The sequence below is a fragment of the Lissotriton vulgaris genome, chromosome 1_1 (assembly GCF_964263255.1).
Source record: "Lissotriton vulgaris chromosome 1_1, aLisVul1.2, whole genome shotgun sequence".
Classification (NCBI taxonomy): Eukaryota; Metazoa; Chordata; class Amphibia; order Caudata; family Salamandridae; genus Lissotriton; species Lissotriton vulgaris.
In genome coordinates, this window is record NC_141685.1 from 161,334,522 (window position 1) to 161,406,610 (window position 72,089).

The 72,089-nt window shown below is 43.8% G+C and overlaps 1 pseudogene; it reads right to left on the bottom strand.

Moving 5' to 3' along the window:
- Positions 1-1,094: 1,094 nt before the first annotated feature.
- Positions 1,095-40,750, bottom strand: LOC147737972 (uncharacterized; annotated as a pseudogene).
- Positions 40,751-72,089: the final 31,339 nt, after the last annotated feature.

Here is a 72,089-nt window from a genome sequence, read left to right on the forward strand (position 1 = left end):
AACTGAGAACAAAACTTATTTTTACATTATTTTATGTTTCTTGTTTTTTGTTTTTAAAACAGGCCATCAACCTTTTACATGAAAATTATTATAAGGGCCTGACATCACTTCCTCTGACGTCACTACATGTGACGTCATTGTGATTTGCATATGATTCTTCAACCAGAGTCTGCTGCTTACAGTGGCTCAATTCTGGTAAAAAGTAGAGTTTGGCAAGTCACAAAATGAATAGGGAGAGCCAAGTCAGGAAGGAGCCACGGGTCACACTTTGGTATAAGGCCTGAGGCACAAGCTGATCCATCAACCGATAATAGTCTGTAAACGATGCAGCAAACGTTACTTAAAAACAAGGTATATGCTCTTTTATATCTAAAAATAGGTTATTTCTTTAACATCTGTGCTTCACTTTATTTCATTATATATGCTGCTGTGGCATTTGTTAATAGTAATACATACCTTTTACGAATGAAGCATCCCATCTCCAGAGCCCCGACAACATGCCCACTCTGTGTGTGTTGGGTTTGTAGGTTTTATCACTAATCCGACAAGTCAGCTGAAAGTACCGTTGTTAGTCCCAGTGTTGTTCAGTGTTGCTTTTACAGGTAGTGTGATGAGGTGCGATTGAATGTTATTTTTTGTTTCTCTTCTTCACCAAATAAAAATAAAAAATGTTTCCTTTCTTTTAGTCCACATTGTGCTTGTCTCCCACTGTGTATTCTGGTGCATCATATCGCTTTGCTATGTGTACTGAGGTGAACAGTCTCTGGAAATAAACAGTTTTATAATTCTGCAAATACTGTTATCTGTTTTTCTTCTTTACTGCTAGTCGGGTCTTCTATCATCTGGTATTCCAATGTCCCACATAATTTGAATTTTATCTTTTTCCGTAATTCATTCCTCTCACAATAACTGCACTGTTCAGCTCTTGTCCTTGTCCTCTAAGGGGTCAATATTATTTTTGATGTTCTTAACATCTCTCCAGAGTCTCTGCATCTCTAGGATTATTTCCATGCAAGTTAAATAAAGGAGTGTATTCACTGAGGGCTGTGTGGGATCGAAAATTGACAAAAGCTCCTCACACTTTCAGTGCCCTTCTATGTTTTCCCTGTGGGTGTTCGCTGATGACTTTGTAGCTCTGATAATCGACTAAAGCTCTTCCCACATTAATTGCACTTGAATGACTATGCCCCCTTGTGTGTTCGCTGATGTTTTTGTACGTCTGATAATTGAATAAAGCTCTTTACACATTCATTGCACTTAAATGGGTTTTCCCATGTGTGAGTTCGCTGACGATACCTTAATGCTGAAGAGTCACTAAAACTACTGTCATATTCACTACAATGAAAGGGTTTTTCCCCCGTGTGTGTTCGATTATGTCTTTGAAGGTTTCATAACTGACTAAAGTACTTCGCACATTCACTGCACTTGAATGGTTTTTCCCTTGTGTGTGTTCGCTGATGACTTTTAAGGCTTAATAAATGACTAAAGCACTTTGAAAATTCACTGCACTTGAATTGCTTTTCCCCTCTGTATGTTCGCTGATGACGATGAAGGCTCGATAACTCACTAAAGCACTTTGCACATTCAGTGCACTTGAATGGCTTTCCCCCGTGTGTTTTCGCTGATGAATTTGTAGTTCTGATAATTGACTAAAGCTCTTCCCACATTCACTGCGCTTGAATGGCTTTTCCCCCTGTGTGTTTTCGCTGATGAATATGTAGCTCTGATAGTTGACTAAAGCTCTTCACACATTCACTGCAATGGTATGGCTTTTCGCCTCTGTGTGTTCGCTGGTGTCTTCGTAGGTGTGATAACTGACTAAAGCCCTTTACACATTCACTGCACTTGAATGGTTTTTCTCCTGTGTGAGTTTGCTGATGATACCGTAATGCTGAAGAGTAACTAAAACTACTGTCACATTCACTACAATGATAGGGTTTTTCCCCCATGTGTGTTCGCTGATGACTTTGTAGCACTGATAATCGACTAAAGCTCTTCCCACATTCATTGCACCTGAATGGTTTTTCCCCTGTGTGTGTTCGCTGATGTGTTTGGAGGTTTGATAAGTGACTAAAGCTCTTCCCACATTCACTACAGTTGAATAGTTTTGCCCCTGTGTGTGTTCGCTGATGCATTTGTAGTTTTGATAATTGACTAAAGCTCTTGACACATTCATTACACTTAAATGTTTTTTCTCCTGTGTGAGATCGCTGATGATACCTTAATGCTGAAGAGCCACGAAAACTACTGTCACATTCACTACAATGATAGGGTTTTCCCCCGTGTGTGTTCGCTGATGAATTTATAGCACTGATAATCGACTAAAGCTCTTCCCACATTCATTGCACTTGAATGTTTTTTCTCCTGTGTGAGTTCGCTGATGATACATTAATGCTGAAGAGCCACAAAAACTACTGTCACATTCACTACAATGATAGGGTTTGTCCCCAGTGTGTGTTCGCTGATGACTTTGTAGCACTGATAATCGACTAAAGCTCCTCTCGCATTCATTGCACTTGAATGGTTTTTCTCCTGTGTGTGTTCGGTGATGTGTTTGGCGGTTTGATAAGCGACTAAAGCTCTTCCCACATTCACTGCACTTGAATGGTTTTTCTCCTGTGTGAGTTCGCTGATGATACCTTAATGCTGAAGAGTAACTAAAACTACTGTCACATTCACTACAATGATAGGGTTTTTTCCCCGTGTGTGTTCGCTGATGACTTTGTAGCACTGATAACCGACTAAAGCTCTTCCCACATTCATTGCACTTGAATGGTTTTTCCCCTGTGTGTGTTCGCTGATGTGTTTGGAGGTTTGATAAGTGACTAAAGCTCTTCCCACATTCACTACAGTTGAATAGTTTTGCCCTTGTGTGTGTTCGCTGATGCATTTGTAGTCTAGATAATTGACTAAAGCTCTTGACACATTCATTACACTTAAATGTTTTTTCTCCTGTGTGAGTTCGCTGATGATACCTTAATGCTGAAGAGCCACGAAAACTACTGTCACATTCACTACAATGATAGGGTTTTTCCCACGTGTGTGTTCGCTGATGAATTTGTAGCACTGATAATCGACTAAAGCTCTTCCCACATTCATTGCACTTGAATGTTTTTTCTCCTGTGTGAGTTCGCTGATGATACATTAATGCTGAAGAGCCACGAAAACTACTGTCACATTCACTACAATGATAGGGTTTGTCCCCCGTGTGTGTTCGCTGATGACTTTGTAGCACTGATAATCGACTAAAGCTCTTCCCGCATTCATTGCACTTGAATGGTTTTTCCCCTGTGTGTGTTCGTTGATGTGTTTGGAGGTTTGATAAGCGACTAAAGCTCTTCCCACATTCACTGCACTTGAATGGTTTTTCTCCTGTGTGAGTTCGCGGATGATACCTTAATGCTGAAGAGTAACTAAAACTACTGTCACATTCACTGCAATGATAGGGTTTTTCTCCCGTGTGTGTTCGCTGATGACTTTGTAGCACTGATAATCGACTAAAGCTCTTCCCGCATTCATTGCACTTGAATGGTTTTTCCCCTGTGTGTGTTCGCTGATGTGTTTGGAGGTTTGATAAGCGACTAAAGCTCTTGACACATTCATTACACTTAAATGGTTTTGCTCCTGTGTGAGTTCGCTGATGATACCTTAATGCTGAAGAGTAACTAAAACTACTGTCACATTCACTACAATGATAGGGTTTGTCCCCCGTGTGTGTTCGCGGATGAATTTATAGCTCTGATAGTTGACTAAAGCTCTTTACACATTCACTGCACTGGAATGGGTTGTCTCCTGTGTGTGTTTGATTATGCCCTTGAAGGTGTGATATCTGACTAAAACATTTTGCACATTCACTGCACTTGAATGGCATTTCCCCAGTGTGTGTTTGCTGATGTGTTTGGAGGATTGATAACTGACTAAAGCTCATTACACATTCACTGCACTTGAATGGTTTTTGTCCTGTGTATGTTTGCTGATGAAGCTTGAGTAAAGATGACAAACTAAAGCTCTTGCTGCATGTTTTTGATTCTTCTTTCTTGGTTAGTGTCTGTGGGTCGGGTGTATATTTGTCTACATCCCATGACTGTACTTCCTGATGGGCCAACATGGCTGATAAAGCACTTGTGTTTTTCTCACACACTTTATATGTGTGAAGTATTTTTCACGTTTGATTTCTGCTTTAATAATAAAATGCAATAGCCACCAAACATTTGCCACACTCCTAATAAGTAGAAGATGTCTTTGTAGGCAATTGTGCTTTACATTGGATTATGGCTATGCAGGCTTGAGGATAAAGATGTATTTTCCTTCTGGCTGGTGCAAATTGGGACAGTCTGTTGTATTGCAGATAGAAGAACTCCTCTTTCCTTTACCAGTCAGTTGTCCGGCTCCGCTCTGTTGTGCTTTTCTCTGGTTACTGTGGTTTGGCCAGAAAGTGTTTACTATTCACCTAGAGCACGGAATGATGGCTTGTCATCATATTAGAAAACAGAGCACTGTGGTAATCACATCATACCGATCCCATGATCAAAGCAGGTATTGAACACTTGTTTATATAGGAGGCGGTTTGTTATTGTTGTTGCCTTAATTTTCCTAAGGTCATTTCTTCATCTTGTGGCATGGAGGTGAACAGCTCAGCCTCTTGCAATCACTGTACTGCCCGTGATGCTTCATCCGGGATCAGTCAGTTTGTGTGCAGGTTCCTCTGTCGCCGACTGGGCTGATGTTGTCCTCTGTACTGGAGCTCAATATTTCTGCTATTATTGAAGATTTACAGCATTAGCTTCATTATTGATGGTCATTTCATACATTCAAGGCTTGTTTTCTGTTGAATGTAAAGATATTTAAAATTACTAAATTGAAACAAAATGGAATGAGAATTCACAATGTTTAAATGGTTGTAAAACACATTTCAGGGGAGATTTACAAAATCTTCACGCAATGCAGCGCAGTCCCTCGCACCCCAGAGGCTGCTCTGTGCGACAGGGAGGGAGCAGGAGAGTACCATATTTTCAAAGATATGACTCTCTCCTTCCCTTTCCCTTGCACCAGCACTAATTACAGCGGCCCTGCGCCATGCACACACCTTGGCACCAGAGCGCTAGGGTGTGTGTGAGTCCAGCATAGGTTTTACTAATACTATGCCTTGACATGAGGGAAAGATTTTCCCACATTGTATGATTGTTACACTGTGCAGCACGCATGCAAAGTCAGAAAAGGAAGGACAAATTATAGCATTTCTCCTTCCTTGGGCCTAGTTTAAAAGGGTGCAGTTTTCTCATGCTAAACCCAATCTACTGTGTTAGAAATGGGATCCCTGGCTGGCCAGGGCTTGCTCCAAAGTCAGTCAGAGACCACCACTCTAAGTCAGGGCAAGGGAGTTACACGCCAAGATAACCCCTGCTCACCCCCTTGGTAACGTGACACGAGCAGTAAGGCTAAACTCGGAGGCAATGTGAGTTAAGTGTTTGCACGCGCACCCAGCAACAACACCCAAGGCCCACCACAAAGGAAACTCCACACAAGACTCTATAAAAAATAGCCTTTGTATTGTACAAAACACATTAGATAATAAATACACACTTTACAATGTGCCATGGGCACGGGCAGAATTTACAGGGGATTAGGTGCATGGGACAGGGCCACGGGCGCCACTGTCAGGAAGAAAAACTTGAAGAACTAACACTTGGGAGTATTAGGACTCCGTGGGATAACCCTTAGCACATAGAAAAATTGTAGAACCAAATAGAAAATAAAGCACACAACCAGTAACCACTGGTAAGAGGTAAGTACCACCTACGCAACCCTAACCACCTTAGGAGAATATTACGCAGGGAACCAGGACCTTACTAGCAACACCTGTACTAGAAAGAACAACCACCTAAGTATCACTATACATTTAGGGGTATAGGCAAGAACACATTACACATGATCCATAAACATACATTCAGAGGTGTATGGACAAGGCACATGATGCATCAAAACACATTCAGAGGTGCAGGACCGAATAATTCGCAGAAATTATGTAAGCCACAACCTGTGACTGTCCCCAGGCCAACTGACCTCTCATGGGGCTGAAACGCCCCAGTGTCTCAAATGTCAGGGGAGGCTGCGCAGGCAGCCAAAGAAGATTTGCACCAGGCCTAAACGTAGCAGCTGCCCACTAAGTGCTGGGCAGCTGTAGAACTCCTCTGGGCTCCTAACATGAATAGTAGCGCCAAAAATGATGTGGGAGCCTCGCAGGCTCTAATACAACCAACTGTGCCCCCAGGAGCCCTCGTGGGCTTAGAAACACATGTGGTGCCCTGGAGCCTCTCAGGCTCGAGAACGGTGTGCCCAGGAGCCTCTCGTTGGGCTTGACAGAAGCAACTGTGGCCTCAGGGGGAGCCTCACAGGCTCTCACTACACAAATTCCCCCCCTGTGGATTGCCAACACAGAGCCTCACTCACCGGGGCTCTTGCTGCCTGTCTTCTTTACTGCCGGTCAGGCAGGGGGATCAAATGGAGCCCCACTCACACTGAGCAGCTGCAGGAGGGGTGGGCACCGGCAATGCGCCCGACGCCCCTTCAGCTGACAATGGTGCCCGGAGCCCTCGTGGGATCTCACTATCTCCGTGCTTCCTCCCGCCTCGTCACTCACCAGCTTCTCCGCTTCTGGAGGCGGTGACGGCGGGGGCGGCAGGTCCTCTTCAATGGTGCGACGGGGCAGGTACGGCACTGTACCTCGCGCCCCTCCTTCCTCCGTCGCAAGCTGCAGGCTCCTCTGCGGGACACCACGGGGCTCTCCCTCTCTCTCGGGAGCCCCGGGGGAGACGCCGGCTTCTTGCTTCCACCCACGCTGAGGTTGCGGGGTGACACTTACGGGTTTGTGGCTTCTGCTTCCGGGTCGCCGCAGGCAGTGCGGCGGCCCAGGATGGATACCTCGGCGCTTGTTTGGCGGCAATACGGGGTGGGCACCCGTTAAATAAATAAATAAAACAGGGTGGCCTCCTGTTCATGAAGCACCAAAAATCGGCAAATATGCGGCGTGGGCAGCCGCTTTCACCTAGGACAAAAAGGGGCAAATAAAGTGCTCCCAGGCGCTAGGGGAAGCAACAGAAGTCCAGGGATTCCTTCTTGAGGAAATGCAGCCCTTCTCCCTCTTGTAGAAAATACAGCACTCCTGGCACTGTAGAACAAAGCCACAAGTCCAGGCAAAAGTCTTTAGGAAGTGAGGGGCAAGGCTGGGCCTGCCAGGGGCCAGCTCACAGGGTCCTCCTAGGCAGGGAGGCAATCCCCAGTGGCAGTCCTCCTGGCGCCCAGCAGCAGCCCCCCTCAGGACAAGGATCCAGGAAGAGAACATTTTGTAAGGGGACACAGCCCCTTTTTATACCGTGAATTCCTTTGTCTCAGGGTGCAGGGTGGGGGAAAAACCAGTCGCAGCTGGTTTTGGAGCACTGTGATGTGCTCAACCATCCTTTCCTTTCACTGGCCAGGCTAGGGTCATTAGACGCACCACAGGGGGCGGTGCCAGCATTGTGTGGGGAAAGCCCAGCCCTATTCAGGTCCCAGGTGCACCCCTCCCTCACATCAGCATGCTAATCTCTCCACTCACCACCGAGGCAGATCCATCCAGACTGCTGGAGCCAGGCTCACCAGCCAGCTCCAGCCAATCACACGCCAGCACACTCACTGGACACGCACACCCATGTCTAGAAGTGGTACTTCCACATTAGACACATTCACGCCGCACACATCATTGCGCAGCATTCAATCTCACGAGTTTGCACATACCAAACTCGAGCCTACACACCTCACGCATCAGGAACTACCAGGGACACAGACATTCCCCATGCATTCCTATGGGAGGGCAGGCCTATCTCACCACATGCACTCAGAGTGCGCACGCACTTTCTACTGGGACACAGTGAAAGTGCCCAGAAACTTAAAATCACCATCCCCAGGTCACATATAAAAAGCAAAAAGTTCAGGGGTGAACCTGCCAGAAGGGCCAAGTCCAACATACTGTATTTGGTAAATTGAGTTTATCGTGAAAAAATGTGGGTGGTTGCACGGGAACGCCCATGCACCCCGCTTGGCAGGTCCCAATGGTGTGAAGTTATGCGAAGCAGTTCTATGCGCTGCTTCACATTACTTTTATGTTATTTCCAGTGCTAAATACGTTTAGCGGTGGAAAGTAAATTAGAAAAAAAACATTTTGTGCTGTTTTGTGCCACTTTTGTGATGCAAACACGGCGCAAAATCTTCGTAAATCTCCCCCTTCTTCTTTACCACCTTTGAAACATAGCAAGAAATATTTCATCATACACAGATATTTAACAAAAAGTTAATTTGATCATGTGACATCTCATTAAGGTTTGAAAAAGAGGTGATTTACCAGTGTTCACAGAGTGACTTATCAAAGTAAGGGTGCTCACGGAGCACCCAAGTGCTTGAGGTATAGCTTAAGATAGACGCATATGGTCAAGATTTCATTTAAACAACAATAGAGTTTCAAAAAAGAGATGGATCAGGCTGGGCTGCAAAATTTCCAGTAACTTTTCATGAAGTATACAACAAAAGTAACTCCATTCACACACTTCTTCTCGTTCTTTCCTATTCACTTAAGATCATCTCAAATGCCAACTCCTGTCTTTTCCTCGCTGTTCATAAGTCATCTTTGACACTTTCAACACATCCTTTGGTTCAAGCATTTCTGGTTTCTTTGTACCTGGAACATTGGAACATTATTGTGAGTTGAGGGAGGTTTCCTGTCGCCATAACATCTGTCCATCTCCCTGAAACTAGTGCAGCTTAGAGCACCCAGTTCTGGCCCTGAAAGTCTTTAAAATGCAAGTCTTTAGTTCTTCCTAAAGCATATTAAGTTCTGTAAGATGCAGCTCCTTCCGGGGCTTTTGGGTCAAACAGAGCGAGGGAGTCACTGTACGGCCCATCCTATACACTAAGCACAGATGAGGTAAACAAACATTGATTCATATAATTTAATATTCGACAATATCATTCATTTAGTACTTATAGAGAATCCATCAGAACCAATAATTTACCTGACATATCCCTGCAGCAGATGTGTGCATATTACTCTTTATCCCCACTTTTCCACCATTACATAGCATCTGGCAGCCCCCCTACTGCCCTCTTGCTGCGCACTCACTCTGTGGAGTACATCAGAAGTCAAATAACGGCATCATAGTCACAAGGCCATGGTTCTCACTTCTTCTACAACACAAATTGCAGATATAGGGCCTAGTTTAGAGTTTGCCCAACAGGTTATTTCCTCAAAAGTAGGGGTGGGTGAAGAATTCTGCTCTGCGGGCGAAGCTTGCACAGTTTTCCAAAAAAACTCCATGAAGTGATGCAGTACAGAGTTTTTTTCCTTAAGCGGTTCGCCAACGTTAAGGTGACCCGCGCTTGTGAGAAAAAATAACACGCTGGACCTCCTGGCGAAATTTCTCATTGCGGGAGGTCGCGGCAGGTCGCAACCACTCAAGCGTTGATGAAGCTGCCAATCAAGTAGAATGTCATGGCTTCTGATATGACGTTGTCCGTTTGGGGCCCAGGATGCCATTTGTAACCAAATGGACATTTGGCAGAGCAGGAGGGGGTGTCAATAATCCACAGGTGATACAGCATTTCTACCTTTCCATATTTCTCATATTCAAGGTACTCAATTTCCTGTCTTTCGGCCCCCCAACTGCCCTCTTGTTGCGCACTCACTCTGTGGGGTACATCAGAAGTCAGATAACGGCCTCATAGTCACAAGACCATGGATCCACTAAAATCTAAATCAGGCCTTTGATGTACATTGTGTCCAGTGTGGCTAGCTGGGCTTGAAGGATCTTGTGGTTTGTGGGTCTCTCACTGCTTTGAGGTCACCGCCAGGCAGAACTTCTGTTAGCTGCGCCTTGTGCAGATCTTCCTTCCAGGCAGGGGCTTCAGTCAGCTGCGTCGTGTGCAGATCTTCCTTCAATATTGGGGCTCCTGTCAGCTGTGCCTTGTGCAGATCTTCCTTCAAGGCAGGACTTCTGTCAGCTGTACCTTGTGCAGATCGTCCTTCCAGGCGGGGACTTCTGTCAGCAGGGCCTTGTGCTGATTTTTTATTTCACTATATTACACAAGGATGTCGTTTTGGGAGGTGTCTGGCTCCCCTGCCGCCACACTGGAATTGTGGATTGTTTCTTTTCTTTTTTTTTCTTATATACCGCTCGGCTACTCCAAGGAGTGTCCCGGCGCTTTCTGACCCATAGCTGAAAAGAGAGTAAAAGGAACGTGGAACAGATCACTTATTGACTATAGAGCCAAGTTTTCAGGCCCCTTCTAAAGGTCAACAAATCAGGAGTGCAACGGAGCTCCAAGGGGAGGGAGTTCCACAACCTGGGGGCAAGATGTTTAAAAGAACGGCCACCTATCCTAGCTTTTCTGATGGTTGGGACAATAGCCAGAGCAAGAGATTCAGATCTGAGGGATCTGGTAGGCTTATAAAAAATAAGCTGTTTCTGAATGTAGTTGGCCCCAACCGAATGGAGTGCCTTATGGGCCAATGTAAGTGCCTTAAAGACAATCCGCTTCCTGACAGGAAGCCAGTGAAGCGAAAGTCGCAGCTCCGATGCTCTAGCATGGCGGGGGAGGCCAAAAATGGCCCTCGCCGCAGAATTTTGGACTACTTGAAGTTTTTGTAGAAGGTAGTCCGGAAGACTCAGGTAGAGGACGTTAGAATAGTCGAGCCTGGAACAAATTAAGGCCTGTACCGTTAGTCTCCTATGGACCAGAGGAAGCAGAGGTAGGAATTTGCGCAGCATTTTCAGGAGACCAAAGCAGGTACCGGTGAGGCCTGTTATCTGAGACTTCAAAGAAAGATTGTTATCGATTTTAACCCCAGGATTTTTAGCCACCGAGGAGGAAGATGACGGAGACCTGCTCACCGGCCACCAATCCTGCAAAGGTGGGTCTACCTGACAGCCGAAGAAGAGCACCTCTGATTTATCAGGGTTGCACTTGAGGCTGCTTCGCTGAAACCAGTCGAAGACAGCCCCAAGGCAACCACGGATGCTCTCTCCGTCTAACTCCGCACCCTTTTTGCAGGTGAAGAGGAGCTGGGTGTCGTCAGCGTATGATATTATCTGGGCGCCAAGAGACTCCGCCAGTACCGCCAATGGAGTCATAAAGATGTTAAAAAGGGTCGGGCTAAGCACCGACCCTTGAGGGACTCCGACCTCCAGTGGCGGCACTTCGGCAGAGTGCGGGGGTCCCAGACAACCTGTCGACGACCCGCTAGATAGGATCTAAACCAGCTCAACACCGTCCCTCTGAGGCCAATCTCATAGAGTCTACTCAAGAGACCCTCGTGGGGGACGGTGTCGAAGGCCGCCGACAGGTCTAACATCACCAGCATAGCTCTTCCACCTGAGTCAAGAGCTTCCTTGGTGGCTTCATTTACTTCAAAGAGAGCGGTCTCAGTGCTCAAGTTGGAGCCGAAGCCTGACTGAGTGGGGTGGAGTAGACCATGATCTTCCAGGAAAGTGGAGAGCATAGAGTGGACGTGTTTTTCCACAATCTTTGCTAGACTGGGTAAAAGAGATATTGGCCTGTAGTTTACATGCTTCTCAGGGTCAAGGCCGGGCTTTTTCAGCAGTGGAACAACCATTGCCCTTTTCCAGGTGGGGGGACAGTGCCGCTTGTAAGGGATAGATTGAGAACAGGATTAATTAAAGGGTTCAGAATCTTAGCGGCACTGGCAAGAAAGGTCGCAGGGCAGGGGTCCTAAGGATCCTGAGAAGGAGATCCAGAGAAGTAGATGTAGACATAGCTGGAAACTCCGATAAGACAGGACTGGATTCAGTGGATGAGGTAGAAGGATTATTATCAATGAGATCTGAGCCACCTGGCCGCCAAGACCTGGAACTCCCTCCCTCCCTCCCTGCGCCTGACCCAAGACCACCTCTCCTTCAGGAAGAAGCTGAAGACCTGGCTGTTCGAGCAGTAGCGGCACCCCCCCCCAGCGCCTTGAGACCCTACGGGTATGTAGCGCGCTTTATAAGTGTCACTGATTGATTGATTGATTGAAAAGTTGGCCAACTCAGTGACCCATAATGCAGAGAATTTATGCTGAACTGCACTGGCTTTGGGAGAAACAAACTCCTTGATGATAGTAAAGATTTCTTTACAAGAGTTGGATGCTGACTCAATTCTGGTGGAAAAATAGTTCTTTTTTGCCTCCAGAATATCGGCGTGATAGGATTTAATAGATGATTTATAACCGGACTTAGCTTCCGCATCATATTGCTTACGCCATAATCTTTCGGCCAACTTACAGTTACGCCGTGACAGAGCCAAAGACTCGGAAAACCATGGCGGCGAGCATCGTTTATTAGAAGAATGGGGCGTGGAGAGTGGAACAAGATCATCTAACCGCTCAGTCAGCCATCTCTGTAACGAATCAAGGTCACTCTCCAGATTACCTGATTGTTATGACTTTTGTTTTATGTCTTGTTAGCGTTTGTCATTTCTTTTCTTTATCTCTGTTACTAGTAGCTGACACTTCACCAGGGAGCATGTGAAGGTTGCAGGGATCTCTGTACCCTAATTTGGTTTATACTTTGCCCTCACATTATCTTTTAAACTTTCTAGTATTGTGCTGAGTAGTACTATGGTTTCGTACATGCTTCTCCAGCACACCCCCGGATGTTGTGCTACAAAGAGAGATCTACAGCTCGCAGAAATTGCGCCTAAGGCAAGCACCGGTCCCCCTGTTGGTATCCCTCCATCCGGCTATTCATATCTGCTACTCATGGGATGAGCTGCTTGCTTTTAAACCTTTAGGTAAGACTTGTTTAGGCCCTACTTTGATTCCGTCTGATACTATAGCCGAGAATAGTTGCCCAGATTGTAAGCTCACTCTGAGCACCTCTAGGATTGTTGCACTTATCTCTCCTGCACCACATGTCTTCAGGTTACCCACTCCTCAGAGAGAAATCAGAGGCATGCTTATTAATGCATGGTCTCTAACAGAGAGTGCATCCTTTGTTGCGGACTTCTAGAAGCTTGTGCACTGGATTTTGTTTTCATCACTGAGACCTGAGCATGTGCTTAATCCGACCCAAATCTAATTGTTGCAACACCCCTGGTTTTTCCAATTTCAGTCTTGATTATTTGGGGAAAGGGGCAGTGGGTTAGCAATCATTTACAGGGACAACCTCAATGCCTCTTTTTAGACATTACTGGCTGCATCTGATTATGAAGCACATGCATATAAAATTGCTCTTTCAAATCCTTACTCCTTCAATGGGGTACTTATTTACCGACCCCCAGACCAGAGGACAGCCTTCTTAAATAGTACAATCAGCTCTAGGACATTAAACCCAATTCCCTCAATTTCACTCTACTCGGTGACTTCAATTTCCATCTTGAAAATTCTGCGGATAAAGATAGGATCGATCTCTCAGACCCTGGGGCAAGTCTCAGTCTCAAGCGTTAGTGACGGCTCTGACACACTCAGCCGGCCACTTATTAGATGGTTTTTTCTCAGACAATTCCTCAGTTCAAGTCACTACTGCATGTCCACTTCTCTGGTCAGACCATCGAGCAGTTATGCTTCAACTGAATTTAGAAGCTGATATTCTTACTGTTCATCATCAGCCGCTGTGGTCTTTATGCCACTCCTGGCATAAAATGACCCCTGAACTATTGATGGCACAGCTCCCTCAATCTATGCCTGAGATTACTGCAGATTTAGATGCAGCCACGGATGTATATCGTCAGTGGATTGACTCCAGTCTCCATTCACTTGCTCCATTTAAAAATCAGAAAAATATAAGATTTTTTCCCTCCGAACCTTGGTTTGACGAGAACCCTAGAGCTCACAAACAAGCTGCAGAAGGCTAGAAAGGAAATGGCGCATCCACTATGATCCCTGTGATAAGATCCCATACAAGCAGGCCATCTGGGCCGACCAGCGAGGACTTCTGTCAGCTGCGCCTCGTGTAGATCTTCCTTCCAGGCAGGACTTCTGTCAGAAGTCCCTTGTGCGGATCTTCCTTCCAGACAAGGGCTTCTTTCCTCAATGATCAGTTCAAAGGTCGGGAGAGGTAGAACTGGTCTAGGTCATCTTCTTTATTGCAGTTCTACTGTTCAAGCCACAGACCTCGTGCTCTGAGATGAAGGAGAGTCTGGATATTCAAAGCTCCATAGAACATTAAGACAGTTCTACCGCATCCAGCACATACTAGAAGACTCCAAAAGTCAACGCTACAAGTGCTGCTCCATGGTTTAATTCAACCACTGTATCTGAACATCCCCTGGCAAAGGCCAACTAGAGAATAAACATCCTGCCTGCACCAGCAGAGTGCAGCAAGCTTTTCAAAACCTTGAGGTACATGGACTCTCTCTATCTGTCGTAAATGAAGATGTTAAACCTTGTTAACATCAATCCCCTTTGGGCAAGGTCCTCCATTTTGCTATCAGAATGTAACTCATCCTGCGCAGACACAAACCCTCAATTCCGTATTGCATGAAGCTGGGTGGTTCTCACCCAAAAGAGGGTCCTCCACAAATTGCTGACATTTTCTTACACCCCCTGGCCAGCCGTGGCAAAAGACAGACAAACTACACCCCCTCAGGGATCACAAGTCCATCTGCTAGCATCAAGACTCAGATCTTTCAACCTTCTCTGTTACCGTCTTTGGAACGGCCCGTCTCTGAGATTCGAGAAAGCTCCACACTCAGAGAGCTCATAGTTGCCTTTGTAAAACCATCTCAAGAGAGTGGAAGAAAAGATCATTGCCAGGAGTGTTGTTGATGCGTTGCCAGGAGTTACATTCCTGGTGCAGTTGGGTGAGTGGTGAATAAATCTTACCCTTAGCCAACTGATGACACGAAAGTTTGAATACCACACAGACATTGCCCTTTGGGGGTGGGGGTACACAGCACCCACTCTCATGGACTATTCAACAGAATGTAATGTGGCCAAATAAAAACCTTTGGAAAAAGTAGTTCTGCGTTCATCAGACTTAATCTGTTTAGTACTAGGCGAATTCTACTCTTTCTGTGCCTCTGTCTACTGATCTGACAATGTGTGCACCTCAAAGGAGGCTGGATGGAAGAAATAAACATGAAAGGCACGTTCCCAGCTCAAACCACCAGCATGGATTTCATTAACTCGTTCAGAGCTGCTTAACTGCAGGTCTCCGCACTGCATATCAGCATCTCTAAAGGCAACCACTGTTGAAGCAAAGGGAGGGGGATAGCCTGTATTATCCTCTAGAGCCTAAGCCACTCACTAGAAAACGACAACAAAGGACAGGACTCTAGCAGGATAAACTGATCCAACTCAAATATGAGGTCAACATATTATTTATCGCCTTAATGATACAAAAGACACTCTGGAATGAAATCAATACTATTTGAATAATCAATGTTAGATTTAGAATAGAGGCATTGTTGTGCTGCAATAAAAAAGAAATCACCGGCAACAATAGCTATTCTCACAACAAATGTACTTATTTCAAGTTTGGCTTGAATATTTTACAAGAAGGGGACAAAGTGACAACTGATGGACAACATTATAAAGCTTACCAACCTTTTCTTATAAAGGTTACTGGTACTTTTAGAGCAACATAAAGGTTAAGGAAAAGCAGAAGTATCAAGGTAGACAGTGTAACCACAATGGAGAACAATAAACCCTTTATTTATAGTGACCACATAACCACCGTTTCTACGTAGGAGCGCCTAATTAGAAAAGACCTGCTAATACAGTGAACAACTACTGTGCATCAAACTGTGACTATGATATTGGCCTATCAAAACATTTGAATTCTGCGCTTGTTCTTCTCGTTAGGTGTTGATCCTGGAAGATATAGGTTGATGGGTTTCGGGCTTGTGCTTTAGGCACGCTTCAGGACTTCGCAGAACGAATGGTCACCCAAACATCACACCATGTTGAGGAGGCCATTGGAGTGGGTTGCTTAAAATGGAGTGCCACAATAAAAGAACTGTTCGAAGAAGCATAGGGGTTACCAGCTTCTTAAAAGTGTATGTCCTCTGTTTAGATAGCTGTCCAGAGGGCCAGAGACCTGGGTGGGGCCATCAATGTAAGCAATGGCCTGGAGCCGCCATGTCTAATTTGTAACTCCTGGGTCAGTTTGCTTGTGTGGTGGGGCAAAGATTCGTAGTATGCTGATATGGTTGGGTTTGGTTGTGAACATGATCCACAAACTGGCATGTGGACACTCACTTCGAGATCCTTGCTGCCCGGCAGCACCTGCCACCCAGCACCGAACAAGCAGGACTTTTGTAGCTGAGATGTGTGTGCCCTCCAGGCTGTTCCGGTTGTGCTGGCATCACTGAGCTGCACTAGATGAGTGCGGACAATGGAGCAGACCACCCGAGGGCGCGACAAACCCAGAGTTTTCCGGTGACAAAGAGTAATTCTATTAAACGTAGCACTCTATTAAACGTAGGCCATGGCACAAAATCACTCTTCCCAAACTCACTCAAATTTGGGAACAGCCTCTACTTACCAATTTCGACAACATCGATACTGCTCTCTCCATGTTCAATTCTACTCTGATGACAGCTATTGACTCACTAGCTCCACAGAAAAATTCCAAAAAACCCACTATAGCGAAAAGGGAAACATGGTATACGGAAGCTCTCAAAACAGAAAAGAAGAAATGCAGAAAAATGGAAAAATTGTGGAGACGTACAGGTAATAGGGAAGACAAGAGTCACTACCTGGAGGCTATGTCCTCCTACTACAAAAATATCAAAAAAGCTAGGAAAATGAGTCTGACCACTCAAATTGCAGAGGCAGGCAACTCTACAAGAGAGCTATTTAAAATCATTCAAACTTTCACTAGTCCTGAAGTATGTGAAAGTCCAGACACCTTTACCCAAGAACTATGCAATTAAATATCTCAGTTCTTTGAGGACAAAATTGAAGCAATATATAAAAAAATCACTATAGTCTCTGACACCCTGGGAACTGAGGTCCCTGAAACTGCCCCGCAACTGACTTCTGGAGAAACTCTTCTGGACATCCCAAAAATAACTATTAAGGACCTGACCACTCTCATTAACCAAACTAAATCTGGTTCTCCCACTGATCTGATACCAGCTAAATTCATCCCCCCGCTAATCGAGATACTGGGTCCTCATATTAGGAACCTACTTAACCTGTCTTTTGCCAAAGGCCAACTCCCATCTGCCTGGAAGGAAGCGGTAGTGAACCCTACTCGCAAAAATTCCACCTTGCCCTGGTCTACACTCTCCAACCTTCGCCCGATTTCTCTCCTTCCTTTCATCAGCAAACTGGCAGAGAAGCACGTCAACACCACCCTCTCCAATTTCATCGAAGCGACAGGGGGCCTGGACTAATCCCAATCTGGATTCAGGCCCAACCACAGCACTGAATCAGCCCTCCTCTCTGTGACAGACCAGATCAAAATGTCACAAGATAGAGGGGGCTCCATGATTCTAGTGCTGTTGGACCTGTCCGCAGCCTTCGATACCGTGTCTCATAACACCCTACTGAACCGGTTGCAGGGAGTAGGAATCGGAGGCGTAGCACTATCTTGGTTGGAGAGTTTCCTTGCCGGGAGATCACAATCTATCAGCCTGGGCCCCTTTCGTTCCATCTCAAGGGGGCTCACGAAGGGGGTGCCACAGGGCTCATGCCTTAGCCCTACATTGTTCAATGTCTATGTGGCCCCCCTTGCTGAGATTGTGCGGAACTACGGGTTCATACCGGTCTCCTACGCTGACGACACTCAGCTCCTCTACCCTTTCAGCTCCCTTGACCCTAAAATCAAGGGGAATTTTGCTGAGGGTATGAGAGCGGTGTCACACTTGATGGCGAGGAACTGCCTCCAGTGTAATGTAACAAAGGCTGAGGTCTTGCTCTTTGGCAAAGCAAGTATCCTTTGGACCCCTGACTGGTGGCCACTCGACCTTGGCCCAGTACCTGTACCCAAATCACATGTTAAAAATCTTGGAGTGAAGTTGGATCAAAAACTGACCATGAAAGAACACACCAACTACATCGCGGGTCTATGTTTCCACACCATTGGTCTACTCAGGCGTGTCTTCCCTTTTCTTCCTGCCACATGTAGAAAGACACTTGTACAGGCCTTGGTAACCGGCCGCCTGGACTACTGTAACGGCCTGCTGACATTAGCCAATACGGATGCAGTAGGCCGTTTACAGGTGGTCCAGAATACGGCAGCCAGACTGGTCATGGGTGCACCTGCCAGGACTCCTTCTAAGCCCTTGCTGAAAGAACTGCACTGGCTTCCCATACGACAGCGCATCCACTTCAAGATCCGTTGCACGGTACATAAATGTCTGTATGGAGCAAGCCCTAAATATCTAGCCCAGTCTCTTGAACTGTACCAGCCCAGCAGGTCCCTCCGCTCCTGCAACCAAGCCCTGTTAAAACCTCCCAACACAAAGAAGACTAGGCATGGAGACCGTGCTTTCTCCGCTGTTGGTCCTGCCCTCTGGAACAACCTTCCCATTAACCTAAGAACCACCATAAATCACTTGTCCTTCAGAAAGGCATTAAAAACCCTTCTTTTCCTAGAAGCATTTCCATCCACATAAACCTTAGGCTGCTCTACCTAATACCTTCTTAGCTGGCAAAGCGCGGAGATACCCTTACGGGATTGATTCCTGCGCTATAGAAGAAATTAAAATAAATAAATAAAATAAAATAAATTCTTTTTAAGATTACTGTTAGGGTGTTACCAGTACTTCTGAAATGCAGTATTTTCCTGGAAACCTACAAAAAAGGTTAACACTAGCTACAGTAGGATTGCGGTTACTAAAAATGTAAAATCTGATAGCATGGTAAGCATTTACACGTTCTCTCTTTTTGCAAATTAAGCGCGACTGATCTTATACTCTCTACAGCCCATGCTATAATTTGTGTAGAGTATTTTATATTTTGTTTAATTCTTTCTTTAAACTATTGGCTTTCCTATTCGAAGTGCTGTCTCTCACAGGCAGGGACGTCCTAGCACTGTAAATATACAAGTCACTATTCCCTAGTGCACCAAGTATGATTCAAATTAGCGACCCTCCAGTTTGAGACGAAGACATCAGAAATTATAACACTAAACAATTGACCACTTCATACAGAATAGTTTAACTTGCATTTTCTCTTCATTTTAGATGTGTATACTATATTATAATTCGTCCCACTCCGCCCTGATTGGCACGACCCTCGTCCAGCTCAAAGTTCTGCTGCAGTATACTGTGGCTTTACAAATGAAGGCTAAAATAAAAAAATGTAAATATCAGAGGCCAATTGTTTTAGGGGAAGACAACAATATAGACTGGCTAGGCCCTGCTTGGTCACCCGATCCCCCACCTTGGCCAAAGCCCGTGCACCCTTGCCGTGAGAGACGGAACTGCAAGTGACTCTGGTATCCTGATTTTATTTACTGTGTGTGCCTTGCATGACGAGGCACAAAATTGACCCGAAGACCCAGAGCCTGGCTCTGGGGACGTAGAAGGACACTAAAAGCACACTGTTGGTGGGGCAAAGACTACGGTCTGTGTCCCAGGCTACGTACAGTGAGTAGTGGTACAGCGTACCATGTTCTTAGAGGTCACCAACTGAACAGGCCATTTTACCTGTCAGAGGGTGGCCGCAATGCCTACAGGGCATTGTCTAAAGTTCCATTCATGTGTCAAGACCAGACCCCGCATTGGCATCCCGTTTGAATTTCGAGACATGTATTTATAATTTAAGGTAGCAGGCTCTATATTATTTACACATGTTTAAGTATGTTGTTACCAGTCACATCCATGTGCGATTGCCCTTCATCTAACATGGCACAAGATGGGCAATATTGTCAGCAATCCAGACAAGAAGGGTGTAACTTTTGACACAAGGGTGGAGGGATGGAGTCAGGACCGCCTTTTAGAAAATTCACACTTACTGTGCTCATGTTGTAAGTATTCCCTCATGGAGGCAGCATCATCACTACCTGCTGTACTCAGCAATCGCCCTGCACAAAGTCCTTGTTTGTGCTGCAGAAGAAATTGGACGATGAAATGCAACCAGAGAAATCAGTAAACCCAGACAGGGAATAAGCATTCAGGGTCTGAAAATACCACAGAAAAATGGGTCACAAACATATTGGCTTTGTTGTAACTCAAGTTGCTTTACTGCCCGATACGAAGAGCTGCTATTTCAAGATAAGTATCACTGATAGTGACTCCCCTGTAGGCGAGGGCACATTGCCTGGTTTCTGCAAGTCTTCCGGGATGAAACTATTGCCCCGGGCAGTGGCCCTGTGAGCTGCCTGTCTGATGACAGGGAAGAGGTGAGAGCCTTGTCCGGCAGAAGTCTGCCTGCCCTTTGAGGAGGACCAGCAGCAGAGGCCGATGAGAGGAACGGCCCAGAAGGAACAGAGGAAATGTGGCAGAGTGCCGAGAAGTCCTGTGAAGTGCCCAGAGTCCCCCAGTCTCCCTGACTGAGCAAGTCTGTGTAGAGGTTGTGTCTCACTTGCCAGTGTCAACTGCTAAATAAAAACCGCTGATTCGGAGACCGCAGAGGGGAAGAAGCGGACAACCACTGCCGACTCTACCGTTGTTGCACTTCTGTGATAACACCAGCACCTCAGACCCAAGATCGAGTTCCTTCCACCGTGACTACTCGACCTTCCACCATGAGTACTGGGGCAGACATCTCAACGTGTCTTCATGGAGATTACAATGGTCCTGTGCACACATAAAAATCAAAGCTAAACAATGTATGTTTGATCCAAACATATAAGGAAAATATTCGCTGTAGGTTTCTTGGTTCCTTTAATGTGCTATAGCACAAAGAACAGCCAGCCTGAGGAAATATGAATTTTTATGGTCAATTGTGTCCCCTATGGTAGACCCCAACGGCTCCATGTACGTGCTTCAAGTACATGTATGTTCCCTCCACTTCCAGCTATGAAGACGCAAATACATTTGCGTCCAACGTTAACATGTCCTCTTTCAGATCCACCATGAATGGGTCGAATATTCCGTTCCTAAGTATGCCTTGCCACCGTCTTTATATGGTGTACCTTTCTCGTTTTTCAGCTCTGGCAAGTTAGGCCCTGATTTCTGCCATCGAGCCTTTTTCCTGCCTTCTGCCTCTGAATGCTACAGCCTGGACCTGCATCTGTATCCATGACCTTTGTCTTACTCCCTGCGCGGCTAGCGGTGCCTGGCTCGGCCTGCTTGCCTGCCAAGACTGTATTTTGCCTTCAAGTTATCTGCTCCGCTCCTCGAAAATACATTCCTGTCTCGTAGTTTAAGTAAACATCCTTCCAGCTGCAGAGCAAAGGGCCCGGCCTTTCTGTCTCCGTGCAAGTAATTCATAGCTCCTGTTACCATGGTAGGCCCATGCCCCCTCGCATCTCATGTAGACACGTAGACGCTTATACACGCACTAGCAGTCAGTATAGAATAGCCTCTGCCCGAGAGACCTTTCCTTCCAGATAATACAGTTCCTTAAACACAAGATATTAGATATGATTTGGGACTAGGTTGTTCTGACACCCCAGACTTCTGTCTCCTCATGTAAGGCTAAATGTCAAGTTCCCTTTACCCTCCAGTTACACGTCAATTACACGTCATGCTGCTGCGCGCGCATCTCTGCCATGTATTTCTGCTGACACTGCAGGATTCTCCTATGGATCCACCCACCTGTTACACCTTCATAATGAGGTTTCTAGTATACTCCCTTATGCACGCCTTTTGTAACGCCTTTTTCATTACGTATGTGTGTTCTTATCTCTTCTCTCAGTTGTTACGCCTTCTGCATCTATTGCTACTGTAATGCATTGACTATATATATGATAATCTGTCAATAAAGTATTGTGATTCCCTTCCTGAACCTTCGTGGTGATGGAATATAATCCCTGGTTTGAACCAATTCCTTTTTAAGGAATAAAACCCCTTTTAAAACCTCAGATATCACGGATTCTGCCTCTTATTTTTTCTGAGTTATTCTTATTGAACTTTACCGCATAAATTAAGTATAGGTAATTTAAATTTACCACATAATTGGCTCCCGAACAGGGACCCCTCCCCCACCTTACGCGCCGGCGGTGCGTTGCAGGCCCGGTCCCCTGCCACAGCCGTGACGGACACCAACGCGTACTCGCAGGATTTCCTGTATCTCCCTCAGGCCAACGGAGGTGACTGAGGCTGCGATCGACACCCAGACTAGGCGGTGAGGAGTGCGGAGGATCCCGACCAGAGCCCAGCTGAGAGAGCAAGGTCCGAGGTATTCAGAGGCCCACCAGGTTCCGAAGTTCCGAAGTACCTACGTCACGAGTCGAGTCGAGTCGAGTCCAGTCCGGTCCAGTCCAGTCCAGAGTTTCCGAGGCCTTCCGTTCCGTGCTTCCCGGTGAGTACCGTTGCTGGGGACGCATCTAGACGAGCGCATTAATTTGTGCCGGTCAAGCCGGGTTTGGGTACACAGACCCAGTCTGCACTGTTTTAGCGGTGTATCTGTACTGTTTAGCAGTATATCCGGTCTGCACTGTTTTAGCGGTGTATCTGTACTGTTTAGCAGTATATCCAGTATGCAGTTAGCTAGTTTTATTCTAATTATTGTTGTTCGTTTTAATATGTTTTAATGTGTTTTAAATGTCGTGGTATGAGTGATTGTTCGATCTTCATTACTGTGTTTATTGTATTAACTGTGTTCAAGTTCGAGTAAGAATCAAGTAGCAAGGTTTAAGATGCCGTTATTCTCCAAACTAAGACAGATAAAAACTAGAAAAGGGATACTCGAGGAAGCCGTTCCCATCCCACCTAGGGACACTCCCGGATATTTTATGTACCATAAGCACGGCCTAGATGCCGTATTATACCTTGACTTGTGGGTGGACTATACCAAGGATTTAGAAGAGAATCAGAAATGGCCTGCTACGGGGACATGGGATGCAGATTGCATCATGAGAGTAGAAGAAGCATTATGGAAAAAGAAAGCCAGACAGTCACAGAAAGATGCCATTGAATTATGGCGTAAAGAATCGCATAGACGCACAGAGAAAGCACTCAGAAAAGCAGAGAAAAGTAGAGAGGATTCAGACAAAGCCCGAGAAAATGTATTAGTTGAGGAAGGTATACGAGTAAAAGCAGAACAAGTAGACAGACAGCGAAACACTCTTGCGAATGGCATGTATCCTCTTTTGGCCCAGGGCCTGCCCAAGGCGACCCCGGAAGTACCGAAAGATCTGCCACCTCCATTGCTCCCGACTAAATTACGTTACAAAACCGCAGAAGACATTTTCCTTTCTTCCTATTTAGACGACGTAGCTCCCGCATATACAAATCCACGTGCCCGCACACCACCCGTTGACGGCACTCCACCCCGAGATAATCAACAACCATTTCTGCAACATCAAACTCCTCCTCCCGCTCCACATCCTCCACCTGTTCCTCCACCCCTTCCAGCACCTATTCTTCCTGCACCTATTCTTCCTGCACCTATCCTTCCTGGCTATAACCCACTAAACCCTTTTTTACCTGGCACCTCAGGAGGTGCGACAGGAGGTTTTCATACGCCACCACCAGCACATCGATTGACTTATAGGGATTTAGCACAACAACGTACACCTCAATCAGCGAGTTACGACATACTCAAAGAGCCTCTTACAGACTGTAGATATGATCCAGTACCCGGTAAAGACGACAGAATGATGCTAGCATCAGTACGACTACGACGAGTTGCAAACTATTTAATGATACTACCAGGGATGATTGATCATCTAGACAGGATATACCACTTTGTCCAAACGGGGGAAGGTCCTGAAAGTATTGGCGACGCCATGGCACACCAGAAAGTTGACACTCAAAAGATGATACTACGTTTTTTCATAAACTGCTTGATAAGAGACCAAGATAGGCCTGGTGTAGACCAGAAAGAAATGAAAGCACTTAACAAATGGGGTCAGAATATAGCAGACGGAAAACATGATAAACAGAATAGTATAGAAAACATGTACCGAAGGATCCGAAAAGCAGTAGAACAAATACATGAAAGAAGACAGCCGGAAACAGAAATAGATACAGACAAGAATGAATCCTCGGAGGAGGAACAACCAGAAACGACAACAGGAACATTGCAGTTACCAGCTAGAGAAATGATAGCATATGTAGGTAAGGGAAGACCCTTTAATAATTCAATACGTCCGGTACGTCCAGAAAGTAAGAGACTTTTTCAAGCAGCCATGTCAAACCCAAAGACCCCTGAACATTTATTTCAGGCTACCGATAAAATACTTCAAGAACGAATGGGGTACCATGTACTCGATTCTATGGATGAACAAGAATTAGCCAGGTCAGCAGTACAATGGGCTGACAGTTCTGATAAATATAGTGATGACGCGTTAGCGCAAACGTTTTTGAATCTTTCACCAGACGAACAGCGTTTAGCTGGTATGTACATGATACAACACCTCCTTATATTGTATAAAAGCCAACACTCCGATCCTGGTCCCCTACCTGATATATTAATAGAACTACTCATGAAGAAATGGAGAGGTCTAGGTACCGATTTAATTAAAGTAATTCTAGAACATCGGCACAGATATAGTGCCTTCCTGTGTCCACAGTTTGATCCAGCTCCATCCATAGAAAGAAAATCGTATTACATAGACAGACAGAATCCCTTACGAGAAGTGCATCCAGTCCGGAATGATGATAATACTTTTAGACGCGTGTTTGTGTACACGCCCATAACTAAAATAGAACTATTGGAAATGAAAAAGTTAGTGCCCAGCCATGACAAAGATCCAGCAGGTTTTCACCGTGAAATAAAAGACATGTTACTCATGGGTGATTATACATATCCTGACATTATGAAAATATTAAAAGTTTTGTTGCCTGCCGGTATTTACGAGAAACTTAAAGAAAAAGAATGGGAGGTGGGAGAGCAAAAGATTGATTGGGCTGCATTAGAAAACGAAGAAAGAACTCGAACTCCAGGCCTAGGGCTTGGGGACAAAACTAAAGCGTTACCAGGATTGTTAGTACAAGTATTGCCACGTTTATTAACTACGAAAAAGGAAGACTGGGGTGCAATCTCAGCCTGCAAACAGAAACCCGATGAAGACACTAGTGATTTTTATTCCCGATTTGAGAAATGTTTTGGTATTAATAGTGGCCTGAAAGCAAGTAGTGATTCATATCCACATCTTTTTGTAACAAAATTGGTCGAGAATTCCCTGCCCCAGGTTAAGAACAGAGTACTGAAGGTAGAGAGCACATGGCAAGCTAATACCCCTTCACAAATGTTACAAATGTTACAGTACCACCAGAATAGAATTAGAGAAGAACAAGAGCACGAACAAAGACGTATGAAAGACACGAAAATGAAAATGCTAGTTGCTCAGTCAGTTCCAGCTGACGGTCATAAAAAGGGTATGACACAGTCCAGTAATTCAGCGGCTCCTGTTAAAGGGATATGCAACTATTGTAAACAGCCAGGTCATTATATAAACGATTGTGCAGTTCTGAAACACAATATCTCTACGGGTAAAACCAAAGAGAGACCGCGTCCACCTAGACAAGATCAGATCCAACAACAAGTACCCCAGAATGTACAGCCTATGCAGGCTTCACAACAGACAGTACAGACCGTAGCAGTACCACAGCCACAGCCCATTGCCGCAACACAAAACACGACACAACAGATGTACCAGTATGCACAAAATGACTATCCCGATTATCAATGATACACATGAAACAGCCTAGAGAGGGAGGTTGGCTTGCCTCTTATTGAGGTTCCTGTAGATCAAGAGGGTCCTTATGTACATAGTCGATTATTAGGGAAAGACAGAAGGTTTTTAATTGATACAGGGGCAAGCAGAACAACTATAAGTCACGACGAGGTTCCAGGGGCACCCCTCTCAGGCTCACAGAATGTTTCCCTCGGATTTTCAGGAAAGCCTATTGTTAACGAAGTATCGCAACCCCTTCCTCTTGCAGTTGGTCCATTGACACGTACTACAGATTTATTGCTTACGAAATCATGCCCAGAAAACTTTTTAGGTATAAAGACACTGAAAGCTCTAGGAGCTGTAATATGCTGTTCTCCGGAAGGAGTAAGACTATTTTTACGTGACTTTAACGGTCACTATGTATTGGGAGATATGGATCACCGGTTACAGAATGTCCCTGCACATTTATGGGCACAAGGCCCCACTGATGTAGGTTGTATGCACATTACACCATATCGAGTCACACTCAAGCCAGGAGTGGTATTACCACGAATTCGACAATACAAGTTACCCCCAGATGCTGTAGTGGCTTTACTGCAAATCATTGACGAGCTCATTGCACAAGGAGTGGTCGTGGAAACGGACTCCAATGTATGTAATTCCCCTATCATTCCAATTCTTAAACGTACTGATCCAAATGCACCCCCAGTTTACCGATTAGTTATTGATTTGCGCGAATTGAATAAATGCATTGTACCACAGTATCCCGTGGTTCCAGATATCTCTTCATTATTGACAGCTATTGATTCAGAAGCAACGTTCTTTACTGTAAGTGACCTCAAGAACGCCTTCTTTAGTGTCCCAATCGATCCGGAAAGCCAATATTTGTTCGGATTCTGTTTAAATGGACGAAGCTTCAAATTTGCACGCGCACCTCAAGGATTCACAGAAAGCCCCAGCATCTATAGCCAAGCACTGAAAAGACAACTTGACAGTATTCACATGCCTGACAACACTGCCCTGCTTCAGTATGTCGATGATCTACTGATCACCGCCCGAAGCGAACCCGAATGTGAACGAGCATCACTGACGGTTTTGCATTTTCTGGCCGACAAGGGGCACAAGGTGTCCCCTTCGAAGCTGCAATTCTGTGTTCAGCAAGTTGTGTACCTTGGGCACTTGCTGTCCAAAGGGGGGAGACAGCTCACACCTGACCGCATCCAGTTAATTGTAAACATGTCACCACCAAAGACACAAAACTTTTCTAGTACATTAGATCCAGTAGCCCAGGCTCTGCCTGCGTGCTTGAAATCAGTAGCAGCGACAGCTCTAGCAATCAGACAAAGTGATTCCATAGTGTTAGGACATCAATTGACAGTGCAAGTTCCACATTCCGTGGAAGTTCTTTTAAACCGAACACAGACCCAGCACTTGACTATAGCACGACTGACAGGTTATGAATTGACATTGTTTCAGCCACACATAGAAATCAGACGCTGTAATACATTGAATCCTGCCACACTTTTGCCATTAAGTGGAACAGACCCATTGGCACATGATTGTATTGAAGTCATTACTATTACGACGAAACCCAGACAAGACTTGACAGACACTCCATTACCAGATCCAGACCTGACACTTTATGTGGATGGTTCATGCATGAGAACAAGTACAGGAGCATGCCCCTAGTTCAAGGGCTGGTTATAAACAGGATGGACTATGGAAACGCTCTGTTCTCAGCCATCAATCAGTCACTACTAAACCGACTTCAGGTTCTTCAAAACACGGCTGCAAGGCTAGTACTAGACCTTCCTCCGCGAACCCCGTCAGCAGCTTGTCTCAGAACGTTGCACTGGCTCCCCGTTAAAAAACGCATAAAATTCAAACTCTGCTGTCTGGTTCATAAGGCAGTAAATGGACATGGACCAGTTTACCTAGAAAGGAAACTTAAGGCCCATGTCCCACTTAGGACACTGCGCTCCTCTACTAAAGCCTTCTTATCCGTTCCCAGAGTCCGAACGGTTAGGAACGGGGACCGAGCCTTCAGCAAAACCGCCCCAGAAGCATGGAACTCCCTCCCCACACTTTTGAGAGAAGAGCCAGATCACGTCAGATTTCGGAAACTGCTCAAAACCTACCTCTTTAACCTTTAGTATTCCATCCCTCGCACTCCTCTGAATCTGCTGAATCTAAGGATCTTGTCTGCTCCTAGCGCTCTGAGACCTTTGGGTGAATTACGCGCTTTACAAGTGTAATAAATGTAAATGTAAATGTAGGAGAGTTAGTGGCCGCCTACGACAGTCACGACAGACACCGAAGTTATAGAAACAAATTGTATTGACACCCTGTCAGCTCAAGCAGCAGAGCTCATCGCTCTGACACAAGCCTGTATTCAAGCCAAAAATAAGATAGTTAACATATACACAGATTCACGTTATGCATTCGGAGTTGTACACGACTTCGGAGTCCTCTGGCGAGAGAGAGGTTATTTGACTTCTCACGGTGCCAACATTCAACACGGTCCCCTCATTCAAGCTCTGTTAGACGCAATACATCTGCCTACTGCTATATCTATCATGAAGTGCAAGGCACATACAAAAGTCACCGATATCATTTCCCAGGGTAACGACCTGGCAGACCGAACAGCTAAGCAGACAGCTCAGAATCGGACTCATGTAACTGACTTGACAAAGACAATAGTTCCGACACCGACACACTGCATGACAGTTAGGGATCCCGCCCTTGATGTAATTGACATACAGACACATGCTACACCAGATGAAATCAAGAAATGGACTGAACTAGGAGGGATCCAAACAGATCAGGGATGGATGACGAAGGGAAAATCTACATGGTTTCTCCCCGACTCTATGGTTCAAGTCATCATTAACACAGTACATAGTCCAGCGCATCTAGGAGAAAAAGCTATGCTAGACAGTATTCAAAACATTTGGTTCAATAAACATTTACGAGCAGCAGCCAAACAGAAAGTGCGTACTTGCATGATTTGTTGTCAGTTCAACCCAGGTAAAAGCATTCCTGTAGAGCAAGGTGGATTTCATCCTCCCGATCACCCTTTTGAAGTCCTCCAGATGGATTATATCCAGATGGAACGTTGTCGAGTATTCAAATATGTCCTCGTAGTTGTATGTGCACTTTCCCGATGGACAGAAGCATATCCAGTCCCAGATTACACCGCTCCGACCACTGCCAAGCAGCTGGTACGTGAATTCTTCCCACGGTATGGTTTGCCCCATATCGTATACTCAGATAACGGTCAGCCATTCTCATCCGAGCTTGTGAAACAAGTTACACTCCTGCTAGGCTATCAGTGGAAATTCCACTGTGTCCGACATCCCGAGGCAGCAGGTCTCGTGGAGCGTCATAATCAGACTCTGAAAATACGTCTTGCCAAAATATGTAGAGAGAAAGGCGTCGACTGGATAGTAGCTTTACCAGTTGCGCTCTTTTACATGAGAATGATAGCACATTCTCGAACAGGGCTATCCCCGTACGAGGTGGTCTTTGGTAGGCCACCAAATATGTGGGGGACGCCTTTGCCTCGTAAAATCACAGATGTTGATTGTAATATGCTGACAGATTACCTTGCCTTCTTGATGTCTGCACTACAATCTTGTCGTTCACAGGTAGCTGCAGCCTTTCCCGACAACACCGAGGTGAAGCCCCATGAAGTTGTTCCAGGAGATTACGTTTTCATCAGAAATTTCGACAGGAGGAGTCCGCTGGAGCCCCGTTGGCAAACGCCGAAGATAGTACTTTTGACCACAAGGACTGCAGTGAAAGTCGAGGGCCGCAAGGGCTGGCTTCACTCGAGTCATATTAAAAAATTTCATGGACTGCCTTCAGATTTGAACTCTCAGCCCTGCCCTCCTCCACAGACTGACTCAAAACTCCCCCTGGTCGAGAAAACTGCTTCCCAAGAATATAAATTAAAGCTAAGGTCTAGCAAGTCAGACAGTTTAATTGTTTAAGTCCTCCCCTAGGTGAATCGGTTAAATTAGTTTCTGACATGTATCCTCTAGACCGCAATAGAGAGAGAGATAGACAGAAACAGCTCAAGAAACGTGAATATTGTAAATCACTTCGTAGTCACTGTATTGTGACATTATTGATTATGTTTTTTCTAAGTCTTCTGATTATTGCTGCAAGTATACTGTTACACATATACTACCCTATTTTCAAGCGTGCCCATTCTGCCTTCAATGTTACTGCCGAACACTCTTTTAGCGAATTACCTCCGCATGAGTTGTCCTACAGACTTGCGCTGCGCAACAATACATTCATTAGCATGCTACATCACTCCCATCAGACCAGCAACGCTACAAATTGTTGGATATGTGGCCGACTCCCTCCCTACCAGAAATACAAGGGAGTTCTGCCCCTCTTTCCGTACCCGTTCACACACAATGGTTCCTGTGGTGCATGGTTTAGTTTGATTAATTCTTTAGATTCAAATACCGTAGTTTACCAGGGCAACTGGGTATGGGGAGACCTGAACCTAGTTTTGCTTAAAGCCTGCTACCCTAACAAGGAGGGACTTCCCAAAAGGACAGGAACTGATCTAGAAAATGAAGTATATGGATTAGGTAACTTTACACTTAACCTCATGATTCTGAATGTTGAATCCGAAGCTGCACCAGTCTTGCCTGCTATGTCAGTATTACCAGTCAAAGGTGAATTATGTGTTAGAAAGAATGGTTCAGTACACCTGGGTCATAGTAAATGTACTACTGTGATCGAATTCAGTGATAAAGGCAAGTCTACATTTAGAGCTTCCCGTCATTCCTATTTCATTTGTGGTCATACCGCATATATACGTTTACCTCTAGATTGGGATGGCACCTGCTACATTGCATTCCTTCTGCCACCTGTTTTCCTAGCCCCTCCTGATTATCATAGGAATACCCATCTAGTACACAATAGACCCCAGAGAGATCTCCCGATTGTCGACTACTCTGAAACGGCATGGGAGCAATACACAGACTTCAATCAAGGTTTCTTTCCCTACTTAGGTGCTGTCTTTAATAGTAAACTGATACGCAAATTAACCAGAACCCTCGAAGCAGTAGTGAATGAAACTACTTCTGCCCTAGGCAACTTAACGGAGGAGCAGTCTGCGATGCGGATTGTTGTTCTCCAAAATCGTCTTGTCCTTGACGTCATCCTGGCCGATAGGGGCGGAGCCTGTAGAGTCATCGGATCGAGCTGCTGTGTTTTCATTCCAGAAAACGCGCCATCAGTATATAGAGCCATAACCCGTCTTCATAAGATTGCAAGTCAGATACACCAGAATCCAGGCACCTGGACTTGGTCCGGTTGGTTCTGGAGCGTGTTGTCAGCCTGGGGATGGAAGGTCCTATCCTTCCTAGGTATTGCCCTTCTCATAGTATTCAGTTGCTGTCTATGTCTACAATGTGGGCCAGCGATTTGCGGCCTGTGTGCCACATCATGTATTCCTCATTCAAGTCCACATTCAAAATACCGTAAGAAGAAAGAAGAGCAAATGATGTTACGTGAACAGATTGATAGATTCATGAGGATCGATATATCATGAAGGGTCCGTAGGGGACAAGGAGGGGAGGAGGAAATATGAATTTTTATGGTCAATTGTGTCCCCTATCGTAGACCCCAACGGCTCCATGTACGTGCTTCAAGTACATGTATGTTCCCTCCACTTCCAGCTATGAAGACGCAAATACATTTGCGTCCAACGTTAACATGTCCTCTTTCAGATCCACCATGAATGGGGTGAATATTCCGTTCCTAAGTATGCCTTGCCACCGTCTTTATATGGTGTACCTTTCACGTTTTTCAGCTCTGGCAAGTTAGGCCCTGATTTCTGCCATCGAGCCTTTTTCCTGCCTTCTGCCTCTGAATGCTACAGCCTGGACCTGCATCTGTATCCATGACCTTTGTCTTACTCCCTGCGCGGCTAGCGGTGCCTGGCTCGGCCTGCTTGCCTGCCAAGACTGTATTTTGCCTTCAAGTTATCTGCTCCGCTCCTCGAAAATACATTCCTGTCTAGTAGTTTAAGTAAACATCCTTCCAGCTGCAGAGCAAAGGGCCCGGCCTTTCTGTCTCCGTGCAAGTAATTCATAGCTCCTGTTACCATGGTAGGCCCATGCCCCCTCGCATCTCATGTAGACACGTAGACGCTTATACACGCACTAGCAGTCAGTATAGAATAGCCTCTGCCCGAGAGACCTTTCCTTCCAGATAATACAGTTCCTTAAACACAAGATATTAGATATGATTTGGGATTAGGTTGTTCTGACACCCCAGACTTCTGTCTCCTCATGTAAGGCTAAATGTCAAGTTCCCTTTACCCTCCAGTTACACGTCAATTACACGTCATGCTGCTGCGCGCGCATCTCTGCCATGTATTTCTGCTGACACTGCAGGATTCTCCTATGGATCCACCCACCTGTTACACCTTCATAATGACGTTTCTAGTATACGCCCTTATGCACGCCTTTTGTAACGCCTTTTTCATTACGTATGTGTGTTCTTATCTCTTCTCTCAGCTGTTACGCCTTCTGCATCTATTGCTACTGTAATGCATTGACTATATATATGATAATCTGTCAATAAAGTATTGTGATTCCCTTCCTGAACCTTCGTGGTGATGGAATATAATCCCTGGTTCGAACCAATTCCTTTTTAAGGAATAAAACCCCTTTTAAAACCTCAGATATCACGGATTCTGCCTCTTATTTTTTCTGAGTTATTCTTATTGAACTTTACCGCATAAATTAAGTATAGGTAATTTAAATTTACCACAAGCCGACACGTGTTTCGTCAGCGAAAACATGGTCTCCGACTCTTCAGGGCTGGAAATGATACAAAAGAACTCACTCAGCACAAAAAATACGTAGTTAAGTCAGGTAGGCAAGTTCCCAAATTGGGAAAAGTAACAACACCCAGCACTTGTGGCAACCACATCATGTTCACAACCAAAAATTTTGGTGAAGATCAGACCCAAATTCAGTCGGCGTACAGCAGAAATCACGTTAAAAAGTCACTGGAAAATCAGAGTGATGGATTATGTGTAATAATTGAAGAAATGTATATTGATGTCTTGAGATGTGTTCCAAATTTGCTGTGTATATGATTGATACAACTTGCTGATGTGATGAAAACAATAAAAATGTTTTTTTTTTTTTTAAAGTTACTGGAACACATTCGTAGTGCAACTGAGTACATAATGAGATCCTATGCCCATAGTGCTCAATAGAAGAAAAGCAAGGTGCCACCACGTAAACCAGCGACCAAACATATCAGTGAGAACATATGACACATATCCACGCAAGCGCCACCTGTAACGTTCAAGAGTGGCAAGAGTTAAAGCAACCAGTGGGCAACAGCCCCAATTGGAAAAGAAAAGTAACATACCCAAAGTCAGTGTAGACGTTATGTGTAGTCTGAATATTAAGAAAAAAGGGGGAGGGGGAAGAAGAAGGCGTCACGGGGGAAGGAGAATAGACAATAGTGAAGGAGAATCAATGTATATTCAGTATATCGCAAACGACAATTGCTCACAGTGGTCAAAGCTGAAAATAGAAGGGATTTACCCCTGCACCGGTGATAATTCCAACCCGGTCGGGTTCAGAAAGAGGGTAATGATCAAGTATAATGTCTCAAGAAAGTGTCAACACTGAAAGGGAAGAGGAAGGATGAATGTGACGTACAAGTGGACCTAATAAAGCACCCTGTTACTAATAAAAGATGACATAAAGGCATACCTATAGGTTGATGCTACAAATAATGTAGACTGTAAAAAAGGAAAGGAGAAGATGAGAAAACGGGCCAAGTAAGGGCAGAGCCTCAAGTAACAGTATATTGAATCACATGTCAAAGCTGCGGTAAGAGAGATAATAAGGGCGGGGGTTAAATAATACGGGGTAACAATGGGGGATGCCCACTGGGATAACGGTGATAATTCCAAACCGGCATCCAAATCGGAGAGGTGTAGTAGAACAGATAAAAGATGAAAACTGTGGGAGAAGAATGAAAGGACTGTGAGATGCACAGTTGATCACATTCTGGTATCACATTTCTATAAGCCTGACAGTTGCTAGAGACAGCCTCACCTTTGGTAAGTATACGAAGCTCAATCGCCAATACAGGGTCAGAAGGGAAGGATACTTCCAACAGTACGTATACCTACGTAAAATGACAAGCAGATTCGCCCGTCAGTAATCCTAGTAAGAGGTAAATGTTAAACTATACCAAAGACCCAGTGCCAAAACGCCCAAGTAAAATCGCACTCACGTCTGAGACCGCAAAAAAATCCAATGTCGGTCCCCAGTAACACGTGTAAGTGTCTCTCAATATCCTGCAAGCAAAAATAGATACAAAAGGGACTGTAGAACCTGTGTGGCAAGTAACACCGATAAAGGCATTCTCAGCTGTGGAGTCCCCCAGGGCTCAGCCCAGTCCCCACTCCTTTTTAATGTCTACCTGCAACCTCTGGTAGCAGCTTTAGCGAACATGGGCTGTAAAATCTTCAACTATGTCCAGAAGGAGTGTAAAGCAGCTTAGTTTACCAGAATGTAATCTTATTGGTATAGATTCAGTGAAAAAGAACCACACAGTGTATTTATAAAAAGAAGTATTTATTATAAGACGCTCACTAACACATACAGATATCTCCTAGCCGGAGATATACACAATGCACACAATACTTTTCAATTGAAATAGGTAAGGAGCATGAATACACAGTTGTTGCCTGGGGGAGACCAAACATATACTAAAATAGTGGTATGTGAACCACGACTCAAGTCAGGAATATACCCAGGAGACATAAAAGTGTTGGGACCCAAGGAACCACCCGAGGGAAGTAACCAGGAACCCCACGGAGGCTGTGTGCAGAGTGGAAACACGACAGAGTGCTCCATTCAAGTCAATGGGTACGTTGTGGTTACAATTTTAAAGAGGAAGGACCCTCCCCAGTGGACCCTGAAGAAACCTTGTGGAAGACAGAGGTTGGAGAGCCACCCTACCCGTGGACACCCCAGGAACCAGGATACCTGCCCGAGGGATGCAGGGTGCATGGATGTGAAGTGGCGTCGGAATCGCCGTGGAACTCAGTGGAGGACTTCAGGAAGATACCACTGCCAAAGAAGATAAAAGGGTCCGGTGAAACAAAAGCCTGGATTCAAGAAGAGTAGAACCTGTAAGCAGAGCGGACAGAGTCTAGGTCACCCAGGAGTGACCTAGGAGCACGGGAGTCATGTGCTTACCAATGTTGGCTGTTGCAGAGAAGTTAGCGGTGCCTATGTTTATGCAGCTACATGGACCAGGTGAAACTGAGGACGACCAGGAATGGTGAACTAGCTGTCACACGTCGGATGTCGATATCCAGAGGGTCGGTGTCCAGCGGGAGCACCAACAGACCTTGGGAACGTCCACACATGGAAGAAGAGGAACAGGTGCAGTGTCGAGACCAGCAAATTCCAAGAGACTCACTATTTGCAAGTAAATCAGAGTAGGCCCTGAGCAAGCAGGGGAGCCCACTGGAGTGGAAGAATACCCTTCATGAAGGCCCGATGATCTCTGGGGACAAGAGTCGTCCAACCTTAGCAACGGCCAGTCGACGTGGTGCACAGGGAGTCAGTTCCAGTTGTGTCGGTGAGGGATACTGGTCTGCAGGCCTCGAGGAATCTGTAGGACCAATACCTGTGTTACCGACCAAGAGGAAGACCAGGATCAGTAATCAGTCAGCTGTGTTGCGATGCCCGAGTATGCAGGGGAGTGACCCCTATACTCCAAGGGAGATTCCTACGGGTGTCCTTAGATGTCCACAGGACCTTGAAGTGACCTGTACGGAGCACGAACACTAATGGTGCAGTGGGCTTGCAGAACGAAGACAACAGGAGCAGACGGAGACTTCCCAGTTGCAGTCTCAGTCCTAAAGGCAAAGACCGCTGAGGTCAGTCCGACATGGTCTGCATGGCTCGGTCAGGATGTCCAGACGGTTGAAGAGGACACAGAGTTTGATTTGAATCGAATCCCATGACGAATCTTGGGACCCACCCTCAGGTAAGCCCTTAAGTACCCAAAGCAAAGGTTTGGGTTGATTCAGGGGCCCGTCCCAGAGGAGGGGCTGGGCAGTGGGGAGGTTACTCCCATGTCCTTTGGACAGATAAGCGCCAGAGCGGGGACCCAATGGCTCCCTGAACTGGTTTGAGCTGGAGTATGCAAGGAGGGCTCCAAATGTGCCCTTTACGCAGTCTGAGTGTCGCTGGCAAGCGACCCCACCCTGTCCCAATACACTAAACCCTGTCTTGGAGGTGGTCACACCTCCCTGTGACAGGATAACTATTGTCTGCCTTCCCGTGCTCGAGCTCGGCTCAGCAGCAGGAGGTCAAAATCGTTTCTCAGGCCAGCAGCAGTCAAAGCTTGCTGTCCGGTTCTGGGCGGAAGGTACCGGGAGCACTGAGGGCCTCCTGAAGGACCTTTACATTGCCTGGAATCCAACCTCCCACACTGTTTACTGTGTGGGAGGTATGAGTCCAATATGTTTGATATCAAACATGACAGGGCTCGTAACAGCCAGTTTAGAGATGGTCATTGCGTAATGACGCGGGGCCACTCAATGTATCGTAATGGCTGATGCACTTACAATCCGGGAGAATGGACTCCATAGGCTGCAGGGGTTTCCTGCTCATGCAGGGGCACCCTCTCATTTAGAACCAAGCACTCTGCTATCAGGATTGTAAAGGCCTGCCATAAGGGTGACTTATAGGTCTTACGTGCAGTGACACTAAATATAGGAAACCTATATCTTTAGTAAGTGGTGCTAGCACCAGCTTACACAGGCTGCAATGGCAGGCCAATAGACACAGTTTGATTGGTCTCTCATGGTTGGCATAATACATGCTGCAGCCCAAGGGATACCCCTGGAGTACCTATGCCCTGGGTACCTCAGTACTAAAAGAACACAGTTGGCTGCAACATGGTTGCTGCCTTCTCCTTTTGGACCTCTCGGCTGCCTTTCACACGGTTGACCATGACACTAACACAAAGACTCCACAAAGCCGGCATAGAGGGAACTGCTCTAGACTGGATCATGTCCTACCAGTGAAACAGACTAGAAAAAATGGTTAGGGGTTCTGCCCACCTCACCCTCCCGTACCTGAGCAGGAGACATCCAAAGATGAAAAAAGAGAAACAAATGGTACTGAAGGGATCAATCCACTTTTCATTATCAAACAAGAAACAATTAATTGTCTTGTGATTTGCGAATTATACGCAGCGTAAGTATATATTAATTCATATACACATATATGAGCGAACAGCCAGAGAGGCACAATGTAAACAAATAACAGAGTCTATATACAACACATCACATGTACATTATATACAAATACACAAAACACTATACAATACCAAAAACACTTCTCTGTACCCTTGAGACAAAAAATTATATATATACACACCAATTTACATATGTACCTCTTCTTAATTTGGGGTGGAGTGCACAACAAAATGGTAGTCCCAAAAACAAAGCACCAGGGGGTTAACTTATCAACCCAGTCTACATGTGTGTTAGTGCACCTTGGAAAAAATCCAATCTTCCTTAAATTTTTACAGGGGACTCCGTTCAAAGCATAAGGTGTTGACGCAGTCGCGGTCGCGTTTCAGCCTGATGATATAGGCTTCATCAGGACATGGGTACTCTAGTAACAACAAATACATATATTATCCTCTTTCTACCTAAACAAGAAAACACATTACAGCTGCTAGAATTAAAACCTCTCCCCCACATGTGGAAATGCAGTGTAAATGGATGATTCCATCATAGAGAGAAAAGGAAAAACGGATCGTCAAGACCCAAACAAATAAAAATCCAAGGACAAATAAAAATGAAATAAATATTAATCATAATGGAGACTATCAAAAAGACCCCAACCACACCTCCAAAGGTGGACAACACAAGCATGTGACAAAATTTAAAAACTAAAGACAATCAATCAAATCACCTTATAACCCAAAGTGTATTAGTGCATATACATGCCAAGTACTACAAAACACATCACGTGTCCAATATAAATACCTATTCTTCACGGCCCTGACTAAACCTCGGGCTGGTATCGCCGGCCCCCCCACAACACAACCACCCTAGTGGGTGGAGTAGGAACCACCGTCTCGGCTCTATTCCCGTAGACGCTACATGAAGTAAACATATTTAAAGAGGCCCATCAATCACAGGGGAAGATCTTTCAGGGGGGCGTAACCACACAAAAGCCATCACTGACAACAGGATATCTAACACAGATCCCGGCGCACATACCTTTATATCTTCACAGTGTCTGCCCAGATAGAGAATAATACCTGAAGTGGCTCCAGTCTCGCAGTCTTCCTACAATCATGCCGGACCCCAGGAGAAAGAAGAAGAGTGGAACAACACACCGTCAGTCACTCGAACCTCTCTCCGCATTCCCCTCTACCAGTGTCCAAACGAGCTAACTAAAGGTACACACATGCTGGATAACGGGGATCTATAACCTAAACTACGTGCGTATACCCACCTATACTTACTCTCCAAGTCATTAACTTCACAACTGGTGGCAGAAGGCCGGTCATGTGCAGATCTAAATCTGAGTGAAGCAGGCAGCTCAAAATACCCATAGTTCACGTGCCGGCCAAACACAGAGGGTTATTCTCTCAAAGCTACATATCGGCCTAATTAAAACCCTGACAGAAACCCTCGAAGAAGGAGAACAGTCAGGCCATACCTGCTTATCACTCCACTATCGTACCCAACACTCCCCTCAATAATCTGCTCTAATCTAAAGTGACCTCACTTCCCGCGCTGCGCGCTCGCATAAAAATGCGGCAAAGGGGGAAGAAATTACCTTCAACATCCAAACAAGGTCGGCGGCACGTTAACTCAGTGCTCGCTACAAAGCCTCTCCAGCCAAACCACCAGAGAATCAAGGGCGGGCGACCACGCACATTCCAAATATGCGTGTTCTATGTCGAACGATGCGTCCATCCCGCAAACAACACTAAAAAAGGACTACAAATCCCCAAGCGTTCCCGATAGCCATTTACTCTAAACTCATGCACATCCACCGGCGCTTAAAGGTCACAATTGCTCAAAATATTCCAGATTAATGGCCAATCTCACTCAACCACGCAAAGAAGAACCAAAAACAATTGTTAATAAAAATAAATCATGAAGGAAAAATAAAAAACAAATAAATCAAAAAGCCCATTGTGACATCAACAAATCATCAAGCACCCAATATCACTCCTGCATTTTCACTACTGGGTTCCCATTCTAAAAAAGGCATCAAGACCTTACATCCCAAAAAGGAGTAAACCGTATCAAAAAAGATCAATGCCACTCATGCTAAAACTGTGGCAGAGCACAATAAATACATATTATACACATAATAATGCCAAATCAAGAACAAATATATATGTATGTATATAAACAGCATATGTACACATACATCAGTAATAAGTGCCATACCTTATCACAATCCATACTCACTAGATGAAGTCGACAACAGAAATATACATAGTATAGTGATCAAGGAAAAGGATCAAGGGATTCAGATCAAAGCCCAAATGTCATCCCGCTCATTAAGTCCCTTCTCACAGGTGTGATACCTCTCTATTAGTCTTGCTTCTGTACAGTTCAGCTTGGTCTCTAATTCTGTTTTGTTTTTAGCCGAGATAGTAACTAGAACTGCCCAAGTCAACTCCTCTTCTTTATGGTCTGCCTCCATATAGTGCTGCACTAAAGGGGCCCCAATGTACTTACACCTTATGCGCGATTTATGCTGTCCAATACGCATTTTGACTGCTTGCGTGGTTTGCCCAATATAGGACAAATCACAAGGACATGTCACTACATAAATAGCGTTCTTGGTGTTGCAATTAGAGAAGGTGCGCATCGTATGTGTATGGCCGTTGATTTCAATCTCTTTCAGATCCTTAGTGTTCGGACACACAGCACAGTTCATACAGCCGTAGTGTCCGATCACGGGTGGCAATCCTAGTAGGCTCCTAGTATCTTTTTGACTTATCACCACCCTACTCGCCTTCACCAAATTCTGCTTTATATTTTTTCCTTTCCGAAACGCAAATAGTGGTTTTGGAATATTCAGATGTTCTATTAGTCTCCAATTTTTTTAAATGATCTGTTTCACCTTATTAGCTTTAGGATTGAATGTTAGGACGCAGGTCAACAATGTTCCCTCCATCTTTTCTTTAGGTGTCTACAAACTTTCCCGGGGCGTGTACCAAGCACGTTTAGGTGCTGCTCTAACTAACTTCCTGGGGTATCTTCTATTGCAGAGTTTTTTCATTAGAGTTTCGGCATTATCAAAGTAGTCGCTTTTGTTGGAACAATTGCGACGAATACGTAAAAATTGCCCATAGGGCAATTTTTCTTTAAGACTCCTGGGGTGGCCACTACTGAATTCTAAAAGTGTATTCCGGTCAGTAGGCTTAATGTAAAGATTAACCTCCAGGTGTCCCTCGCTGTTATAAATCCACACATCAAGGAAATTGATTTTATCATTGCTTGAACTCATTGTGAATTTCAAATCAGATGAACACACATTAAGCCACTCATGAAACCTAGTGAGTTCCTCACTATTACTATCCCAGATTAGGAATATGTCATCGATGAAGCGCACCCACCTCGACAACAAGTGCCGAAATGGGTTCGCTTCACCGAAGACACATACCTCCTCAAATTGATCCATCACTAGTTTGGCAATCTCTGATGCAAAACAACACTCCATTGCGACTCCCTTAAGTTGTAAATAAAGGGAGTCTTTAAAAGTGAAAAAGTTATTTTTCAGACAGATTTTAGCCAGTTCTAAGATGGATTTCGAAGGGATCTGGTGAGGTCTACTTCTACGGTCTAACACCATCCCCATTACCAGCAGTGCCTCATCCTGCGGTATGTTGGTGTAGAGACTCTCGATATCGAAGGTGACCAACAACTGCTTTTCACCATCGAACACCGAGTTCTCTACCTTCTGAATAAAGTCCATAGTATCACGCACAAAGGCCCTGGTGGTACAGACAAATGGCTTAAGGAATGTGTCGATATATTTGACTAAGGGCTCAAGCATTGAGCCACATGCCGCAATAATCGGGCGTCCCGGAGGCTTTTGGGCGTCCTTATGTACCTTCGGAAGTACATATATGGTGGGTGTCTTTTATTCCGAAGTATTCAAAAATTCTTATTTTTTTTGCCAAGATATCCCATGTCTAAGGCTTCAGTGGTCAGATGAAGGCTTTTGGCTCTCAAAATAGATGCAGGGCTATTGTCTATTTTACGATAATGTGCAGGGTTACTCAGCTGTCTCAGTACTTCGCTGTCATACTCATCACTATCCCAAAGCACAATTCCCCCACCCTTATCAGCAGGTTTTATCACTGCAAAGGGGTTACTCGCTAAACTGATAAGGGCTTGTTGATCTTCTTTCCAAAAATGTAATCTATAAGAGATTCTCTTTTTATTCAATGTATCCAATTCCCTTAACACCTGGTTCTCAAAGAATATCACTTCATCTGGCATGCTTACAGAGTCAGGGCAAAACGTGGATCTAAGTTTCAGTCCACTCACATTCCATTCTGTTGGTTGTTCTTGATGTAGAAAGAAAGTCTTTAGCCTAACCTTTCTGAGGCACTGTAGGACCTCCGTTTTCGTATCTACAGGGTCTTGTATAGTCAAAGGCACAAAGGATAATCCTTTCTGGAGGACTCTTAATTCCACTGGGGTCAAAGATATTTTGGACAAATTATAAATAAGTATAGGCTCCGTATTCATGGAGCCATTTCTATGATTACCACCAGGGCCCTGGAGGTTGTTGGTCATATTCAATGTGGGTACACTCGTTGTCGCGTCCGAAAAAAATTTGGATCTCGCGCAGGAGCTGGCTGTGGGAAAGAATGGAAAGGTTGATATTGTGGTTGTCTCCACCCTCGTCTATATCCCCCTACCACGCCTCCCCCTCTGTCTGCAAAGGGTGGCGGGTTTTGCTGGTATTGGTAGTGGGGTTGATATAGCGGGTAAGGAGGATAATAATAACCTCCGTCACTTTGATCTGAATCAGATGAGGAATTAGAGAAAGTCAAAAATCTCGTTCTGGATCTTCCCTTGTACTGGGTATTAAGATTACCCAGATTCGTGTTCTTAAAGAAGTCGTCCTTCAAATAGGGATATACCAGTTCTTGTTTAAAGTTTTTTATATCCCTACTTAATTTAGTTGTTTTCAAATTTACAGTATGGGTTTTGAAGTCAAAGAGGGTCTTGTCAATACTATCTAGTAAAGCTTTAGTATCAACTATAGTGGAATCTCCCTGTATCTCTTCCTCCACTTTTTTAATCTCCTTTAACTCTTCCTCACTAATATGTAATGCTGTATTAATAGATAGAACTATCCAGTCCTGTGAGCATTTCGAACCAACCCCACTAAAGTCAATCAAATAGGGTTTATCTTGAAGAAAAATCACTGGAATATTTCTCACCTGTAACCCTACAGGTATAGTGTTTGATTTCAAGTGCCCTAAAAGTACTTCCGCATGTAACTGTGTGGGGATATTTTTCTTGCGCAGTTGAATCAACCTCTCTCCCTTATCTGAACTTAATAGTCTATCTCCAGCCAAATCAGCTCCCAGCAAAGATGGTGTCTGCTTCAGTCTACTAATTTCCTCTTCTGTGTAACTTACCAAATGAGGTTCAGACATGTTTCATAACACACAGGAAAATTCTCAACAATCTTTATAGAAGTACTTCTAAATATTATGAACAGCATGTGTAGCTGTAGTAAGTGTGCAAAAAAGCACAACAACAAATATATACAATACAATCAATGTGGTAGATCCTCCCTAGCTAAGGACCCATATACGTGACAACATTTAGCAATACAAAAAGCAACAAATTTGCAATATACAAGTTGCAAAAAAATATAACCATCACAGTTAACAAAGTGTAAAGCAAAGACTAGAAAAAATGGTTAGGGGTTCTACCCACCTCACCCTCCCGTACCTGAGCAGGAGACATCCAAAGATTAAAAAGTAGAAACAAATAGTACTGAAGGGATCAATCCACTTTTCATTATCAAACAAGAAACAATTAATTGTCTTGTGATTTGCGAATTATATGCAGCGTAAGTATATATTAATTCATATACACATATATGAGCGAACAGCCAGAGAGGCACAATGTAAACAAATAACAGAGTCTATATACAACAGTTCACATGTACATTATATACAAAGTGTCAACGCAGTCGCGGTCGCGTTTCAGCCAGATGACATAGGCTTCATCAGGACATGGGTACTCTAGTAACAACAAATACATATATTATCCTCTTTCTACCTAAACAAGAAAACACATTACAGCTGCTAGAATTAAAACCTCTCCCCCACATGTGGAAATGCAGTGTAAATGGATGATTCCATCATAGAGAGAAAAGGAAAAACGGATCGTCAAGACCCAAACAAAGAAAAATCCAAGGACAAATAAAAATGAAATAAATATTAATCATAATGGAGACTATCAAAAAGACCCCAACCACACCTCCAAAGGTGGACAACACAAGCATGTGACAAAATTTAAAAACTAAAGACAATCAATCAAATCACCTTATAACCCAAAGTGTATTAGTGCATATACATGCTAAGTACTACAAAACACATCACGTGTCCAATATAAATACCTATTCTTCACGGCCCTGGCTAAACCTCGGGCTGGTATCGCCAGCCCCCCCACAACACAACCACCCTAGTGGGTGGGGTAGGAACCACCGTCTCAGCTCTATTCCCGTAGACTCTACATGAAGTAAACATATTTAGAGAGGCCCATCAATCACAGGGGAAGATCTTTCAGGGGGGATGTATCCACACAAAAGCCATCACTGACAACAGGATATCTAACACAGATCCCGGCGCACATACCTTTATATCTTCACAGTGTCCGCCCAGATAGAGAATAATATCTGAAGTGGCTCCAGTCGCGCAGTCTTCCTACAATCATGCCGGACCCCAGGAGAAAGAAGAAGAGAGGAACAACACACCGTCAGTCACTCGAACCTCTCTCCGCATTCCCCTCCACCAGTGTCCAAATGACGCTAACTAAAGGTACACACATGCTGGATAATGGGGATCTATAACCTAAACTACGTGCGTACACCCACCTGTATTTACTCTCCAAGTCATTAACTTCACAACTGGTGGCAGAAAACCGGTCATGTGCGGATCTAAATCCGAGTGAAGCAGGCAGCTCAAAATACCCATAGTTCACGTGCCCGCCAAACACAGAGGGTTTCTCTCTCAAAGCTACATATCGGCCTAATTAAAACCCTGACAGAAACCCTTGAAGAAGGAGAACAGTCGGGCCATACCTGCTTATCACTCCACTATCGTACCCAACACTCCCCTCAATAATCTGCTCTAATCAAAAGTGAGCTCACTGCCCGCGCTGCGCTCACAGCGAAACAGAACTAATGTCATCCACACCCCACCTTTCTCGTCCAAACCATTCTTTACAAAAGCAGGGGTCCCTCAAGGCTCTATCATCTCGCCCATACTTTTCAACATCTACATGATCAATCAATTTCACCTCACATGCTATAATCATGCAGATGACATGCAAATACCTTCAACTGGAATGCCCCAAAGGCATTGGAGACTCGCCAATTTTCAGTTGTTTCAGAGCCGTGGATCAATGGATGATTGGAGAAACCTCAAACTGAATGCTTCCAAAACGGAAATACTCATCTGTGGCGATTGGAAACATTATGATCGTTTGCCGCTTGGCGTGATGAACTGGGATCACCGCTTAAAGTATTGAAGGAAGTAAGAAACCTCGGTTTGACCATGGACTCCAAGCTGTCGATGAATGCCTAAGTGGACAAACTAGCAAGATCAAGCTTTGTTAAAAACTTTGCTTCAAATCTTCCCCCATTTGGGATTTCCACACAAGGTCCAAGCTACCATCTCTCTTGTTTTTTCCAAACTCGATTACACCAATAGCCTCTACCACGGATCACCTTTAACGACCATGAAAGACTACAAAGGATTCAGAACTCGGCTGCCAGACTACTCTTGTATATCAAACCAGGAGACCACATCTCACCTGCCTTGAAAGCCCTGCATTGGCTCCGTCAACGCTATTCCGAGGACACAGCAACACTTCCACTAAACGGTCTAGGCAGACTGTAATGTTTACCTTTGTTCCCCTGTCCCGGCTGTCTTTCCTGCTGCACGCCAACACTCAGCGAGGTCCGGGGGACCACACGCACCAACATTCCCCCTGTGGCGCCGGTCTGTGATGCCATCAGCAAGCGTCAGGAGGCGCTTGAAATTCAGAGTAGGGCTCTCGCACCGCGGGACGCGCGAGGGCGCGCACCGGGCAAAGCTTGGGCCTAGGGCGGGGCCGTCCAAGGCCGGAGAAGGCTGGGCTGCTCTAACCCCTAATCCCTGGGACCTGTATTTAAGGTACTGTGGCTATGTCCTCCAGATTGCTAAACTTTTGAAATTGTCCTTTCTTTTATTGGCACCCAGTTGGCAGAGTGTGCATCACAATTGACTCTGGACTGAGAACACTGAAGAACGTTGTATGTGTAGATTCCTCTGCTTGCCCTTCTGGTCATAGATAGTACTTTCTAGCACTGGTTCACTTACTAAGTATTCGTGTAGTTGCGTATAGAGCACCGTAGTGGTGCTTTCAAGAGGAACCTCTTGCGAACACCTAAAATTTAAACCTAATAACTAACACGAGAGTCTAACCTTAAAAATATTTCAGAATGGGGAGAAGCGAATGCGTAGAGAAGAAACAGGCCCCGGTCTTGTCCAAACCAAATAGTAAACCTACCTCTATTGACAGGATGCTAGAAAAGGCTCTAGGAGCCGTGGCAACTGAAATAGAGCGGACCGAGAGATGACTGTCCCTGACCCCAAATCTAGAAATTACACCGACTGACCCGAGTATCTTACAAATCTCAGGGGTTTCTATAACTGACCTCTCCAGTGACCAAACACCAATAATAGAAGTAGTTATCCCTGAGCCACCCAGGGTTATTACTCCAAACCAACCGTACAGAAAAGGCAAACCTAAACCTAAGGCAAAAGCACCTGCAAGAAGGAAGAAGCCCCAGGGTGTTACTTCTGATAATGGGAAACTTGGGATGGGGAACCCAGAAGAGATCATGGAAACCATAAGTAATCAGCCAGTGTGGGTTACAAAGTTGGTGGTGGATCTGCAGATCCAAGTGAGGGATATAGTTAAGGATGAACTTAGATCGTTACAAGAGAGGGTTGACGGGCTGGCTGTACTTTTTAATGATTGGATAAGTACAAGGGGGGGTGTCCGTGGTATTGCTGGATCTGAATGTGGGTCACGAGTGCAGACCACTATAAGCAATGCATTAGTTAATCCTAGCCTCAAACCTAATGAACAAACCCTGCCTCTAAAGCCAAATGGGGAGATTCACACGTCGGAGGCCATTAGAGATAGCCCTGCAAGGCCCACACCGGTTACCTCTAACTAAGCTAATTGCCCACCCCATTGTATAAATCCACAGGGCTACAACAATCAAACAATAGGCAGGCTGGGGGAGGCGCCTCTACAAACATAGAAGCCACCAATCACTTTTTGCCCCCTCCAGTTATAAATCTACCACCCGCATCAACTCCGTATGTCCTCATTCTTGCAGGTATCCCTGAACTTAGAAGGGATCATTCTGAATCTCACCAAGAATTAAAGAACAAATGTGTTCACTGGCTTGTAAACCACAGATATTTTAGTTATGAGGATGAAGAAGAGACCCTAACCACACGCAGGGTGGGATGGAAAGGCAGACGATGTAAGGATGTACATGGAGATTGCATAATAATTAATTTTAGAAATCCGTTGATGACCCAAAAAATGTTAGCTAGAGAGGATGGGAGAAAAATGGGTGGTATTCAAGTACTCCCTTTGGGTTATTTCTACCCCCTAACAGGCCCTACCATGACATCAGGCATTCAGAGCGGGGCTGGAGAAATGACCCCAAAAACCGTGAGTTGACTCATCAGCACTGGCAAAAGCAACCTATTTTTAACATTTCCACTGTAAATAGATTTAGCTGGTTGGATGGAGTAGACTGACTACTGTGGGGGGCTACTAATATATGTAGATCTTCGTATAGATGGGGTATGGTCCAACTATAATGGGAACTCGCATATTATGCAGGCGATAGGCCTTCGCTCCAAAGGGATAAACATCATACTGGTAAACTGGTATAACGCTGTTGGTGCAAATGGCAGGGGAAGTGTAATAAAAGAATTAGACTCCCGCCTAAATGCCCAGCTATTGGTGGCAGAGGTAGCAGTTGCCCCGCGTGTCGACCTTGTGGGAACTTTAATTGCCACCTTTGTGGGAACTTGAGACCACTAATAAGGACTGGTCACGGTGCACAGTGGAGAAAGGGCCACACTTTGTACACTCCCCAGATGGGTGGGAAATAGATAAGGCGATTAAAAGGCATAATCTGGCCCATACAATGGACATGGTCAAGATTGGTAGCGGAGGGAACCAAGCCCAACCTTTAAGGGTAAAGGATGTCACTCTTATATAGACTTTATAATGGTTCCCACGACACTTAAAACGTGGGTTAGTAGGGCGGCAATCGAAAACAGTATATTAAGTGACCACAACCCTTTAGTGGTGGAGATAAAATGCTTAAAAGTTAAGAACTCACCACCGGGAGTAGATAGGATAGAAAGGATAGTAGATCAAGGGAGGAGGCTTAGATGGTCCAAAAAAGATGGGGAAAAGTTTTATAAAAGTCTAATAACCACAGGGTTAGATGCAATAAACGTATGCCTTGACCTAAATAATGAGGGAGTGGCGGTAGTGACGGCATTCGAAGAGATGGCTCATCTCATCGACGGACTCCTGAAGACCAGCACAACTAGGGCATCAACTACAACACCCACATGGTTTGACAAAGAATCCTCAAAGGCACTTAAAGATCTGAAACTTAGCCTAAAACTGCGCCCCAGAGATAACACTCAAATAGTCCAATGTAGATTGACGTAGAAAAAGACGCTAAAAACTCGAAAAGTCAGTCTCCAAAGACAAGCCTGGGAGGCTTTAAGGGAGGCGGCAGAAAGAAGAGACGTGTCCGAGTTTTGGAAAATTATAAATAAACCGTGCTTCCAGGACTCAAACGCACCACAAATCCTGAACACCATCCTACCAGAGCAGTGGCAGGCCCATTTTCAGAACCTGCATAATCACACAGGCAAAACAAACTATGATGAAGGACAGAGGCCAAAATCAATTGCACGGCTAGAGATTACCCTGGCTGAAGTAGGAGGGGCAATCCTGGGGCTCACTAAAAACAAAGCGCCTGGCCCAGATGGCATACCCCCCGACCTCTACCTTAGCAAAGTGGAACTGTGGGCTCCTATTCTTACGAGGGTCCTGAACGTGGCAGTAGAGGCGGGACTGCCGCGCTCTTGGTCCTCGGCAACCATCGTTCCAATCTTTAAAAAAGGAAATCGGGATGACCCCCAATGCTACCGTCCGATATCCCTGATCGATGTCACGGCAAAGGTGTTGGGTTGTGTCTAAAACGCCTGTCAGACTGGGCTGATAGTAACCAGCAAATAACAGACATACAATATGGGTTCAGGGAGGGAAAGTCAACCATGGACCAGTGCCTGAACCTCTACCTCCTGATCGCTAAGTACACCATAGCGAACAAGGGGGGCGGTCTATCTAAAGTTCATGGACCTCTCCGCGTCGTTTGACCATGTGAATAGGGAGAAACTATGGTCCCTGATGATAGGCCTAGGGGTGGAACAAGATCTAGTTGATACTTTAAAGGCCCTACATTGGAATACATCTGCGTCTGTCCTCTATAATCAAGATGGAAGTAAGACCTCACCAATCCCATGTACGAGCGGAGTAAGGCAGGGCTGTATCTTAGCTCCATTTTTGTTCTCACTGTACATTAACAGCTTGGACAGGGAACTATGTAAACTTGGAGTGGATTCCCCCCAAATAGGTTCTCGCCCAATCCCCGTCCTGCTCTACGCGGAAAAGCGGTGTTGTTAGCCCGAACACCGCTGGGGCTGCAGAGGTTGATTGACGGATTATTAAGTTTCATGGCCACACTGGATCTGTTTGCAAACCTAGACAAGTCATATGTCATGTTAGTGGGGGAAAGACCAAACAAGAAATTCGCTTACAAGATAGGCTCCCATAAAATGGGCCTGGTCCAGTCCTTTTCCTACCTAGGCGTACTATTTGACAGGCTCTTAAAGTTCAAATCCCTGGTGGACAAACACGCCGCAAAATTGGTGGCTTCGTCAGGGGCTATAATGGGCTATGGGAGGAGACTGGGTAGATTGTCCCCGGAGCAAGTGATGAACCTGTACAGATCAATATGTTGTGCCAAAGCAGCCTACGGCTCGGAAGTCTGGGGTTTTGTAAACACATACCAAGTCCAGGCAGAAGAAAATAAGTTTTTTAGAAGGATCCTGAAAGTACCGAAAAGTACCTCATCTTACATCATACATGAGGAACTAGGAGAACCCTATATTACAGATCGAATCAAGGTCAGGCCGCTCCTGGTCTAGGTTAAAATCTGGTCTAATCCTGAGGCCGATTTGAGTAAGCAAATTATTAAAGACTGCCTGAACCACGATAAAGAGAGTTCCATCCCCTGGTAAAAGTATGTTAAAGACACCCTAGAAGCGATTGGCTGCAATAATTTTTATACCGCGCCTGAAGCCCTTATCGCCCAGATTAAGACAATGGTCAAGAGACCTTTTGGTTAATGGACACTCATGTGCAGAGCGGCCATAGAAGAGCGTAAACCCACGGTCGCGTCTTATGGATTACTGAAAACTGAAGGTGGAATTTATCAGTGATCCACACTGCACAAGACATATTTTACATGACCCATTTTAGTTTGAACATGTTGCACCATCTATTGTCTGTTCCCTCTGGTTTTAATTTATCGGTAGAGCAGAAGGGTACCTGCAGCTGCGACAATAGGTCTCCGCAGGATACCCTTCACTTCGTACTGTTATGCTCATTTTACTCATCTCCCAGGCGTAATTTCCTCGTGGGAATCCTGAAACGAGCCAAACTCAAACATGCCAAGACAGCCCTTTTGTTTTTGCAGAAGGCCACAGACCCTTACACACTGTCTTGTACGACGAGTTTTATTAGGGTGGCAATGAGACTAAGGAATACGAGAGAGACAAGTGATTGTAATACTTTGTAAATAGAGACTGGATAACAGGAAATCTCTGATACAAATGTAATGGATTTTTATCTTTTTAACGTGGCTTTTTAAATGTTTTTAATGTACTTTTATGGTATCTTTTGAAGTGCCGAATAAAGATATTTGATACTGATACTGGTTGGATAGAGTAGACTGACTAAAGGAAAACACCTCTATCATTAAGGTAAAAATGTGTCCACCCCAAACACAAACCCAGATCCAGGTTAGTGATATAGGACCATGTATCCCGCGCAGGGAGGGCCCATCCTGTGGGAGCATGAGCGGCTCCCCTGGTTGCACCCACGAAGGCGGTGACTCGGTCCGGAGGGATAATCCTAAATTTTGTTTACCCGTGGGGTCAAATTTTAAGGATGAAAGTGGAAAGATAGAGGCTGTATGCCAAGCACCCCCCTAGCGCCTGATACACCGAATCCCTCTAATTGTTCAAAAACAAGGGTCCTATCATGGAACATCGCAGGTCTGAATAATAAGATAGATGATCCTAACTGGGGCTCTTTTATTAGTCAATTTGAGATGTGCATGTTTCAGGGAAATGGACTAGAGGGAGTTCCCCAAGTTGGGTTTTGCCACCTTTAGTATCCCCGCAACATCTGGGGGTAAAGGGAGACCATCAGGAGGCCTTAGCACATGGGTGGGAGTTCATCTAGGATGCACTGCCAAGCAGATCGACACAGGATCGAATGATGTACTATGTGTTATACTCCAGTTTCCCTTAATGATTTCCGTTGTTCTTTTAAATGTATATTCTAGACCTACGGTCCTGGGAAAGGAGTCAATTACATTGGAAGAACTAACTACGTGCTTAGGTACCATTGCAGAAAATCATTTCAGTCAATCGCAAGATAAATTGAGCACTTTATCTGAAGCCCTGGTCCCAGTGCTCCTGACGGCATCCAACTTAACAACTCATAATGGATCAGGTATAGATCCTGCGTTGGTCACAATAAACCATGCTAGATTAGGAGAAGTCACATTGGACTTCTTCTATCCCAAAAAAACAAACCAGCCTAGCAGGATGCCCCCCACCCTTGGTATAACGATCAATGCCGCAAAGACAAAAGATCGTTGGCATCGTCTGTCCAGGCTAATCGCCTGCAAATTAAATCTGCCAGGACGGTATTTAAAGCGGCCATCTTTGAAAGCAAAAAAGGGTGGGAAAAGGATAAGTGGGATGCTCTGCGAAGCGCCTTGGGGGCCAGGGACATGAGGACCTTTTGGAAAGTTGTCAACACTGGTAGTTCTGGTGTTAAATCACTGGTAGACCCAAATCTGGATGAAGAAGTCTGGCGGGAACATTTCGAATCTCTCTATTCCAAGGAAGAAACATTGACTAATGAGATATTTGAGGACTGCCCTATGGGGATTGACCACTCCCCCACATTAAGGGAAACTACAGAACCCTATGACGATAGCTTTAGTATAAGTATAAGTCTAAATAAAATCAAGGGAGCTTTAGTAAAAAATTGCCCCAGTCAAAGCACCCGGCCTAGACAAAATCCCTGGGGACCTTTTTCGCAGTGAACCAACTGTCTGGGCTCCATATCTTTGGGTGCTATTTAATGCCATACTTCAGGGCATGAAGAGTCCCCCCAGTGGGGCTGGAGCGGAAATGATCCCTATCTATAAAAAAGGTTCACCGCTCCTACCAATTAACTATAGGCCAATTAGCCTGATAGACATCACGCAAAAAAGCTTTGCTCGTGTATTGCTGTTTAGGTTACAAACTTGGAAGAGTTGCACCTTGCCTCAAAATCCCAAGATAATTGAAAAAAAACATGGGTGGCAAATCCTTCTCTGCTCAAGCAGTCAAAGGATGGAACATTTAACGCCCAACATTAAATCCACCGACAACCACCATATCTTCAGAAAACTACTCCAGAATTGGCTCTTCCCCACATAAGCACCATACGCAAACAGAAATATACAGCATATCGCTCTGTATATAAGCATGTATTTGTACTATAGATATGTACCTGAATATGTGTATTGCTTTGTATAAACATGTTGAATAATTATGTTTAACAAAAAAAAATGTTTTTAAGTACAACACATTAAAACCAGAGTTTTTCTATTGCATCTTTAATCTACATATATTTACTTCCTTTATGCATCTATATACTTTCCATGTACTTGGATCTATATTACTTTTCTCCAAAAAAAGCATATTCAAAGCACTACCCTATTTCTCACCCTAAACCTCTATCAATATCTTTAATCTACATATACTTACTTCCTTTATACGTCTATATACTTTCCATGTACTTATGGATCTATATATTTATTACTTTCTTCTAATTCAGCAATATCCAATGCATTTCCCTATTTCTCAGCCTATACCTCTATCAATATATCCTCTACATCCACTCTCTCATTCATCCCAAACCCCATACCACTAATATACCCCTCAAAATAGCCCTTTCTAGACTCTCCCCTACCCCTCCTTGCACCATCTGACACCTCTTTGCTATACCAATCCCCCAGCTCAGACCCAGGGGCCCTGAAAGAGGAGACCAGCTCAGTCCGGCTCCTGCAGAGATTCCCTCCAGGTTTATTCAGTCTATTTCTACAAACACAGCAGAAGGTGCTGACAATCTCCTACCTGAGCGTAGACCTGTGCAGACGTGTCCGGGCTCTCTCTTCCCCCTGGGGCTGAGGGGGGGGCAGACCTGGGGTCTGTGAGGGGGGCTGGGTCAGATCAGGGCTCTGGCAGGGCAGATCTGGAGTCTGAGGGGGGGGTCTGTAGATGAATGTCGCTGCACAGACAGACAGGGCTCTATCCTCCTCTGCAGCAGGCTGGACACAGAGCACAAGGAGGAAGTGATGTCAGCACCGCTGCTGGTGCTGTCTCTGCCGCTGCTGACCCGGAAAAGGAAACCCTTCTCCCTTTCGTACAGTGTGTAGCTCAGTTTGTTTCATCAGCAGGCGAGGAGCGCCCACTGGTGGCCGCTGACGGAACCGCCGCCTCCAGGCTCCAGCAGGGAAACAAGCATTGGCGCCTGCAAAGGTGTGTGTGTGTTTAGATGTGAGAGTGCGACCTGGGCAGCAGTGATGTTCATTGGTGTGTGCTGGAGGCAGCGCTGCTCTGGGTGTGGAGAGCTTCTTGGATAAGTCCAGTTTTCTTTAATTGCTTCTTGTCATTTCTCGGTTGTGGCAGTGATCCCTCTTGTCTCCCTGCCCCCCCCCCCTCCAGCGGCAGACAGGACCGGGAGGAGGGGGGGGGGACAGACTGCACGCGGGATCCTCTCTGAGCACGAGTGCAGGAAACACAGACACAGGGGCTGCGTGACACACTAACCCCTGTGACCCCGCCCAGCTCTGCTCAGTCTTTCAATGTGAACATAAACGGAGCTTGAGGCAAAGAAGGAACTCTTTCAAACAAGCATTTTGAGAAAAGTGTACTTTCATTTGTTTAAAGATTTTATAGGCAGCTCGTTTTTTTAATGCAATTTTCTATAGCGCGAACTTTACCCGAAGGTGTCAGAGCGCTTTACATAAGAACCAGTTGAGAAACATAAGGACTTAGGATTGCATGCGTTTCAAAAAGGATACACACGGAAGAAATTGCAAATGTAGAGTAATGTCACTCAAGGAGGAGATACGAATGGATATATAAGGTCGACAGCATATACTAGTGATTAGAGTTATCCCTATATACATAGGGAAGGGATACGAATGGATATACTCTAAGAGTCACATAGGAATGGTAGAGAGTGCAAAGGTCTACTACATATACTAGTGATTAGAGTTATCTCTATATACATAGGAAAGGGATACGAATGAATATACTCTAAGAGTCACATAGGAATGGTAGAGAGTGCAAAGGTCGACAGCATATACTAGTGATTAGAGTTATCTCTATATACATAGGGAAGGGATACGAGTGGATATACTCTAAGAGTCACATAGGAATGGTAGAGAGTGCAAAGGTCGACAGCATATACTCGTGATTAGAGTTATCTCTATATACATAGGAAAGGGATACGAATGAATATACTCTAAGAGTCACATAGGAATGGTAGAGAGTGCAAAGGTTGACAGCATATACTAGTGATTAGAGTTATCTCTATATACATAGGGAAGGGATACGAGTGGATATACTCTAAGAGTCACATAGGAATGGTAGAGAGTGCAAAGGTCGACAGCATATACTAGTGATTAGAGTTATCTCTATATACATAGGGAAGGGATACGAATGGATATACTCTAAGAGTCCCATAGGAATGGTAGAGAGTACAAAGGTCTAGTGCATATACTAGTGATTAGAGTTATCTCTATATACATAGGGAAGGGATACGAATGGATATACTCTAAGAGTCACATAGGAATGATAGAGAGTACAGCGGTCTACTGCATATACTAGTGATTAGAGTTATCTCTATATACATAGGGAAGGGATACAAATGGATATACTCTAAGAGTCACATAGGAATGGTAGAGAGTACAAAGGTCTACGGCATATACTAGTGATTAGAGTTATCTCTATATACATAGGGAAGGGATACAAATGGATATACTCTAAGAGTCACATAAAAATGGTAGAGAGTACAAAGGTCTACTGCATATACTAGTGATTAGAGTTATCTCTATATACATAGGGAAGGGATACGAATGGGTATACTCTAAGAGTCACATAGGAATGGTAGAGAGTACAGCGGTCTACTGCATATACCAGTGATTAGAGTTATCTCTATATACATAGGAAAGGGATACACATGGATATACTCTTAGAGTCACATAGGAATGGTAGAGAGTACAAAGGTCTACTGCATATACTAGTGATTAGAGTTATCTCTATATACATAGGGAAGGGATACGGATGGATTTACTCAAAGAGTCACATAGGAATGGTAGAGTGTACAGGTCTACTACATATACTAGAGGTTAGAGTTATCTCTATATACATAGGTATGGGATATGATTGGATATACTCTGAGAGTCACATAGGAATGGTAGAGAGTACAAAGGTCTACTGCATAAACTAGTGATTAGAGTTATCTCTATATACATAGGTATGGGATATGATTGGATATACTCTGAGAGTCACATAGGAATGGTAGAGAGTACAAAGGTCTACTGCATATACTAGTGATTAGAGTTATCTCTGTATACATAGGAAAGGGATACGAATGAATATACTCTAAGAGTCACATAGGAATGGTAGAGTACAAAGGTCTACTGCATATACTAGTGATTAGAGTTATCTCTATATACATAGGGAAGGGATACGAATGGATATACTCTAAGAGTCACATAGGAATGGTAGAGAGTACAAAGGTCTACTGCATATACATGTGATTAGAGTTATCTCTGTATACATAGGAAAGGGATACGAATGAATATACTCTAAGAGTCATACAGGAATGGTAGAGTACAAAGGTCGACAGCATATACTAGTGATTAGAGTTATCTCTATATACATAGGGAAGGGATACGAATGGATATACTCTAAGAGTCACATAGGAATGGTAGAGAGTACAAAGGTCGACAGCATATACTAGTGATTAGAGTTATCTCTATATACATAGGGAAGGGATACGAATGGATATATAAGGTCGACAGCATATACTAGTAATTAGAGTTATCTCTACATACATAGGGAAGGGATACGAATGGATATACTCTAAGAGTCACATAGGAATGGTAGAGAGTACAAAGGTCGACAGCATATACTAGTGATTAGAGTTATCTCTATATACATAGGGAAGGGATACGAATGGATATACTCTAGAGTCACATAGGAATGGTAGAGAGTACAAAGGTCTACGGCATATACTAGTGATTAGAGTAATAATAATAATAATAATAATAAAACATTTATTAAGCGCATGGCTGCACAGCTGTGTATCCCCGCGCTGATTGCTGAAAAAAAACTCACAGAGAATCAAGAAAGGAATGGAATCACAGGCTTATTGAGGAAAGAGATGGGTTTTCAGTTTAGCTCTGAAAAGGGTTTCAGAAGGTTCCATTCTTAAGTGAACCGGAAGAGCATTCCAATGTTTCACTCCTAGGTAGCGAAAGGAGCGGCCACCAATTTTTGCTCTGTGGACGCAGGGGAGTTTGAAAAGAGACATTCCTGAGGACCTAAGGTCTCTGGTAGGGCGGTGGATGGTCATGAGGCCTCTTAAATAGGTAGGACCCTTGTTGTGGGCTATCTTGTGGGCATAGCAGAGGCTCTTGAATTGTATTCTCTCCCTAACGGGGAGCCAGTGAAGTTTAGACAATGCCGCCTTGGCAGAAGTTCTTTTGGGAAGACCTAGTACCAAGCGGGCTGCCGCATTTCGTAAGCATTGCAGCTGGTGAAGATGTTTTTGGTTGAGGCCTAAAAGGAGAGCATTCCCATAGTCCAGGTGAGGTGTAATGAGTGCATGCACGATAGTTTTCCTGGCTTTAATAGGAATCAGGTCGATGATTTTTCTAAGAATTCTTAATGTGCCAATGCATTTTCCAATTATCTTGTTGACATGGGATTTTCCTGATAGATCAGAGTCGATCATGATCCCTAGGTTCTTGACCTTCTCAACAGGGCGAGGGTATTCGCCCAAAGTTGTGGGCCACCACGCTTGAGACCATAGAGAGGTATTATTCCCTATCACTAGCACCTCTGTTTTGTCTCCGTTAAGCCGGAGGCAATTACTGTCCATCCACATGGCGACAGCAGCCATGCACTCCGAGAAGTTGGAGGCATACTTCTCGGTGTCAGGAGTAAGCTTAAACATAAGCTGAGTGTCATCGGCATAGCTGACAATGCCCACCCCAAAGTTCTCTATGATCTGAGCTAGGGGTTCCATATAGATGTTGAACAATGTAGGGCTCAAACTAGAGCCCTGTGGAACCCCATAGCTCACGGTACGAGAAGATGATTTAAAGGGCGGGCAATGAAGCTGGAAAGATCTATTCGTGAGGAAAGATTTAATCCACGCCAGTGCATGGTTTTTTACTCCGGTGTCTGAAAGACGGGACAGCAGCGTGGCATGTAGCACAGTATCGAAAGCTGCGCTTAAATCAAGCATGACCAACGCTGCTGTTTCACCCTCGTCCACCATCTTGCGGATATATTCCGTGGAATACAAGACAGCTGTCTCCGTGGAGTAATTAGGTCTAAAGCCGGATTGAGTAGGGTGGAGAATGTTTTCTGCTTCTAAAAACGCCATTAGTTGGATATTGACTATTTTTTCGATTATCTTGGCGCATTGAGGCAATAGGGATATTGGCCTGAGGTTTTGAAATTGGGTGACCGGAATGTTGGTTTTTTTTTTCAGAGGGATGACCTGGGCGTTTTTCCAAGCCTCCGGGACATGACATTCTTTGAAAGAGAGGGTAATAAGTTGGCTTATTTGATCCATAAGGGTATGGTCCATGATGTCTTTGCACTTATCTAACGGACACACATCATTAGGGGAGCCAGAATAGATACTGTTAATTATGCTGGACAGTTTTTCTTTGTCGGGAGTGTGAAAGTGGGTAAGAGTGGTTTTTTGAAGAGGGGGTGTTTTCTTACCGGATGTGGGGGGAGTGGGGAAAGTGGCATGAATTTTCTCTACTTTATTGACAAAGAAGTCCGCAATTTGTTCGCATAACTCATTTGAATACGTATCCTGCGTATCCAGGCTCGACGTGTCTGTTAGTTTCTTATAAATCCGAAATAGTTCTTTAGATGGATTTATAGCCTCTTCAATTCTGTTTTGATAGAAGAGACTTTTTTCCTCTCTTATAAGTCTCTGATAAGACTTTAGTTCTTGTTTGTAGGTCTCCTTAAGTTCCGTGGAGTAGTTCTTTCTCCATTTTCTTTCAGTCGCTTTACAACGGGCTTTAGCTACTTTTAATTTTTCTGAGAACCACGGTTCAGATTTTGTTCTCCTGGCTGGGGGCTTACACGTCCAAGGAGCAATTTTGTCGAGTGCCTTACTCAACCATAATTCATAAGAGTTCCAGGTATCTTGTAAGGACTGACCTTGGGGAGGGGGGTGGGTTTTTAATTCGTCAATCAAACGTTCTGGGGTATAATTTTTCCAATTACGCCGCTTGGCATACAAGGGTTTGTTGACAATGTTCTTAGTCCTGGTCTTAGGTATGTTAAACATGATCATATGGTGGTCTGACCAGATGATTGGGACCGGAGGTTGTATATCAATGCCTTCCCAGGTAGCAAAGATAGGGTCGAGAAGATGGCCATGTTTGTGTGTGGGAGAGGTGGAGAGCAGTGTTATCCCCAAAGCGTGTAGGGCAGTCTTCAGTAGTTGGGCTTCCTTAGCATTGGGATCTTCAAAATGAAGATTTAGATCGCCTAGAATCATAAAATTGTTGTATTTGATAGCTAGTTGCGTCGCCGTTTCTATTAGCTGGTTGCAAAAGGGAGTAGCGTTGCCAGGGGGCCGATAAATGAGAAGCCCAGTAATGGTCATACAAGGGGTCACTTTAATAGTGAAAGTACCGCTTTCACTGTTAGTGATGCCCTTGTTAGTGAGGGTGCATTCCACTTCTTTTTTGAAAATCATTGCAAGACCTCCACCACACTGTATGGGCCTATCAATTCTCAATAAGCTGTAATTCAGCGGGACTGTCTCAAGTATTTCGGGGGATGAGGATTCTTCTAGCCAGAGTTATCTCTATATACATAGGGAAGGGATACCAATGGATATACTCTAAGAGTCACATAGAAATGGTAGAGAGTACAACGGTCTACTGCATATACTAGTGATTAGAGTTATCTCTATATACATAGGGAAGGGATACGAGCGGATATACTCTAAGAGTCACATAGGAATGGAAGAGAGTACAAAGGTCTACTGCATATACTAGTGATTAGAGTTATCTCTATATACATAGGGAAGGGATACGAATGGATATACTCTAAAAGTCACATAGGAATGGTAGAGAGTACAACGGTCTACTGCATATACTAGTGATTAGAGTTATCTCTATATACATAGGGAAGGGATACAAATGGATATACTCTAAGAGTCACATAGGAATGGTAGAGAGTACAAAGGTCTACGGCATATACTAGTGATTAGAGTTATCTCTATATACATAGGGAAGGGATACAAATGGATATACTCTAAGAGTCACATAAAAATGGTAGAGAGTACAAAGGTCTACTGCATATACTAGTGATTAGAGTTATCTCTATATACATAGGGAAGGGATACGAATGGATACACTCTAAGAGTCACATAGGAATGGTAGAGAGTACAGCGGTCTACTGCATATACTAGTGATTAGAGTTATCTCTGTATACATAGGAAAGGGATATGAATGAATATACTCTAAGAGTCACATAGGAATGGTAGAGAGTACAAAGGTCTACGGCATATACTAGTGATTAGAGTTATCTCTATATACATAGGGAAGGGATACAAATGGATATACTCTAAGAGTCACATAAAAATGGTAGAGAGTACAAAGGTCTACTGCATATACTAGTGATTAGAGTTATCTCTATATACATAGGGAAGGGATACGAATGGATATTCTCTAAGAGTCACATAGGAATGGTAGAGAGTACAGCGGTTTACTGCATATACTAGTGATTAGAGTTATCTCTATATACATAGGGAAGGGATACAAATGGATATACTCTAAGAGTCACATAGGAATGGTAGAGAGTACAAAGGTCTACGGCATATACTAGTGATTAGAGTTATCTCTGTATACATAGGAAAGGGATACGAATGGATATACTCTAAGAGTCACATAGGAATGGTAGAGAGTACAAAGGTCTACTGCATATACTAGTGATTAGAGTTATCTCTGTATACATAGGAAAGGGTTACGAATGGATATACTCTAAGAGTCACATAGGAATGGTAGAGAGTACAAAGGTCTACTGCATATACTAGTGATTAGAGTTATCTCTGTATACATAGGAAAGGGTTACGAATGGATATACTCTAAGAGTCACATAGGAATGGTAGAGAGTACAAAGGTCTACGGCATATACTAGTGATTAGAGTTATCTCTGTATACATAGGGAAGGGATACGAATGGATATACTCTAAGAGTCACATAGGAATGGTAGAGAGTACAAAGGTCTACGGCATATACTGTAAATGTAAATGTATAGGCATTTATATAGCGCACTACTTACCCGTAGGGTCCCAAGGCGCTTCGACCGCTGCGAAACCCTTCCTGGCTTCCCTGAGAGATGGTCCCTTAATGGGTATCTCCAGGGTGAGACCAGGCATCCCCGGCGGTCTGGTGGGGCCGTTAGTGAAGATGAGGCAAGCTAATGCCCAGAGTTGCCGAGTGTGATCGCTGATCAGAGTGGGCACCGAGGCGAGAGAATTATCGAGTCCGCTGACCCTGGTCCAGAAACCTGCCGCGCCGGGAATCGAACCCTGGTCCCGGGCCGTCCTCTGCTCTCGGGTCTGCCGCCTCTAACCAGTGAGCCACACTACTTCACTGTACTGTACTAGTGATTAGAGTTATCTCTGTATACATAGGAAAGGGATACGAATAAATATACTCTAAGAGTCACATAGGAATGGCAGAAAGTGCAAAGGTCGACAGCATATACTAGTGATTAGAGTTATCTCTGTATACATAGGGAAGGGATACGAATGGATATACTCTAAGAGTCACATAGGAATGGTAGAGAGTACAAAGGTCTACGGCATATACTAGTGATTAGAGTTATCTCTATATACATAGGGAAGGGATACGAATGGATATACTCTAAGAGTCACATAGGAATGGTAGAGAGTACAAAGGTCTACGGCATATACTAGTGATTAGAGTTATCTCTGTATACATAGGAAAGGGATATGAATGAATATACTCTAAGAGTCACATAGGAATGGTAGAGAGTGCAAAGGTCGACAGCATATACTAGTGATTAGAGTTATCTCTGTATACATAGGAAAGGGATACGAATGGATATACTCTAAGAGTCACATAGTAATGGTAGAGAGTACAAAGGTCGACAGCATAGACTAGTGATTAGAGTTATCTCTATATACAAAGGGAAGGGATACGAGTGGATATACTCTAAGAGTCACATAGGAATGGTAGAGAGTACAAAGGTCGACTGCATATACTAGTGATTAGAGTTATTTCTATATACAAAGGGAAGGGATACAAGTGGCTATACTCTAAGAGTCACATAGGAATGGTAGAGAGTACAAAGGTCTACTGCATATACTAGTGATTAGAGTTATCTCTATATACAAAGGGAAGGGATACGAGTGGATATACTCTAAGAGTCACATAGGAATGGTAGAGAGCACTGCGGGCTACTGCATATACTAGTGATTAGAGTTATCTCTATATACAAAGGGAAGGGATACGAGTGGATATACTCTAAGAGTCACATAGGAATGGTAGAGAGTACAAAGGTCGACAGCATATACTAGTGATTAGAGTTATCTCTATATACAAAGGGAAGGGATACGAATGGATATACTCTAAGAGTCACATAGGAATGGTAGAGAGTACAAAGGTCGACAGCATATACTAGTGATTAGAGTTATCTCTATATACAAAGGGAAGGGATACGAGTGGATATACTCTAAGAGTCACATAGGAATGGTAGAGAGTACAAAGGTCTACTGCATATACTAGTGATTAGAGTTATCTCTATATACATAGGGAAGGGATACAAATGGATATACTCTAAGAGTCACATAGGAATGGTAGAGAGTACAAAGGTCGACTGCATATACTAGTGATTAGAGTTATTTCTATATACAAAGGGAAGGGATACGCGTGGATATACTCTAAGAGTCACATAGGAATGGTAGAGTACAAAGGTCTACTGCATATACTAGTGATAAGAGTTATCTCTATATACATAGGGAAGGGATACAAATGGATATACTCTAAGAGTCACATAGGAATGGTAGAGAGTACAAAGGTCTACTGCACATACTAGTGATTAGAGTTATCTCTATATACATAGGGAAGGGATACAAATGGATATACTCTAAGAGTCACATAGGAATGGTATAGAGTACAAAGGTCTACTGCATATACTAGTGATTAGAGTTATCTCTATATACATAGGGAAGGGATACGAATGGATATACTCTAAGAGTCACATAGGAATGGTAGAGAGTACAGCGGTCTACTGCATATACTAGTGATTAGAGTTATCCCTATATACATAGGGAAGGGATACGAATGGATATACTCTAAGAGTCACATAGGAATGGTAGAGAGTACAGCGGTCTACTGCATATACTAGTGATTAGAGTTATCTCTGTATACATAGGGAAGGGATACACATGGATATACTCCAAGAGTCACATAGGAATGGTAGAGAGTACAAAGGTCTACTGCATATACTCGTGATTAGAGTTATCTCTATATACATAGGGAAGGGATACGAATGGATATACTCTAAGAGTCACATAGGAATGGTAGAGAGTACAAAGGTCGACAGCATATACTAGTGATTAGAGTTATCTCTATATACATAGGGAAGGGATACGAATGGATATACTCTAAGAGTCACATAGGAATGGTAGAGAATACAAAGGTCGACAGCATATACTAGTGATTAGAGTTATCTCTATATACATAGGGAAGGGATACGAATGGATATACTCTAAGAGTCACATAGGAATGGTAGAGAGTACAAAGGTCTACTGCATATACTAGTGATTAGAGTTATCTCTATATACATAGGGAAGGGATACGAATGGATATACTCTAAGAGTTACATAGGAATGGTAGAGAGTACAAAGGTCTACTGCATATACTAGTGATTAGAGTTATCTCTATATACATAGGGAAGGGATACGAATGGATATACTCTAAGAGTCACATAGGAATGGTAGAGTACAAAGGTCTACTGCATATACTAGTGATTAGAGTTATCTCTATATACATAGGGAAGGGATACGAATGGATATACTCTAAGAGTCACATAGGAATGGTAGAGAGTACAAAGGTCTACTGCATATACTAGTGATTAGAGTTATCTCTATATACATAGGGAAGGGATACGAATGGATATACTCTAAGAGTCACATAGGAATGGTAGAGTACAAAGGTCTACTGCATATACTAGTGATTAGAGTTATCCCTATATACATAGGGAAGGGATACGAATGGATATACTCTAAGAGTCACATAGGAATGGTAGAGTACAAAGGTCTACTGCATATACTAGTGATTAGAGTTATCTCTATATACATAGGGAAGGGATACGAATGGATATACTCTAAGAGTCACATAGGAATGGTAGAGAGTACAAAGGTCTACTGCATATACTAGTGATTAGAGTTATCTCTATATACATAGGGAAGGGATACGAATGGATATACTCTAAGAGTCACACAGGAATGGTAGAGTACAAAGGTCGACAGCATATACTAGTGATTAGAGTTATCTCGATATACATAGGGAAGGGATACGAATGGATATACTCTAAGAGTCACATAGGAATGGTAGAGAGTACAAAGGTCTACTGCATATACTAGTGATTAGAGTTATCTCTATATACATAGGGAAGGGATACGAATGGATATACTCTAAGAGTCACATAGGAATGGTAGAGAGTACAGCGGTCTACTGCATATACTAGTGATTAGAGTTATCTCTATATACATAGGGAAGGGATACGAATGGATATACTCTAAGAGTCACATAGGAATGATAGAGAGTACAGCGGTCTACTGCATATACTAGTGATTAGAGTTATCTCTATATACATAGGGAAGGGATACAAATGGATATACTCTAAGAGTCACATAGGAATGGTAGAGAGTACAAAGGTCTACGGCATATACTAGTGATTAGAGTTATCTCTATATACATAGGGAAGGGATACAAATGGATATACTCTAAGAGTCACATAAAAATGGTAGAGAGTACAAAGGTCTACTGCATATACTAGTGATTAGAGTTATCTCTATATACACAGGGAAGGGATACGAATGGATATACTCTAAGAGTCACATAGGAATGGTAGAGAGTACAGCGGTCTACTGCATATACTAGTGATTAGAGTTATCTCTATATACATAGGAAAGGGATACACATGGATATACTCTAAGAGTCACATAGGAATGGTAGAGAGTACAAAGGTCTACTGCATATACTAGTGATTAGAGTTATCTCTATATACATAGGGAAGGGATACGGATGGATTTACTCAAAGAGTCACATAGGAATGGTAGAGTGTACAGGTCTACTACATATACTAGAGGTTAGAGTTATCTCTATATACATAGGTATGGGATATGATTGGATATACTCTGAGAGTCACATAGGAATGGTAGAGAGTACAAAGGTCTACTGCATAAACTAGTGATTAGAGTTATCTCTATATACATAGGTATGGGATATGATTGGATATACTCTGAGAGTCACATAGGAATGGTAGAGAGTACAAAGGTTGACAGCATATACTAGTGATTAGAGTTATCTCTATATACATAGGGAAGGGATACAAATGGATATACTCTAAGAGTCACATAGGAATGGTAGAGAGTACAAAGGTCTACTGCATATACTAGTGATTAGAGTTATCTCTGTATACATAGGAAAGGGATACGAATGAATATACTCTAAGAGTCACATAGGAATGGTAGAGTACAAAGGTCTACTGCATATACTAGTGATTAGAGTTATCTCTGTATACATAGGAAAGGGTTACGAATGGATATACTCTAAGAGTCACATAGGAATGGTAGAGAGTACAAAGGTCTACGGCATATACTAGTGATTAGAGTTATCTCTGTATACATAGGGAAGGGATACGAATGGATATACTCTAAGAGTCACATAGGAATGGTAGAGAGTACAAAGGTCTACGGCATATACTGTAAATGTAAATGTATAGGCATTTATATAGCGCACTACTTACCCGTAGGGTCCCAAGGCGCTTCGACCGCTGCGAAACCCTTCCTGGCTTCCCTGAGAGATGGTCCCTTAATGGGTATCTCCAGGGTGAGACCAGGCATCCCCGGCGGTCTGGTGGGGCCGTTAGTGAAGATGAGGCAAGCTAATGCCCAGAGTTGCCGAGTGTGATCGCTGATCAGAGTGGGCACCGAGGCGAGAGAATTATCGAGTCCGCTGACCCTGGTCCAGAAACCTGCCGCGCCGGGAATCGAACCCTGGTCCCGGGCCGTCCTCTGCTCTCGGGTCTGCCGCCTCTAACCAGTGAGCCACACTACTTCACTGTACTGTACTAGTGATTAGAGTTATCTCTGTATACATAGGAAAGGGATACGAATAAATATACTCTAAGAGTCACATAGGAATGGCAGAAAGTGCAAAGGTCGACAGCATATACTAGTGATTAGAGTTATCTCTGTATACATAGGGAAGGGATACGAATGGATATACTCTAAGAGTCACATAGGAATGGTAGAGAGTACAAAGGTCTACGGCATATACTAGTGATTAGAGTTATCTCTATATACATAGGGAAGGGATACGAATGGATATACTCTAAGAGTCACATAGGAATGGTAGAGAGTACAAAGGTCTACGGCATATACTAGTGATTAGAGTTATCTCTGTATACATAGGAAAGGGATACGAATGAATATACTCTAAGAGTCACATAGGAATGGTAGAGAGTGCAAAGGTCGACAGCATATACTAGTGATTAGAGTTATCTCTGTATACATAGGAAAGGGATACGAATGGATATACTCTAAGAGTCACATAGTAATGGTAGAGAGTACAAAGGTCGACAGCATAGACTAGTGATTAGAGTTATCTCTATATACAAAGGGAAGGGATACGAGTGGATATACTCTAAGAGTCACATAGGAATGGTAGAGAGTACAAAGGTCGACTGCATATACTAGTGATTAGAGTTATTTCTATATACAAAGGGAAGGGATACAAGTGGCTATACTCTAAGAGTCACATAGGAATGGTAGAGAGTACAAAGGTCTACTGCATATACTAGTGATTAGAGTTATCTCTATATACAAAGGGAAGGGATACGAGTGGATATACTCTAAGAGTCACATAGGAATGGTAGAGAGCACTGCGGGCTACTGCATATACTAGTGATTAGAGTTATCTCTATATACAAAGGGAAGGGATACGAGTGGATATACTCTAAGAGTCACATAGGAATGGTAGAGAGTACAAAGGTCGACAGCATATACTAGTGATTAGAGTTATCTCTATATACAAAGGGAAGGGATACGAATGGATATACTCTAAGAGTCACATAGGAATGGTAGAGAGTACAAAGGTCGACAGCATATACTAGTGATTAGAGTTATCTCTATATACAAAGGGAAGGGATACGAGTGGATATACTCTAAGAGTCACATAGGAATGGTAGAGAGTACAAAGGTCTACTGCATATACTAGTGATTAGAGTTATCTCTATATACATAGGGAAGGGATACAAATGGATATACTCTAAGAGTCACATAGGAATGGTAGAGAGTACAAAGGTCGACTGCATATACTAGTGATTAGAGTTATTTCTATATACAAAGGGAAGGGATACGCGTGGATATACTCTAAGAGTCACATAGGAATGGTAGAGTACAAAGGTCTACTGCATATACTAGTGATAAGAGTTATCTCTATATACATAGGGAAGGGATACAAATGGATATACTCTAAGAGTCACATAGGAATGGTAGAGAGTACAAAGGTCTACTGCACATACTAGTGATTAGAGTTATCTCTATATACATAGGGAAGGGATACAAATGGATATACTCTAAGAGTCACATAGGAATGGTATAGAGTACAAAGGTCTACTGCATATACTAGTGATTAGAGTTATCTCTATATACATAGGGAAGGGATACAAATGGATATACTCTAAGAGTCACATAGGAATGGTAGAGAGTACAAAGGTCTACTGCATATACTAGTGATTAGAGTTATCTCTATATACATAGGGAAGGGATACGAATGGATATACTCTAAGAGTCACATAGGAATGGTAGAGAGTACAGCGGTCTACTGCATATACTAGTGATTAGAGTTATCCCTATATACATAGGGAAGGGATACGAATGGATATACTCTAAGAGTCACATAGGAATGGTAGAGAGTACAGCGGTCTACTGCATATACTAGTGATTAGAGTTATCTCTGTATACATAGGGAAGGGATACACATGGATATACTCCAAGAGTCACATAGGAATGGTAGAGAGTACAAAGGTCTACTGCATATACTCGTGATTAGAGTTATCTCTATATACATAGGGAAGGGATACGAATGGATATACTCTAAGAGTCACATAGGAATGGTAGAGAGTACAAAGGTCGACAGCATATACTAGTGATTAGAGTTATCTCTATATACATAGGGAAGGGATACGAATGGATATACTCTAAGAGTCACATAGGAATGGTAGAGAATACAAAGGTCGACAGCATATACTAGTGATTAGAGTTATCTCTATATACATAGGGAAGGGATACGAATGGATATACTCTAAGAGTCACATAGGAATGGTAGAGAGTACAAAGGTCTACTGCATATACTAGTGATTAGAGTTATCTCTATATACATAGGGAAGGGATACGAATGGATATACTCTAAGAGTTACATATGAATGGTAGAGAGTACAAAGGTCTACTGCATATACTAGTGATTAGAGTTATCTCTATATACATAGGGAAGGGATACGAATGGATATACTCTAAGAGTCACATAGGAATGGTAGAGTACAAAGGTCTACTGCATATACTAGTGATTAGAGTTATCTCTATATACATAGGGAAGGGATACGAATGGATATACTCTAAGAGTCACATAGGAATGGTAGAGAGTACAAAGGTCTACTGCATATACTAGTGATTAGAGTTATCTCTATATACATAGGGAAGGGATACGAATGGATATACTCTAAGAGTCACATAGGAATGGTAGAGTACAAAGGTCTACTGCATATACTAGTGATTAGAGTTATCCCTATATACATAGGGAAGGGATACGAATGGATATACTCTAAGAGTCACATAGGAATGGTAGAGTACAAAGGTCTACTGCATATCCTAGTGATTAGAGTTATCTCTATATACATAGGGAAGGGATACGAATGGATATACTCTAAGAGTCACATAGGAATGGTAGAGAGTACAAAGGTCTACTGCATATACTAGTGATTAGAGTTATCTCTATATACATAGGGAAGGGATACGAATGGATATACTCTAAGAGTCACACAGGAATGGTAGAGTACAAAGGTCGACAGCATATACTAGTGATTAGAGTTATCTCGATATACATAGGGAAGGGATACGAATGGATATACTCTAAGAGTCACATAGGAATGGTAGAGAGTACAAAGGTCTACTGCATATACTAGTGATTAGAGTTATCTCTATATACATAGGGAAGGGATACGAATGGATATACTCTAAGAGTCACATAGGAATGGTAGAGAGTACAGCGGTCTACTGCATATACTAGTGATTAGAGTTATCTCTATATACATAGGGAAGGGATACGAATGGATATACTCTAAGAGTCACATAGGAATGATAGAGAGTACAGCGGTCTACTGCATATACTAGTGATTAGAGTTATCTCTATATACATAGGGAAGGGATACAAATGGATATACTCTAAGAGTCACATAGGAATGGTAGAGAGTACAAAGGTCTACGGCATATACTAGTGATTAGAGTTATCTCTATATACATAGGGAAGGGATACAAATGGATATACTCTAAGAGTCACATAAAAATGGTAGAGAGTACAAAGGTCTACTGCATATACTAGTGATTAGAGTTATCTCTATATACACAGGGAAGGGATACGAATGGATATACTCTAAGAGTCACATAGGAATGGTAGAGAGTACAGCGGTCTACTGCATATACTAGTGATTAGAGTTATCTCTATATACATAGGAAAGGGATACGGATGGATTTACTCAAAGAGTCACATAGGAATGGTAGAGTGTACAGGTCTACTACATATACTAGAGGTTAGAGTTATCTCTATATACATAGGTATGGGATATGATTGGATATACTCTGAGAGTCACATAGGAATGGTAGAGAGTACAAAGGTCTACTGCATAAACTAGTGATTAGAGTTATCTCTATATACATAGGTATGGGATATGATTGGATATACTCTGAGAGTCACATAGGAATGGTAGAGAGTACAAAGGTTGACAGCATATACTAGTGATTAGAGTTATCTCTATATACATAGGGAAGGGATACAAATGGATATACTCTAAGAGTCACATAGGAATGGTAGAGAGTACAAAGGTCTACTGCATATACTAGTGATTAGAGTTATCTCTGTATACATAGGAAAGGGATACGAATGAATATACTCTAAGAGTCACATAGGAATGGTAGAGTACAAAGGTCTACTGCATATACTAGTGATTAGAGTTATCTCTATATACATAGGGAAGGGATACGAATGGATATACTCTAAGAGTCACATAGGAATGGTAGAGAGTACAAAGGTCTACTGCATATACATGTGATTAGAGTTATCTCTGTATACATAGGAAAGGGATACGAATGAATATACTCTAAGAGTCACACAGGAATGGTCGAGTACAAAGGTCGACAGCATATACTAGTGATTAGAGTTATCTCTATATACATAGGGAAGGGATACGAATGGATATACTCTAAGAGTCACATAGGAATGGTAGAGAGTACAAAGGTCGACAGCATATACTAGTGATTAGAGTTATTTCTATATACATAGGGAAGGGATACGAATGGATATATAAGGTCGACAGCATATACTAGTAATTAGAGTTATCTCTACATACATAGGGAAGGGATACGAATGGATATACTCTAAGAGTCACATAGGAATGGTAGAGAGTACAAAGGTCGACAGCATATACTAGTGATTAGAGTTATCTCTATATACATAGGGAAGGGATACGAATGGATATACTCTAGAGTCACATAGGAATGGTAGAGAGTACAAAGGTCTACGGCATATACTAGTGATTAGAGTAATAATAATAATAATAATAATAATAAAACATTTATTAAGCGCATGGCTGCACAGCTGTGTATCCCCGCGCTGATTGCTGAAAAAAAACTCACAGAGAATCAAGAAAGGAATGGAATCACAGGCTTATTGAGGAAAGAGATGGGTTTTCAGTTTGGCTCTGAAAAGGGTTTCAGAAGGTTCCATTCTTAAGTGAACCGGAAGAGCATTCCAATGTTTCACTCCTAGGTAGCGAAAGGAGCGGCCACCAATTTTTGCTCTGTGGACGCAGGGGAGTTTGAAAAGAGACATTCCTGAGGACCTAAGGTCTCTGGTAGGGCGGTGGATGGTCATGAGGCCTCTTAAATAGGTAGGACCCTTGTTGTGGGCTATCTTGTGGGCATAGCAGAGGCTCTTGAATTTTATTCTCTCCCTAACGGGGAGCCAGTGAAGTTTAGACAATGCCGCCTTGGCAGAAGTTCTTTTGGGAAGACCTAGTACCAAGCGGGCTGCCGCATTTCGTAAGCATTGCAGCTGGTGAAGATGTTTTTGGTTGAGGCCTAAAAGGAGAGCATTCCCATAGTCCAGGTGAGGTGTAATGAGTGCATGCACGATAGTTTTCCTGGCTTTAATAGGAATCAGGTCGATGATTTTTCTAAGAATTCTTAATGTGCCAATGCATTTTCCAATGATCTTGTTGACATGGGATTTTCCTGATAGATCAGAGTCGATCATGATCCCTAGGTTCTTGACCTTCTCAACAGGGCGGGGGTATTCGCCCAAAGTTGTGGGCCACCACGCTTGAGACCATAGAGAGGTATTATTCCCTATCACTAGCACCTCTGTTTTGTCTCCGTTAAGCCGGAGGCAATTACTGTCCATCCACATGGCGACAGCAGCCATGCACTCCGAGAAGTTGGAGGCATACTTCTCGGTGTCAGGAGTAAGCTTAAACATAAGCTGAGTGTCATCGGCGTAGCTGACAATGCCCACCCCAAAGTTCTCTATGATCTGAGCTAGGGGTTCCATATAGATGTTGAACAATGTAGGGCTCAAACTAGAGCCCTGTGGAACCCCATAGCTCACGGCACGAGAAGATGATTTAAAGGGCGGGCAATGAAGCTGGAAAGATATATTCGTGAGGAAAGATTTAATCCACGCCAGTGCATGGTTTTTTACTCCGGTGTCTGAAAGACGGGACAGCAGCGTGGCATGTAGCACAGTATCGAAAGCTGCGCTTAAATCAAGCATGACCAACGCTGCTGTTTCACCCTCGTCCACCATCTTGCGGATATATTCCGTGGAATACAAGACAGCTGTCTCCGTGGAGTAATTAGGTCTAAAGCCGGATTGAGTAGGGTGGAGAATGTTTTCTGCTTCTAAAAACGCCATTAGTTGGATATTGACTATTTTTTCGATTATCTTGGCGCATTGAGGCAATAGGGATATTGGCCTGAGGTTTTGAAATTGGGTGACCGGAATGTTGGTTTTTTTTTTCAGAGGGATGACCTGGGCGTTTTTCCAAGCCTCCGGGACATGACATTCTTTGAAAGAGAGGGTAATAAGTTGGCTTATTTGATCCATAAGGGTATGGTCCATGATGTCTTTGCACTTATCTAACGGACACACATCATTAGGGGAGCCAGAATAGATACTGTTAATTATGCTGGACAGTTTTTCTTTGTCGGGAGTGTGAAAGTGGGTAAGAGTGGTTTTTTGAAGAGGGGGTGTTTTCTTACCGGATGTGGGGGGAGTGGGGAAAGTGGCATGAATTTTCTCTACTTTATTGACAAAGAAGTCCGCAATTTGTTCGCATAACTCATTTGAATACGTATCCTGCGTATCCAGGCTCGACGTGTCTGTTAGTTTCTTATAAATCCGAAATAGTTCTTTAGATGGATTTATAGCCTCTTCAATTCTGTTTTGATAGAAGAGACTTTTTTCCTCTCTTATAAGTCTCTGATAAGACTTTAGTTCTTGTTTGTAGGTCTCCTTAAGTTCCGTGGAGTAGTTCTTTCTCCATTTTCTTTCAGTCGCTTTACAACGGGCTTTAGCTACTTTTAATTTTTCTGAGAACCACGGTTCAGATTTTGTTCTCCTGGCTGGGGGCTTACACGTCCAAGGAGCAATTTTGTCGAGTGCCTTACTCAACCATAATTCATAAGAGTTCCAGGTATCTTGTAAGGACTGACCTTGGGGAGGGGGGTGGGTTTTTAATTCG